This window comes from Martes martes (genome assembly GCF_963455335.1).
Source record: "Martes martes genome assembly, chromosome: X".
NCBI classification, from domain to species: Eukaryota; Metazoa; Chordata; class Mammalia; order Carnivora; family Mustelidae; genus Martes; species Martes martes.
In genome coordinates this window covers 43,020,359-43,091,544 of record NC_137897.1, presented here as the reverse complement: position 1 = coordinate 43,091,544, position 71,186 = coordinate 43,020,359, and the positions used below count along the sequence as shown (strand labels likewise).

General features: G+C 47.5%; 1 protein-coding gene across 6 annotated transcripts; it reads left to right on the top strand.

The window, feature by feature from the left end:
* Positions 1-12,982: 12,982 nt before the first annotated feature.
* FAM156A (family with sequence similarity 156 member A) lies at positions 12,983-67,914 on the top strand. 6 transcript variants are annotated; one of them, XM_080795925.1, is made up of 4 exons: positions 19,948-20,037; positions 21,197-21,371; positions 65,062-65,109; positions 66,544-67,914. In XM_080795925.1, the coding sequence occupies exon 4, from the start codon at positions 66,586-66,588 to the stop codon at positions 67,225-67,227; it is 642 nt and encodes a 213-aa protein (XP_080652051.1). In that variant the 5' UTR covers positions 19,948-20,037; positions 21,197-21,371; positions 65,062-65,109; positions 66,544-66,585; the 3' UTR covers positions 67,228-67,914. The 6 variants fall into 6 exon arrangements, 4 of the variants coding, with proteins under 4 accessions (XP_080652050.1, XP_080652051.1, XP_080652048.1 ...); XR_013966331.1 differs by lacking the exons at positions 19,948-20,037; positions 65,062-65,109; positions 66,544-67,914 and adding exons at positions 59,780-59,884; positions 60,336-60,467 and having other exon boundaries at positions 21,236-21,371; XM_080795924.1 differs by lacking the exons at positions 19,948-20,037; positions 21,197-21,371; positions 65,062-65,109 and adding an exon at positions 12,983-13,122 and having other exon boundaries at positions 66,544-67,908.
* The last annotated feature ends 3,272 nt before the right edge of the window (positions 67,915-71,186 follow it).

Here is a 71,186-nt window from a genome sequence, read left to right as displayed (position 1 = left end):
TTAAAGATTTTATTTATTTATTTGAGAGAAAGAGATATCACAGGTAGGCAGAGGGGCAGGCAGAGAGAAAGATGGGGAAGCAGGTTCCCCGCTATGCAGAGAGCCTGATGCGGGGCTCGATCCCAGAACCCTGAGACCATGACCCGAGCTGAAGGCAGAGGCTTAACCCACTGAGCCACCCAGGTGCCGCCAATTAAATTCCATTGTGCTGAGAGAAAATACTTTGTATGATTTCAATCTTTTAAGTTTATGAAGATTTGTTTTATGGTCCACAATATGGTTGTATTAGATTCCTAAGGCTTCCCTAATAAATTACCACAAACCTAATAGCTTAAAACAATAGAAATTTATTCTCTCACATTTGGAGGGCAGAAATCAAGGTATAGGCAGGGTTGTTTCCTTGTAGAGACTCTGAGGAATAATCTATTCCATGCCTCTCTTCATTGGTTTCTGGTGGCTGCCAGCAATCCTTGGCATTCCTTGGCTTATAGATCCATTACTCCAATCTCTGCCTCTGTCTTCACATTGCCTTCCCCTCCTTGTCTCAAATCTCTCTCCACCTAACTTTTATAAGAACACCTGTCATTGGAGTTAGGGCCCACCCTAACTGCCCTGGCTAGAGACTCTAGACAGTTTAGCTTGTTGCTCTCATAGAACTACCAGCCTTCTCTTAATTGCTTACCAGCAGGATCGCCATTGTTTTTGAGAGAATACTTAAGTTTGAACTTCTGCAAATTCTGTTTCAATTAAAATCAGTTCCTTTGAGGACAACATGGAGTTCTCCCTTATGAACTGCCTCTCTCCTTGGGCAAAATCTCCGATCCACTGCTCCAGGCACTGTGTGAGGGTGGTAGCTTCTGCCTTTCCCAACTGAAACGTCTTCTCATGAGTGAGCTGGGGCAAAGCCTACAGAGACTCTAGTATTTTTGGCTTGTTGTGCCTGGGGCAAGGTTTCCACCCTATGAGTGGGGGCTGGATAGAGGAAGGGAACACCAGACCCTTTAGACACTTTCACTAGGAATTTGGCCTCTGCAATGGAGTGGGAGTGAATGAGAAATGCTGGTATCCTGCCCCCTCTAGTGATACTGTGTCCCTTGATTGGGAGCTGAATGGAGAGGGAGCTCCATTTTTGTGGCCACATCCTCCCAAAGTGGACCTTCCATCTAGCTGAGTTGAGGGGTGGAGGATGGAATGGGTCATGGCTCAAGTGCCACAGACTATCATTGTAAGATTTAATAGCTTTTCTTGAATAAATGTTTCCTTATTTGTTGTATTCCCTTAGGACAATTTCTGGACACTTTAAATGTTTTGACTAATAAATGTTTTATTAGTCCACAGAACTCCTTGCATTGCCATTCTGGAAGTGCAATCCTTTGAATGGCCTGTCCTTTCACTTTTAACCTATTTGTACCTTTACATTCAAATTGGGTTTCTTTCAAGCAGTATATAATTGAGTCCTGCTTTTATTTAACCCCATAATCATTGTCTTTTAATGGAGTCATTTAGATCCTTTATATTTAATATGATTATTCGTCTGGGTTTACATAGTGCATATTATTATTTGGTTACTATTTGTCCAGTCTGTTCTTCATTCCCAGTATTCCCTTGTTATGCTTTGTTTTAGACACAGTAGTTTTTTTTTTATTCCATTTTATCTCCTTTGTTAATTTCTTGGCTTATTTGCCATACTTTTATTTTGGTAGTCAATTCAGGGTTTATAGTATATATCTACAATTTACCACAATGTATTCAAGTAATATTATACCACTTTGAATAGAGTATAGGAATTTTACAACAGTATAATCCTGTTTTATTTCTTCCAGCCTTTTTTTTTTGCATTTGTTGGCATATATTTTGGTTTTATTTATGTTATAACCCCCAATATAATATTATTTTTGCCATAAATTGTCCCTTTTTAAAGTTATTTTTAAAATTTAAAAAATAGGTGGTTTATATTTATACACATATTTCATTTCTGATGCTATTTCTGAAGGACTTTTAAAACCCTTTTTTTTCCCAGAGAGAGAGGGTGAGTGGGGAGGAGGGCAGAGGGAGAGGGAGAGAGATAATCTTAAGCAGACCCTATGCCTGGTATAGAGCCTGATGTGGGGTTTGATCTCACAACCCTGAGATCATGACCTGAACCAAAATCAAGAGTCGAATGTTTAACTATCTAAGCCATCCAGGTGCCCCTAAAATCTTTTTTTGTAATCCTGCATATTTGCTGATGAATTCTTTGAGGATTTGTATCTCTAAAAAAGGGCATTATTTCGTCTTCATTATTGAAACTCATTTTGTCTGTTTTCAATTTTAGTTTGACAATTCTTTTCTTTCACTACATTAATGATGTTGCTCCACTTTTTTCTGGTTCCCATTGTTTCTGAAGAGAAATGTGCTGTTATATTTTATCTTTGTTCCATGAGTCTCATTTTCCCCCTCTGTCATCTTTTAAGATTTTCTCTTTTTTACAGCTTTTAAACATTTTGATTATAATGTAACTCAATGTAGTTTTCTTTATGTTTCTTGTGCTTGGGATTCATTGAGCATCTTGGGTGTGGGTTTATGGTTTGCATTAAATTTGGAAATTTTTCAGCCATTACTTCTAAAAGTATTTTTTCTGTCCACTTCCCTTTGGCAGCTACAATAATATGTATATTAAGCAACTAGAAGTTGTTCTACAGCTCATTATTGCTCCATTCATTTTTAACAAAGCTTCATAGGAAGTTTTTTTTTATCTCATTATGTCTTCAAGTTCACCAATTTTTTCTTCTGAAACGTCTAATCAGAAATGTCTAGTCTGTTAATCTCATACAATGTAGTTTTCACCTCAGTCCATGTATTTTTTATTTCTAGCAGTTCAATGGGAGTCTCTTAAAAAAATAACTTTAGGGGATGCCTGGGTGGCTCAGTGGGTTAAGGCCTCTGCCTTCGGCTCAGATCATGATCCCAGGGTCCTGGAATCGAGCCCTGCATTGGGCTCTCTGCTCCGCGGGGAGCCTGCTTCCTCCTCTCTGCCTGCCTCTCTGCCTACTTGTGATCTCTCTCTCTCTGTCAAATAAATAAATAAAGTCTTGTAAAAAAAATAACTTTAGGAGCACCTGGGTGGTCTTCAGTTCAGGTCATGATCCCAAGGTCCTGGGACTGAGTCCTGCGTCCGGCTTCCTGCTTCTCCCTCTCCTCCCCACTCCCGCTCTCTCTTGCTCTCTCTCTCAAATACAGTCTTAAAAAATAACTTTATGTCTCCTATTAACATGCTCACTCTTTCCTCTATTTTTTTCAACATACAAAATACATTTGTAATAGCTGATTTAATGTCCACATCTGTTCACTGTATCACCTGTGTTATTTCTGGATGTGTTTCTTTTTTTTTTTTTTTCAGATTTTATTTATGTACTTGACAGAGATCACAAGTAGGCAGAGAGGCAGGCAGAGAGAGAGAGGGAAGCAGGCTCCCCGCCGAGCAGAGAGCCTGATGTGGGGCTCGATCCCAGGATCTTGGGATCACGACCTGAGCCGAAGGCAGAGGCTTTAACCCACTGAGCCACCCAGGCGCGCCTCTGGATGTGTTTCTATTGATTGACTTTTTTATACTCATTGTTGGTCGCATTTTCTGCTTCTGCGCATGACTAATATTTTTTTAAGATTTATTTATTTATTTTAAAGAGGGGGAGGGACAGAGGGAGAATCTCAAGCAGACACCTTGCTGAGCATGGAGCCTGACGTGGGGCTCGTCATGAGATCATAACTTGAGTAGAAATCAAGAGTTGAATATTTAAGTGACTGAGTCACTCAGGCACCCCTGCCTAATAGTTTTTTATTAGATGCCAGACATTGTGAATTTTACCTGTTGGGTTCTGGTTTTTATAATAGTAATAATTCCTTTAAGCAATTTTGAGCTATGTGCTGGGATGCAGTTAAGTTACTTGGAAACAATTTTATCCTTTTGAGGCTTGCTTTCTAGCATTGTTAGATATAACCAGAACAGTCTATAGTCCAGGGTAAAATTTCTTGATGACTGAGGTAATTAGCTGAGAGATCTACCCAGTACCCTGCATATTTTGAGGTTTTCTCACCTCTGGTAGGTGAGAAGATGAATGAATTCCATCCCTCTGTGAACTCTGGAGTTGTCCCACCCATTCTTTTTTGGTGGTACTTCTCCCTGACTTGGGTAATTTCTTCACACAGGTGCACCGATCAGAATTCAGCTGGAGACTCCAGGGGAACCCTATGCAGATCTCCAGAGCACGTGTGCTCTCTCTCTTTGCATTTCTCTGCCCTTTAAGCAGCTCTTTTCTCTGGTCTTCTACTCTAGGACTTTATTTTTATTTTAAAGATTTTTATTTATTTGACACACAGAGAGAGATCACAAGCAGGCAGAGAGGCAAGCAGAAAGAGGGGGAAGCAGGCTCCCTGCTGAGCAGAGAGCCTGATGGGAGGCTCCATCTCAGGACCCTGAAAACATGACCTGAGTGAAGGCAGAGGCTTAACCCACTGAGCCACCCAGGTGCCCCTACTCTAGGACTTTTGTTTGTCTTGGCCTCCCTGAAATTTCAACTGTTTCCTCAACTCTTGGAGACCACGGACGTCTGGGTTTCCTCTCCCTGTGCTGATGCCTGAAAACCTTCTCCGGGCAGTAAGATGTGGGAAATTATACTACTTACCTCATTTCTCCCTTTCTCTCAGGTATCAGGGTCCTAAACTGCCTGTTGTACCATCTCTAGGAACCATCTCTTCCAATTTTTTAATTATTTAAAGTGGGAAGGATAAAACCAGACCTGTTTCTCCATCATGGCCAGATCCAAATCCCAAGTCAGTCTTGACTTAATCCTCAGATGCTGTGTTAAGATGGTCAGCTATCTTTCTCATATGACACATGCATGTTCTGTGATGGAGAAGTTCAAGGAAACTCCCGAACTTTTGTCAGTATAAGGGCATAACAGTTGTTGCTATCCTAACAATGACCACTATTTATGATAATGAGGATGTCATAAAATTGTGTGTAACGAATATGAATGTGGGCATCATTAAAGAGCATCTGCTATTACTAAGGGCAGAAGGGAATACAGTTTTAGGTCAGTAAACCTAGTGTCATAAAGTGCAGTGTGTGAATCCAGGCTTTGCTGTGGACTAGCAGGGGGACCCTGGTCAACGTGTCTAATGCCTTGGTACATCAATCTCCTCATCCACTGGTCTATTAACAGAATCAGGGGTGAATGTGGCTGTTGCACCCACTCAGAGGGGAGAGTGCCAGGAAGTAGATTGTGAAGGTTCTTCTGGGTCCAGGAGCAGAGGGTCTCTAGAACATGGGACATCAGCGTGTCCCACCCAGCATAAGAGGGAGTGGTGGGTGTTCCTTGGATCAGCCTTGGACATGATCCTGCAAGTGGCTAAGAGGCCCCTGGAAAACAAGACCCACAGGATGAATTCTCCAGCCCATGGGACATGTACAGGGAGGAGTGATGGACTGAGACTGAGAGTACTCTGCTTTTCTAGTTTTTCCACTTCAGGTTATGGGGACCATATTTATTTCAGGGTCTTTGCTCGGCTTTGGCTACCTCTATGATGTCAACAGCTACTGCTGTCACTGACACTGCTGTGGGAAGAGGCACAGCCAGGGGTTACAGGCAGGAGCTCTGGGGTCAGACATTTCTGGGAGTGAGTGTTGACATCTCCTCTCCTGCCTCTGGTAAGTTTGAGTAAGATAGTTGGCTAATACATAGTACATCAATTACTCATCTGTAAAACGGTGATTAATAACAATAATCACCTCCCAAGGATGTTACGACTATTACCAGAGTTAACTGATGGTCAAAATAGGGCATCTCTGGAAACAGTAATAATGACAAAAACAATAATAATAATACTGGCTAGTGTTTTCCTCGTATTTATTCTGTGTCAGGTCCTGTGAAAACCCTTGCTGGGATGATCTCATTTGCTTTTCACTATAACCTGTGAGGATTGACACTGTTTCACGGTGAAGACTAAGGCGCAGAGAGAGTGAGGGCAGATCTCCAGTCACATAGCTGATATGAAGGGAACACGCTGAGATCGGCACTCAGGAAAACACCAGAAAGCAAGTTCCAGACCACTGCCAGGGATAGGGGTATGGCATGGAGTGGTCCATTCCAGAAAGGGCTCTGCTGGGGCTGAAAACTCAGAGAAGGAATCAGAGCGGGCTATGTGTGGAGTGATTACTGGGAAAATACACCAAGAGGATGAAGGGGTCAGAAGGCAAATGATGATGCCCTCCAGATAGTGGGAATCAGAGTACTGATCCAGGACCAAAGAACAGAGGAGAAAAAGACCCAGAGTGTATTCATTCACACATTTATCATTTCAACAGCATTTCCTTACTTCTTGCTGTGTTCTGAAAGGGATACAGAAGGGTTTCAGAAAGATCTGTCTTGGAAGAGAGCTCTTAGACCCATTCTCACTCCCAGACACATTGTTCTATATGACATATCCAGAGCTAGACTGATCCACAATTTTTTGTCAATTTAATTTGTTTCTATAATTTACAACAACAGGAAATGACAAGAACCCCGACTTCCAGCTTCACTGGGAAAATCACAGCCCCTGGCCATGCAGGGATCTCATTTCTGCACAAGGATAGTAGGCGGTAGCTGCACTGTGGATGTATCCTCAGATGGGGGCGCTACCCATCCCAGAAGCTGATTGGCAGGGAACATAAAACCTACCCAAAGGCTGCGTTTCCACACCTTCAGAGGAGCTGGGTTCTCTTATGCACATTAACTGCCTGGCCCTGGGGCATATAAGTTTGAGAACCTTATTCCTGGACACCCTCCAGATACCCTCACAAACAAATGCTCTGTGGAACAGGTATTGTTTTCATCACATAACTTTGCATTATAAAGTTACTCAAAGAATATATGAATGTGGGTCAAATGTGAAAGATTCCATTAGTACATCAGTGCCTTCCTGGTCCTACTCCTGGAGTTAGTTCTGGGTCTTTCTTTCAAATACATTTCTCTGTACATTTGAACCACACGCATGCGCGCACGCGCACACACACACACACACACACACACATCCAGGTCCCACTATGAGCATCTCCCATTTGTTCTCTGCTCCACCCACTGTTGGCATATCCTGAAAATATCCCTTTAATCTGTATAGACAAGTTTCCTCATTCGGTTCCATAGTCAGTGGGCCCTCCATGGTAAAAGTGAACCCCTCATCTTTTAGTTACTATCCAATGATCACTACTAATGGACATTTAGAGGTTGTTCCTGATTGAAATCTACTACCCTCCTATACACACAGCTCTGTTCATGTGGGTGTTGATCATACATTCTTTTAAGGGGGATTACTGGGTCAAAGATCAGTCATTCAGTGAGCATCCAGTCAGCGCCCACTATGTGCTGGGCACTACAGAGACTAAGGATATTGAACAAAAAAAGTCCTCATCCTCAGGAGCCTAGACTTGCAACGTTTTTTTTTTTCAGGTTGGTAGATGAGGCCACAATGCTGTTCATCACTGGTCCGGGGTGGGGGAAATCATATTCACTTGCACCATCGCATCATTCATGGGGCAGGAGCACTGATGCAGGGTACGAGTCACTTACAAATTTAACCTCATCAAGATCTTCAGGGTCTAGGGATAAGACTCGTCATCTGGGTGTGTTATGGGGTGAAGAGGGAGAGAAACAGGAAAGGACTGGTCCACTACTGATGAGGTGGAAGGAGATGGGAATCAGGCTTCACTCAGTTGTGTGAGAGGGAAGCTCAGCCTGGTTAGAAATGAAAATTCCTGGACCCCACCCCTGACATACTGAATCAGAAATTCTGGGGGTAGGGCCCAGCAGTCATGTTTGAACAAGACCAACATGTGCTCTTAAAGTTTCGCCTTAGCATTAGAACCACCAGAATGATCCACAGGACTTAAGTGAGAAACAGCTCCTTTGAGGTCTCGCCTCCTGGTGGTATACCGCAGATGAGGTGTGAGGATGAAACTGTCCCCTGTGAGACTCAACACTGTAGATCCAGGGACGGACCACAACCACTGCAAATACTGTGTATGGCGGGGCCATAAAGTCCATCCCACCCGATGGTGATCAGTCCCAGCCTCTGACAGAAGTGACGATGATGCTGTCTTGCACCCCAGACGCCAAGCCCAGCACAGGGCATACACCAATTCTAGGATATCCCCACGGGGCCACTCCAGTCCCACTTTGGCCACGCCACCTCTTACACATTTGAATGACACCGGAGGCGGCCAAGGGGAAGGTGACGGGTGGTGGGATGAGGCAGGCAGGAATCCAGGGTGGCTCTGGGTGGTCCACCAGAAGACCGCCAGCTCTGGCTCTTGCAGGGCAGAGGGAAGGAGCCCCAAGCCAGGTGCCTGCGCTCACGTGGTCAGGTGTTGTGGTCCATGGGTGGGCATTCGAAGTGCAGCTCTGAAGGACCCATCTAAGCCCAACTCCGGGAGTGGTCCTCTGTCCAGTCAATAGGGCTGAAGACACTTGCCCATCAGGGCAGGGTTAAGTGAGATCACTCCAGGAGTCAGATAGCACCCTGTGCACCTGGCGCTGAGTGTAGGTGATCACTGATCTGGTTTGCAGTGTCCTAAGAACTTCCTAGCTCCCAGCTCACTTAATCCTCACTAGGCCCCCTTACAAGAAAACCCAGTCACCGATGAGGCCACTCGGGCCCAGACAAAGCAGGTAATAGACTTGGGTTGTCCGGCTGCCCTGGGGCACGGCTGGCCAGAGGCTAAAAAGCGCATAAGGACAGCCACAGGAACACTAATGTGGTCATGAGGCCCCAGTCCCTCCCAGGGACCCTTCTCTGGGCTCACTGCCCCAGCCCTGCACAGTGTCATCCTGCCTCCTGATGGGACACTCACTGCAGCTCCTCCTCTCAGAAAACCTTCCCTTTACCCTCAGCCCTGGGGAATTCATTGCCCAGGACTCCCAGTCTAGGGCTGGAAATTCACCTGAATCCTGGAGAATTTCAGTTCCTCCCGAACAGGGACATTATGACAGAGCCCTGCGTGACAAAGAAAAGAGCTCTGTCCTGGACAATGCTGTGCACTTGCAGGGAGCAGGAAAGGTCCTCAGTGGGTGCTCTGAGGCAGAGCTGGGGTGCTGGTTGACAGGATGAAAATGGCAGACGTGGGGTGTACCTGAGGCCCCGTGACTAGGGCTCGGGAATGGAGTTAAAGAGGCTCCCAGGGTGGAAGGGGATGCCTGGTAGCTGGCGAGGGGGAAAGACAGCTGTCTGCAGAGAGAAGGGGTGTAGCAGCTGCCACCAGAAGAGGAGGTTTGGGGAAAGGAAAGGACTGTTCAGAGGGATTTAAGGGGAGAGGGCAGAGGCAGTGAGAAGGAAAGGCCTCTCCACTCTCCACGATACAGTATCCTACAGTGGCTGCTGAGAGATGGCAGAGATGACAGGATCCATGGGTCTCCTTTTGCACCCAGGACTCACCCTAACACCCCGAGGGGCAGGACGCAGAAGTCACTGTGACCAGAGGTGACCAGAGTGGGTCAGATCACGGTCATCGCCCGGATCCAGACCTGAGGGGTCACTCTCAGAACCTCTCAGTCCCAGAGAACCCCCCAGCCCTGGGGTGAACCCGACTTCCGGGTGACACCGTGGTGACTGCAGACAGCGAGCACGGCAAGACACCAGGCCTGTCCCCCACAGGGTGGACGGAACAGAGAGTCACTGTCACTGCCCATACAGCAGCCCTGAGCTGCAGATTTGCGGCTCTGTGTCACCGGGTGCAGCCTGTAGGCTCTGGGAGTGGGTGCGGGAGGCCTCTGAGCAGAAGGGCAGCTGTTCCTAGGACTAGGAAACCTCTCAGCGAGTTGGCACTATGTTGTCAGGTGTGACAAGCTTCAAGCTGTTTTTTGGTTGGTGTCTAGGATGAGAGATCTCCGAACGATTTGTGAGTCTCTATCCCAGGGTACGAGGTCTCCTAACTATTTGGGGTGGGGAAAGGGGTGGTCTTTATCCAGAGAGTTGGGTCTCTGAGCTGTTCATGTATCTGCATCTGAGAATGTGGCTGAGAAGAAGGCAGGATGGACCTCAGTCACACAGGGCTTAGGGCTAGACCTGGGACTTCGCATTTGCTGTGTTGTCCCCCATGCCTGGCCTGCTACCACAGGGATGAAAGCGTCGGCTCCCCATCCTCAGGGAGGGCCTTTCCTCAGTCACATGCAGCTCCTCGGAACCCATGGTAACAATACAGATAAGACGCATATCAGCTAACATTATCCCCGTCCCTGCCAGGGGCCAACCCCTGTCACAAACCGATGTACACGTACCAACTCAGTTAATTTGCCCAACACCTAAGGAGAAGGTCATCTTTTGCACATGAGGGGGCTGAAGACGAGGGAGGAAGGGCAATCTCAGCTCCTGAGGAGGGAGAAACTGGAGGTGACTTAAGCTCTTTGAAGGAGGCAGGCACAGCTCTGCACAGCAACGCCTGGTAGGGGGTGACCAGGAAGGGGGAAGGGCGAGGGTTGCCCAAGGCCACAAGGACCACGTAACCGACTCACTTTCAGGATGTCTGTCTCTCCCTCTCTCACGCACACACCCTGTTCCCCGGCTCAGTGCTTCATGTATGAAATGTGGAGGTGGGGGTGGAAGGTACAGAGGTGAGGGAAGTACCTCGGTGCATCACGTTGCACAAAGCCTCAAGCAAACCTAGAGATTCCTGCCTTCACTTCCCTCCTTGCAGCATTTTTGGGCACTGAGATCAGCAGGAGGGTCATCAAGGGCATGAGGGAGTATGAGGAACCATGCGTACAGCATAAGCCTCCCCGTAACTGAAGTGTGTCCTTGTCCTGAGGAGCAGAGCGTCCCAATGTGGGTCAAGGCAGTGTGACTGAGGCCCAGATCACAGACAGCTGAATTATTACATCAGGGGCATCTTTTGCTCTGGAGAGACAGGCACATCCTCCAGTAGCAGAGCTGGGGGCCCCTAGGTGGGTACTAATTCAGTGGGGAGAGTGTGGGGCCAGAGTCTCTGTCCTGGTCTCTCTAATGCTCTTCTTTCTCTGGCTTCTCTGTGCCTATAACTTTGTCTCTGTTGCCCACCCACCTGTGTGGGATCTCAGTCATGCCAGAGGCCCTTCTGTGGCCTCTCCTGAGGCTATCATCTTTTCACATGGCTGTTCATGGGGAACCGTGGGCGGGGGGGGGGGGGGGGCGTTGCTCATGAGTCTATGGAACTGTCCAAGGAACGCATGTTCAGCTGCAGGGAGGGTAGAGAGAAGGTTCTCCTTTGGGGCAAGCAAGGAGCTGTTTCCCATGAACTGGGTGCCCTGGGCTTCTGGCCTCTGAAGGAACCCTAGGGGCTTTTCTACTACAAACAAAACACAACAACAACAACAAACCCAACCCAAACCAACCAACAAAAAACCCCCGAAACCAAACCTCCAGGGCTCACAGAGTAAATCAAAGTCCTCACCTTGGCCCCTCCGATCTCATCTCCTACCTCTCTCCCTCAGCCAAACTGAGGCAGCCACAGACCTCACAGTGCCTCATACACCCTGGGCCAATTTCCACTCCTGCCCTTTTCCACTGGCTCCTACCTCTGTCTGGGATACTTTTCGTGCAGATATTCGTCTCCTTTAGGGGTCTGCTCAAGGATCACATGCTTTGAAAGAATTTCTTTGACGTGTTTCTAGAAATTCACCCCTGTTTCATTTTGCTGATTTAATTTTCATCGCAATTGCCAAAACCTGACAACTTCCTAACATTTTTGTGCTGTATGATCCCAGTAGGATGTAAGCTCCATGAAAGCAAGGTTTTCTTTTTTTTTTTTTTTTCTATATCTGTACAATTGAATTCCTAACATCCATTATATGGCGGGAAGGAATGAATGAATGAGAGAATGAATAAATAAATGCACGGCGGGCGACGAGACCCAAAGCCACACAGGGTAAAGGATTCTCCTAGGGAACATGTTCAGGGGTGACAGGATGGTGACGGAGTCCGCGGTCTTTATCTCACTTTCTCGGTGTCCTGGGGCTCCTGGGAGATGGCTCCTTCCCTAACAAAATCAAAGATCCTGCTTTCTCTCTGATCTATTCCTGATAGTCAACCACAGAGGCCTGCCCCACACCAGGCCTCTAACACCCCCACTAGGCCCATTCTGCATTGCCCAGGGAGACACAAGCCAGCGTAACGCCCAGCACATTAAAAACGCTTGTAGCGCTCCCTGGTACAATGGTGGCCTCTGGGGGGACGTAAACTTCAGCTTATCAAGACTCTTCCCCGAGTCCAAGACTGCAGTGAGCTGTGGGGTTTGCATCCTGGCTTTTGCCCTCCCTCCCTTTGGGGCCAGCCTGGAAGAGCCCATGGGCCTCCGCATCGACCAGCCATTCCAGGTTCGCACCACTAAGGGGCGCTCCAGGTGGACCAGGAAGACTCTCCGGACGTACCTCCCAGGGGCACAGAGGTAGACTTCTGAGCAGGAAGGTACCACTAGAGACGCGGGGTCCGATTTTGCACTAACCCACTGTGTAGGAGACTACACCGAAGGTCTGCATCAGCCACGGCCCCCAGCGGAGGCCCTAATACGCCTCCGAGCCCTTCCCCACCCGCTCCACTCCATTCTCCCGGCGCATTTGAGCCAGAGTGGACAGCCGGTCTGAGCCGGCAGCCTTCATTTCACTTCGCCGTCTCTACATGGTCACGTCCAGCTGCGCAACAACAGGGCGAGAGATTGGCTCTCCATTGTAGGGGGCGGGGACAGCGATTTTCTAGGTGGTGATTGGTTCCGGAGAGTTAATCAGCGTAAACCCTTCCGGGGCGCACAGTGCCTCCGGATGAACCCCTAATCCCCGCCTCTGTCTTCGAGTACCCAGTTCCCATTGGTCATCGGGCTGGGACAGGCAGTACGACGGCTGAGCTGGAGCACAGGGGGAGGGGTGTGTGTGGTGTTTGGGTGTGCGTGCGTGCATGCGTGCGAGCGTGCGCGTGCGCGTGCCTTTCGGCGTGTAGAATTTTTCTCCGAGTTGAACTCTTTCGGGGACCGGCTGCTGCGAGGGAATGAAGATGCTGCCTTACTTGGTGGCGAAGTTCGGCGAAACAGCTGCCTGGTAGCCAGTGTCTGGCGCTGGACGCGTGCGGTGACTGTACCGTCTTCACGTGAGCTCTTTCAGTCTTGTTCAGACCTAACTGGTCACAAGCCTAATCGGGCCCGTCTGTCACGGCGCCTCAGTCGTACAGATGCAGTCAATTAATGGTCAGGGCGAGGTCTGTGCGCTTGGTTGGCGTCCCTACCTAGGAAGTGAAGTGTGTCAGGCAGTTTGGGGATGTGCATCGCTCTAGGTAGGTCAGTACAGATGCAGTTTGGGTACATTTGATCTTTCTGAGCCTTTTGGATATCGGAGTGGATTGTGTACGTCATGGGATAAAGTGTCGTAGGCTGTGTGTGCCTGTATGGGGGGAGAGGTGCGCTTTCTGAGCGCTTTGTACATTGGTGTCCTTCGGTTTCAGGTCTCTAGGTTGGCATCTGCACCCTAGGGTGTGAGGTCTCTAAGCTGTTTGTGATTCTGGGTTTTAAGTTGTGATGTCAGTAAGCCACCTGGGGTGGGGGGGGGCACTGTCTTAAGGATCTGAGCTGTTTGGGAGTCTGTGTCCAAGGTGTAAGTTCTCTGATTTGTCTGGGGGCTTTATCAGAAGGTTCTGTGATGTTTCCGAGTTATTTGAACTTCTGTCTTTCTCTTTTTGTGGAGGTCTTTGCATTAGCCTGGGAGGTGTCTGCATGGTTTGGGAGTCTCTCTACGATGTGACCTATCTGAGCAGATTTAATTTGTGTCCTAGAGTGGAGATGTTGGCCTGTTGAGGTGTGGGAGTTGTCTCAGTGTGTGTGATCTCTGTTGTTTTGGGGAGTCTGTGACTCCAGTTGTGAGCTCTTTGTGCAGAGATTTTTCGAATGCTTTTTAGGTTGTGTTCAGTGATCTGTTTTTGTTGTTTCTATCTGAGCTGTTCGGGGGTCTGTGTCTTAGAAGTGAAATCTTTTACCTTTGTAGTTTTGAGGTCTCTGTCCAGGAACCCAGGGTCTTGGAACCTGGCAGATGTGATTCCAAAGTCCAGAGCCCCAAGTCCTGTTTGTGTCGTTGGGCAAGTCACCTGTCTCCTGAAGCCTAAAAATGGACCGCAGTCAAAAAGAAGTGGGGCCAGTGCCTGCCCTGGAGGGTACCTGTGCAACTTAGAAGTGTAGATGTCCTGACTCCCAGCCATCCTTCCCCAAGAATTTTCTGATCACCTGCTGTGAGCCTGAGTACTTTTCTAGGAGTACATAGAATACAGGACAAAACTGACCAAGTGCCGCATTTCATGGTTAGCCAGTAAATATATATTGACTATCAGAGGGTGGCAAGTGCTACAGAGAAAGATAAGGCCAGCTAGAGGAAAGAGTTTGTGGGGAGCATGTTGTTATTTATTCAGGGTGATGAGGGAAGGACTCCCTCACACCGTAATGACTGAGCAGAGGACTGAGGAAATGAATGTGCAGGCCATGGAACCACCTGCCTTGTTAGAACATCACAGGAAGAAGGTACAGCAGGTGCAATAGTGCTGAGGGGACATCCACTGGGTGTGTTCCTGGATATCAAGGATTCCTGTGATGCTGCTCAAAGTCTTCATCACGGGGTTTGACACACACAGCTCATCGAAAGGTGTCTGGTGGTGTTGTCTCTGTTTCTCCCACAACCTGTGAGAGAGAGGAGGTCTTCATCCCCATTTCACAGACAAAGGACGCAAGGCTCCAAGAAGTACACAGAATCTGTTCTCCTGCTTACACCTGAAGTTGCTAAAAGAGGGGGAAACCTTGTGCTCAGTCACGAGAGACAGAGGGCTTGAGTGTCGGAGCTGCAGGGTGGACGCCATTCCCACTGGATGTCAGCCAGCCAGCTCATAGAAATGATCATACGGGAATCATGACCCTCATTACCTTTCTACACTTGATGGAGGACAGGACTGAGGAAGCACAGGGTTAGAGAAGAGGGGCAGAAAGAGAAAGGTGGAGAGCAGTGAGGAAGAAAAGAAGCAAAAAGCACTGGCTTCGTGATACTGCCCAGATTTGGCCCAATTCACCTAAATTAACTGATTGTATTGAGATGTATTCACCTCTTCCCCTCCCCTTTCTTTTCCTTCTCTTCTCTTCTCTTCTGTACCTGAGCAGTTCATCCCTAAAGCCATTTGCGGCTACAGAGCATGGCAAGTGTATGTGTGTAGGGGCATCCGACGCTTGAGGAGTCAGAGCCCAGGCACAGGGAGAAGGGCATCCATACATAGGAGCAGGCTGTATGGGGGACAGAGCCCACGGTGGTGAGGACGATGTCCCTGGGAGTTGGATGGGGAGAAGGCTTACTGGCTCAAGGATTCCAACTGGAGTGGTGTACGGTGGTCAAGGTCGGGGAGTGGTTCAGCAGAGCATGTGAGGGGGGACCTCTGTTGTGCAGGTGGTATGGCTTACATCCAGTGGGATTCGTCAGCTCGGTAAGTGAGGAAGGATATTGGGAGACATGACTCTCACTGAAGAAAACAATTTCTGAGGTGTTACATTGGGATTGGAGTTCTTAAGCATGTGAACTCGTGCTTTTCAGTATGTACGTGTGCGTATACGCATAGATTGATAGATACAGGTGTGTGATTGGTAGATACGCGTGTGTGTTGGGATGGCAGAGGGAAAGGAGAAATGAGCCTGGCTCAACTTGTGGTACCAGTGATAAGGGCCAGGTCAAGGAAGGATTGGCTGATGTCAGAAGGACACAGAAAATCTCTTGAAGGGGCTCCCACTGGAACATATTGGGGATAATTTTGTTTTTTCAGCTTTATCGAGGTACTGTTGATATATAACATAAGTAAACTGAAGGTATACAAGGTGATGATGTGATACATGTTTAAGCTCTAAAATATTTACTATGTAAAGTTAGTTAACACTCTTGTTCTTTCACGTAATGACCGTTTTTGTGTGGTGGTAACATGTAAGATCTAGTCTCTTAACTTGCCATATCTAATACAGTATTGTGAATGATGGTCACCATGCTATCTATGTTACATTAGATCCCCGTAACTTATTCATCTTATGGCTGGAATTTGGTACCCAGAACCGCCGTTTCCCCCCAACCTCTGGCGCACACCATTCTCATCTCTATTTGTATGGGTTTGCTTTTGAAATGTCCACGTATGTGAGAACATACAGTGTTTGTCTTTCTCTGTCTGACTTACCTCAGTATAAAGTCTTCAGGGTCCATCCGTGTCGTTGCAAAAGGCAGGATTTTCTTCTTTTGTATATCCAAATAATATTCTGTCGTGTATCTATAGCACATTTTCAGGATCCATGGATCCCTCCGTGGACACAGATGTTGTTTCCATATCTTGGCTGTTGCTGCATAGAAAATCATAAAATTGGTATTACTCCTCCAGTTTTCTTTTTCTTCTTCAAAATTATTTGACTGTTCTAGCTCCTTTGCCTTTCCACCTAAACTGCATAATCAGTGTATATTTCCTAAAAGTCCTGCTGGGAGTTTTGGTTGGAATTGTATTTAAATGAGGGATCCCAGGGCATCTGGGTGGCTCAGCGGGTTAAGCCTCTGCCTTCAACTCAGGTCATGGTCTCAGGGTTCTGGGATGGAGCCCTACATCAGGCTCTCCGCTCGGCAGGGAGCCTGCTTCCCCCTCCCTCTCTGCCTGCCTCTCTGCCTACTTGTGATCTCTCTCTCTCTGTGTCAAATAAATAAATAAATAATCTTTAAAAAAATAATAAATGAGGGATCCCCTTGGGACCTATTGACATCTAAATTATACTGACTTTATCAGCCCCTGAACACAGTATCTGTCTCCATTTATTCAGGTCTTCCTATACTTCTTTCCTCAGCTTTTTGTGGTTTAGGGCACACGGATCCTGTGTACGTTTCGCCAGGTTTGAGGAGGGAAGCTATCGTAAATGGTATGTGCGAGTGATGTCTGCTTTTTGTTTTGTTAGGTAGTTGTTCGTTGCTAGCATGTAGAAATTTGCTTGACTTTTTGTGTTGAGCTTGTATGCTGCAGCAACGTTGACTGCACTTATTAGTTCTAGGAGGTTGTTGTTTTATTTCATGGGATTATCTATGTACATAATCATGTCATCTGTGAATTGAAATAGTTTTATTTCCTCCTTCCTGATCTTTCTTTTTTCTTTCCTTTGTGGAATGGCTAGGACTTCCAGCAAATATTGAGTCACAGAGGGGAGGGTGGATATCCTAGCCTCATTCCTGGTCTTTGGGAGAAAGTATGTAGATTTTCTCCATTAAGTAGAATGGACCGTGTAGGTATTTTTCTAAGATACTTTATATCCAGGTTAAGAAAACTCACTTCTGTTCCTGGTTTGCTGAATGTTTTTATCATGAATGGCTGTTGAGTTTTGTCAAATGCTTTCTCTGAATGAATTGGTAGGATCGTGTGGTTCTTTTTCTTTTTCTTTTTTTTTTTTTTGATACACTAATATAATTTATTATTTGACTTTTTAGAAGATTTATTTACTTACTTATAGAGAGCGAGAGTGAGAGGGAGTGGGGGGAGGAGCAGAGGGATAGGGACAAGCAGACTCCCCGCTGAGCATAGAGCCAAGGCAAGGCTCCATCCATCTCAGTACCCTGAGATCCTGACCTGAGCCAAAACCAGGAGTTAAAGCTAAAGCCTTGGGACGCTTAACCAACTGAACCACCCAGGAGCCCCTATTCATTGAGTTTTTGAATACTGCACTGCCTTTGCATTTCCAGGATAAACCCAACTGGATCATGTTGTGTTATTGTTTTTGTATATTACTGAGTATGTTTTGCTAGTACTGGCTTTGTCTGATTTTGGCTTCGGGGTAATGCTGATCTGATGAAATGATTCAAGAAATGTTCCCTCTCCTCTATTTCCTTGAAGGGGTTGTATAGAATTACTGTTATTTCTTCTTAAATGTGTGGTGGGATTTTCCAGAGAAACCGGCAGGGGCCTGGAGATTTCTTTCCTGAAAGTTTTTAAAAGATAAAAATTTTAAATTTATGATTGTTTTTCAGATTATCTGGGTGGGTTGGGATTTTGTTGTTGTTGTTGTTGGTTGGTTGGTTGGTTTGCTTGTTTTTGGTTGAGTTTTAATAGTTTGTGCCTTTCAGGCAATTGTTTGTTTGATCTAAGTTACCAGATGTAGGTGCACAGAGTTATTTCTTAGAATCCTTTCAATTTCTGTGGAGTCTGTAACCTATTTCTTTCCTCATGGTCTTAAGTTGTATCTTTCCTTATCTTTCTTTCTGCCTCAGTGTGGATAGAAACTTCGGAATTTTATTGACCTTTTCAAAGAACCAGCTTTTGGTTTCATCCACTGTTCTTTTCCTGATATCTGCTGTAATGTCTCTTTCCCTTATTTACTTGCTTTGAGTTTATTTTTACTTTCTTTCTCTAGTTCTTAAGGGGGAAGCTTTCATCATTGATTTGGATCCTTGATTCTTTCTAATACAAACATTTGATGCTGTACATTTACTGCTAAGCGCTGGGGTAGCTGCATCCTGCAGATTTGGATATGTTGTATCTTCATTTCCATTCAGTTCATCTAATGAAGGGTTAGTATCCAGAATGTTTCCTAATTTCCCTTGAGACTTGCCCTTTGGACCATGGATTATTTCGAAGCATATGGTGTAATTTCCTTGTATTGGGAGATTTTCCTCTTCACTTTTTCTGACGTATTGGAAGTTTTTCTCTTCTGCTCAGACCACAGTCTCTGTATAATTTCAACTGTTTTATAATTTGTAATATTTCTTTTATGACCCAGGATGCAGAGTACCTTGGTGAAACTCCCTCTGCCCTTGAAAAAAAATGTGCATTCTGCCGCTGCTATGGGAAGGGTTCCGTCCTTGTCACTTACATCCAGGTAGTTCACAGTGTTGTTCGGTTCATCTACATAGTGCTGATTTTCTTCTGTTCCTTCTGATACTACTGAGTGAGCGTTGAACTCTACAGCTATCATTTGTAGATATGTTCATTTATCCTCCCGTTCTGTCTGACCTGGTTATGTATCTTGAAGCTTTGCTGTTGGGTGTTGTGCAGAGAAGAGTTAACAGAGCAGGCCTGAGCCCACTGTCCTTGCAGAGATCAGCATGTTGGCCCTTACCTTGCATCTGGGAACTTGAATGTCGGAAGGCTTCCCACCATTCCCTACCCAAGCAGGATGCTTTACTGTTCCTAAACTGTCCAAGCAATATGTTTCATGCTGAACACCTGCTTTCCCTCTGGAAATCTGAAATCTTGGTACGTGCTACGCGGAGAGTACTTGCGTGACCAGCCCCCAAAACAAACCTCCCGACACGGTGTTAGTCATGCACGAGCTTCCCTGTAGACAACATTTCGTGTGCGACGTCATGATTTGTTGCTGGAGGCACAAACAGCATGACTCTACTGGGAAAGGACTCTTGGAAGCTTGCACTGGTTTCCTCCAGATGTTACTTGGGTACTTTTGCTTTGTATCCTTCTGCTGTAATAAATCTTAGCCCTGAGGATGAATGACTGTGTGTGCTGAGTCCTTTGGGCCCTCCTGGGGATTCCCCCAAAGGAAGGCTGGTCTTGGGACATCGGGAACAGCGGTGGTAGCCGTGGGACTCACTAGCGAGAAGACCCTGACTCAACTAAAATATGGTGAAAGACTTCCTTGAGTAAGGGTAGGGTGATGTGGTAGAGATGATGAACCTTTTGTGCCCCGGTGACTGTGGATGTACCCATGGTCCGGAACCGCGGCTGAACTCCTGTAGCCACCTTGTGACTTAGCGCTTTATTTTCTCAGGGCCAGGGGAAAGGATAGAAACCTTCGCAAAGGTGAGCTTTGGGTCAGCCAGAAATGTTGCAGGTTTAACTTGCTCTCTCCTCCCAAGTGGGAGGAAACTAATTAGTTCCCTGAGCCAGAAAAAGCTTTCCATAAACTAGAGGCAGAGACGCGGGAAGGCACTCCAGCCTTTTCTTCACCTTGCTTCCTGCTGCTGTGGCTGCCTCTCCCAGCGTTCCAACCAGAAAGGCCCCTGGCCCCTGTGTGGTCACCCGGTAAGTGTCGGTTTACTGCTAGCCCTTTGCATAAGCTTTCAGTGAGAGGGGAAAAGGGAGGATTTCAAAATGGCTTCGATCATTGTAGCGTCTGGATGTACTGAGAAAATTGATTCAAGATGTGAGGCGGGGCCGCTATTCAGTGCAGCTGCGCCCAGCAAGGGAACGACCTAGTGTAGCCTGGTGGCTGTGTGAATGAGAGAGACAAAAGGGACAGGAGGTGATGTAAACCCATTCTGAAAATGTTGAAAATTCAGGATCTCATCCTGACGGTTCCTAGTGATCACAAGTCTTTGTGGTTACGCAATAGGTTTTTCTATGAAAATGCTTTTGTCCCTTTTGAGAGCAGCCCCTCCGTACAAAGGGTTTGGAGGAGAGTAGGGGATACGTAAAGAAACGTAAAGGTTCGATTTCAGAATCGTACACTGATTTGCAGCAGTGGAGAAAACCCAAACCTAGCACCTGGGGAGAGGCAGAGGGAGGAAGCAAAGACATTAATGACCTCTGTTTGCCCAAACTGTTCCTGGAAACCTTTTTAAAGAAATACTCGCGGTGGGGCACCTGGGTGGCTCAGTGGGTTAAAGCCTCTGCCTTTCCCTCAGGGCATGATCCCAGGGGCCTGGGATCAAGCCCCGCATGGGGCTGTCTGCTCAGCAGGGATCCTGCTTCCCCCTCTCTCTCTCCCTGCCTCTCTGCCTACTGATCTCTGTCTGTCAAATAAATAAATTCTTTAAAAAAAAAAAAAAAGAGGACAGAAAGAAAATACTCGCGGTGCCATCTTTCCAAGTGGCTGTGAGCACTTTGATGCAAACTGGCTGCTGATCCCCCCACATCCCCCCACCACACCTGCCAGAGCTCTGAGTGTGGGACAGCAGGCATTCCCCCAAGCTCTCAGGCTTTGCACGCACAGCACTTCCCCGTGACCTCCTCCCTCGGAAAGAGGGTGAACTGGTGTTGTGGACAGACCGTACTTTTGGAACCGACTGCCCCCAGGCAGCCCTCTGAAACCAAGGGCTCAGATGAATATAGCAAGTGGACGGGGAGCCTTGGAGGGGAAGGTCCCATGGTGGGAGGCCACGTCGAGGCCCCGGTGAGCTGCATCGCCTGATTCGTGTGTGTCTAGCTCTGGGCTCCCTAACAGTTGTAAACTCTGTTTCAGGAGTGTCCCGTGTGCCCTCTGCGACTACACATCCTGTGTGTGCTCTCTGACTAGCCTGACACTGCCTCAGCCTGGAAGACTTTCGGGTCAGCTTCTGCTTCCCGACCAGAGTGTGCTGTGCCCGAATTTGTGCCTCAGGCCGGCTAAGAACCAGGTTCATACAGACACTTTGGCAGTAAGTTATCTCTTTTTCTATGTTAGACTTTTATGGTTGGTGAGAATTGTTTTAACCGGTCAAATCGGGGACCCCCGAGGGATGTAATGGAGGTGAGTACTGCAGGCTCCTGTGACCCTGCTGCAGGGGTCTTAAGACGGAGACCTGTGGCACTTGCATCCCACCCTCCACAGCCTGACGTGCTTCGGTCTGGACATGGTTCTGTCACGGGTTCGTCATCATGACGCGGGGTCCAGCCATTCCCAGTCCCTCAGTTCCACAAGTGTGGACTGGCCTTCTGCCGAGCGTCAGGTCCTCTGGCCCGAGGGCACCAAGATGAGCCGGGTGTTGTTTCCGGCCTTCCGAGAAGGAGGTAAGACTCTGGTGAGGGAGACAGACATGGAAACAAAGTGGCAGCGGTTGAGCTGGTTTTGTTCAGCCACTCCTGGCAGATCACAGGATGAGCATCTCCCACTGAATTCTTCCCGTCCTTTCCCAGCATATCCTGCAGAAGGTCCATCTGGTCCGTACACTTGGGTTCCCCTCGTCCTGTTTCCTCCATGTCCCGCTGCAGCTATCGAGTGATACTGGCATGTGGTCGCAGACTCCAAGCCAAGAAGGGAATGGCTTTCGCTGATGTGTTTTCCAAAACGGTCAAGGGTTATTGGTACCTTTCCAGGTAAAACCTCGTGCCAGTTTCCCTCAGTTTATGGGGAAGTTACATTTATGGAAAATCCAGTGTATTGAAGTCTCTGCAAAAAAGATTTGCATCCCTGCAACTTTGCCTTCCTGAATGCCAGTACCACCCTTTCATCATTTGAGCAATCAAAATTGCCCTTTGAACTTTTCAAAATGTGCCAGTATTTTGGTTTAAATACTAAGTATGATGTGGTTTTCAACCACAAGAAAACGGTCTTATGCAGGTACCCCCATCCCACCCAAAGCCTGGTATTCACAGACGAAGGATAGGAAGGTTGTGGTCCTTGTCTGCATTTGGTCAGAGGAAATAGCGTGGCAGCGTGGAGTAGGGCACAGTACCTTGCAGGAAGGATTCTGGGCACCTTCCTCTTCTGTGTGCTTCCTGTGATGAGAAAACGTTTCAGGGACAGCAGGGGTGTGAGGTAAAGCTTTGTTTCAGAGGTCACCACCGCCATGGGATGTCAGTGCCCAGGATGGTTTTGTGGTAGTCATGGCCCTTAGCTCTGGACCTGGGGTTCTCCTCATTGATGAGAAGCCTTTCCAGGTGCGGACAGCAGGGTGAGGGGCTGGGCTAGGGCTTGAAAACTACTGTCCTGTTTGGGACAGCAGATGAGATCACAGACGGACCGCTGCAAGGAGAGGAGGGAGACGATCTTCTAAGGTCAGGGGCAGGTTTCTGGCAGGTGAAGGGAAGACATTGGCCCCAAGTTCTGGTTGCTCCAGGCTGACGTGGAATGGAGTGTGGGTGCAAGAATGAACCGAAGGCTGAGAGGAGGTGGGGATAATCGCATAACCTCACATCCTGTGGATTACGGGGTCCCTGAGAAAAGCCCGTGCTGTCCTAGGAGCTAAATGTCATCTCCTGTCACCACTGCCACCCACTGGCCTCGAAGAGAATGGTTTTGAGATAGACAGAACCCTTCAGGGAGAAAGGCAGTGGGGTCGTGGTGTCTTCTCAGAAAATCCACTGCCCTACCCCTGTTTTGACTCTCACGCCGTGTTCTGTATGTCCTGTCGTCTTGCCTGCTTTCAGGCTGGTCTTCTCATGTGTGTATCTGTCCAGAAAGTCAGTACGCTGGAGACAGGCCTGCTCCCAAAGGGGCTTAATTCAGTTCTTGAGTGTTTCCTAGGCAGAGTTTAAAAAAATCACAGATTCTAGGGCACCGTTGTGGCCACACTAAGTGAGATTCACTGGGTGTGGATCACAGCATGTGCATTTTTTTAAGAGTTCCTGGGTTCTGACTCATGTGGACAGCTTGTCCGGGAACTGCTGGAGCAGGGGAATGGTGCTATTTTTCTTGGCCGCCAGGCTTCTCTCTCCTTTGTGAGGGTGCAGAAGTGACACTGGTTTTTGGTGCCTTCTCTGGTGCACAGACCCAACACCGTCAGCTAGGAGACTGGCATGCTGTCTGTTGTTCTAAGGAGGCTCTGAGAGTACTGTTTCCAGAAAGTCTCCAGAATCCAGTCCAGTCGAGCTTCCGTCTGCGTGATTGCTGTTGCACTCACATTTCTGTTTACTGTGTGCTTCCGTGCTCTGCAACCGGTTAGTGGTCTGTGTTAGCCGTTATTCTGCATACTTTGCACTGGCCACTGGAGCTTACCACTGACTGAACAAATACACAGCAGGGTGAGTTTTCCACAGCGCCTTCAGACCTGTGCCTGCAGCCCTCACAGCTGGGCGACACTGAGCAAGCTGCTTAACATCTGGGAGCCTCGTTTCATGTAGCAACATGGAAATGCTAGTTAATGCTAAGCGGAGCTGCTTCTTGGGGCAGTTTAGAGCACTGACTGTGTTAAGACAAGGAAAGTTGTCAGGACAGTGCCTGGCATGTGGAGAGCTGTCAGTGAGTTCTCGCTGCTGTTCCTGTTGTCGTTCTCACATTTCCCTGAAGCGTGTTCTAGACACATGGCGTCAAGACTACCTCTGACTCACCGGAGGGACTTGGCACTCTCGCGTCAGCTCCTCAGGGACTCCGGAGTCAAGTCGGGGCTGGGGGGTGGGTGCCCAGGGGAGGGCGTGTTTTTCCTTACCATAGCGAGTGTTCGGCCAACCTTATAGGTTATTATGAAGCCTGAATGGAAACTTCTCTAGGAAGGTAGAACAAATGACCTGTTCATACGTCTTACACGATGGTTGGAAAAGTAAGTGGTCACTGGATAAGGACAGAACACAAGTCTGTGAATTTGCATAATCATGTCAAAGAGCGAAATTTCAAGGCCAGAGACCCTCATCATGTGTCTTCTTTTCTTGCTGTTAGTTCTGTTGAACCCACTTCTCCTGCATCACATGGTCACAAGTGAACCTGGGAAAGATAGGAAACTGTTACTAGTCAAATTGTCATCGGCATGACTTTATTTCTCATGGAGTTTTCACTGGTCCAGTTTTATTGTATGGATTTTTCTCTTCCACTAATATTCATTATTGATTTAACAAAGGCTGATGTATTAATATTTTCTGAGCTCCGTCACGAGGAGACGGTAAACAGTGTTTTTGGAGAGTCTGAGGAAAGGGGCAGTGGGGAGGGAAAGGCGGAGGGTGAGGTGTAGGTGTACGGTGGGCGGGGGCAGGAGGAGAGACGTCACGGCAAACAGGAGGGGAAGGATGAGGGGCACAAGCAGAAAGCAGAAGTAAAGAGACATAGGAGTAGAAGCTCACACGTCAGGAGGCTTACTATAGGCTTGGCATTGTTTTTAGCTCTTTCTCTACAGATAGAATTTTAAAAGTCATTTAAAAGTCTCTTCAACACTGGGAGGTAAATATTTTTAATGTTAACATCCCTTTTTTTACAAACCAGAAAACTGAGACACGTAGAGGTTAAAAGGGGAAATAACTTCCCTGAAGCCACCTAGCCAGCAAGGGCAGAGTCGAGGTTGTAGCCAGGTCAGAGAGAAACATAAAGAGACTTGGGATTTGCCCCTAAACTGCAGTGCACCTCAGTGTCCAGTGTCCTCTGGCTCAAAAGGCAGGTGAACGTGTGCAGCAGCTTAATCTGATTACACTGCATCTGGGTATGGATTGATCTTGATGTCTCTTCAGTGCGTGAAACACTGTGGGGTGGCAAGTCACTCTAGGCACATCAGTAAGTGGGCACCTGGTTCATATCAAGACCTGTACATGTGGACGTCGCCATCATTAGCATGATGGACAGTGGTTTATGGTATAATGTTGGGAAGTAAAACAACAGAGAAAAGAGTGTAGATGACCTCCCCGCTCCAATCTCATAATTTTAAAAAATGCATAGAATGAAGCCTGGACGACAGTACACCACATTAAGTCATTTTCCCTAAGTGTGAAACTCTTAGATAATTGGCAGATAAGGTTTTGTTCGCTGTTCGATGTGCTGTATCTTCTCTATTATTGCACAGCCAGTGTTTCTGTTACACGTTTTGAGTCATTTTGATGAAGACTCCAGCTTTGATATCCTTGCCAGGAGAAACACCAGTCAGGGCATTTAATGGAGAGAGGAGATCTATGGTTCAGTAGAGAGGAGCAGTGGGGGAAGCAGAGAGCTTTGGGCGGAAGGTTAGCTAAATCTGCAGGTGCTGTGAAATCACCCCAGAGGATGCAGGCCAAAACCACATCAAACCAGATAGCAGCTTGCATATCCCGAGGAGGGGACAGTTGCGCCATTGAGATGAGTATCTGCACTAAGATTCCTTAGCCTTTTTTTTTTTTTGTAAAGATTTTATTCATTTATTTGACACAGAGAGAGAGATCACAAGTAGGCAGAGAGGCAGGCAGAGAGAGAGGAAGAAGCAGGCTCCCCGCTGAGCAGAGAGCCCGATGCGGGGCTCGATCCCAGGACCCTGAGATCATGACCGGAGCCGGAGGCAGAGGCTTAACCCACTGAGCCACCCAGGCGCCCCTCCTTAGCCTTTTGTTCTCCGTTGGCCCCTGTGGTGCAGCAGGGCAACGTGTGGTTCTTAGGAGGCAGCACTGCTCTGCCCTGCGCTGTGGGTGAGAGCAGCAGCCCCACCTGAAGCATTCTCCTTTTGTGGGTCAGTTGGAGTACTTTCCTTGATGTCTGGAAGCTGACGGATTCAGAAGAGAAAACAGAAAATACCCAGCACGGCAGTTAGATCCAGCTCTCCTCCAACAGAGCCCTACGTCGCAAGTGAGCCGCAGGCACAGGTGTTGTAGTCGTTGGTTGGGAATTAGCAGGTTGGGTCGGGAGACTTGAAGAAGAAACATGGAAGTGAATAAAAGGTGAGAGAACACCTCAAGAGGGGACAAACCGCAACCATCCTATTTTCTGGCCTTGCTTTTCTGCTAAGAAAATCGTGTGCTCCATTACTGTGGGGAGAGGGGGCACCCTGGCCCGAGGTCTGGGAAGGAATCACTGCAAGTGGTGATGAGCGTTCTGAGGACCCACCATCAGCGGTAACAAGGGGACACTGAGTGTGTGAAGGTGCAGAGGCCTCTGCCTTTACCATAGACTCAAAGCTTTTTAGCCCTGCTGAGAGTCATGCTGCTTCACCTTACAGAAGCTCAGAGCCACCATCTAGCAAAACTGCTGGTGCTTCTCCACGTCCTCATCCAGCTCGGGGTGTCTGCCCAGGCACAGCTCACTGATCTGCAGGAGCGTAACGGTGACCGTGTGTGTTTGTGCGCAAGTGCGTAACAGGCATAGGGAGAAAGACTATTCATTTAACTGTGATTCACCGAGTTCCCAGCCACTATCTGGACACTGTGTTGGGTGCCTGGGAGATGTAGTTAATAAAGACACTTCCCTGTATTTGTGCAGTTTATGCCAAATCATCAGAAAGTAGTTAATCTAACCATCATACAGAGAAACATAAAAATTACACCCGTGATTAGTGGTACAAAGAGGTGCACTTTATGGAGGTATGACTGATAGGTAGAGCTGTATGTATTTCATGTGTACAACTTATATGCCATCTCTGCCATCTAGGACATAGATGGAACCATCACCTTCCAGGGTTTCCTCCCGCCCCCTTTGTCTTGTGGGTGTGGTGATTATATTCTTACCATTAGTGGTAAGAACACTTAACATAAGATCATCTCTTAGTATTTTACGTATACAACACGGTTATCATCAGTGAAAGGCATGGTGTGTGCAGTAGAACTCCAGAACGTATTTATCTTGCATAATTATAAGTTTGGACCTTTGACCATCACCTCACGGTTCACCCCTGCCCCAATCCCTGGCAACCATTGTTCTGTGCTCTGCTTCTAAGAGTCTGTTTCAGATTGCGTGTACGAGTGAGACAGTGCAGTGTTTGTCTTTCTGTGTCTGCTTTGTTGTACTTAGCCATCATGCACCCCAGGTTTGCACGACATGCTCTTATCCATAGAAAACCCTGAAGAATGTGGAGAAAGGGGAACCCTCTTCCACTGTTGGTGGGAATGCAAGTTGGTGCAGCCACTTTGGAGAACAGTGTGGAGATTCCTTAAGAAATTAAAAATAGAGCTACCCTATGACCCTGCAATTGCACTACTGGGTATTTACCCCAAAGATACAGATGTAGTGAAAAGAAGGGCCATCTGTACCCCAGTGTTCATAGCAGCAATGGCCACGGTCGCCAAACTATGGAAAGAACCAAGATGCCCTTCAACGGACGAATGGATAAGGAAGATGTGGTCCATATACACTATGGAGTATTATGCCTCCATCAGAAAGGACGAATACTCAACTTTTGTATCAACATGGACGGGACTGAAGAGATTATGCTGAGTGAAATAAGTCAAGCAGAGAGAGTCAATTATCATATGGTTTCACTTACTTGTGGAGCATAAGGAATAATACAGAGGACATGGGGAGATGGAGAGGAGAAGGGAGTTGGAGGAAATTGGAGGGGGAGACGAACCATAAGAGACTATGGACTCTGAGAAACAATCTGAGGGTTTGGGAAGTGGGTATTATGGAGGGCACATATTGCATGGAGCACTGGGTGTGGTGCATAAATAGTGAATTCTGTTACGCTGAAAAGAAATTAAAAAAAAAAAAAAAGAAAACCCTGAAGACTCTGACAAAGACCACACCAGACCAAAACAACGGTTAGAACTGAGGAGCAGATTCGGTAATGTTGCTTTCATTTTTAAAAAGAGTTTACTGGGGGCGCCTGGGTGGCTCAGTAGGTTAAGCCTCTGCCTTCGGCTCAGGTCATGATCTCAGGGTCCTGGGATCGAGCCCCGCATCGGGCTCTCTGCTCAGCGGGGAGCCTGCTTCCTCCTCTCTCTCTCTCTGCCTGCCTCTCTGCCTACTTGTGATCTCGCTCTGTCAAATAAATAAATAAAATCTTTAAAAAAAAATAAAAAAGAGTTTACTGGCTGTGAGATTGTTGGTTGCTGAGCATTTTGAATGATTATCCCCCTCCTTCTGTCCTCCGTTTTTTTCTGCTGAGAAATCTGCTGTTTATCTGATTGGCTTTCCCCCGTAAGTGAGGGGTCCTTTTCTCTTGTTTTCAAGAGTTTCTCTTTGCCTTTGGCTTTGAGCATTTTTTACTGTGATGTGTCTGAATCGCTTCTCGTTTATCCTGCCTGGGGTTCCTTTAGCTTCTTTCAGGCAGTATCCTTTTGAATGTTTTTTCTGCCCCTTTCTGCCTGTGTTCTGGCACTCTCCTGCATCTCTGTGGGTGTTCTTAAGAGTGCCCCATACTTCTCTGCAGCTCCGTTTATTTTCCGCACTTGTTTTCCTCTCTTTCTTCAGATTCTGCAGCCTCTATCTTTCTTCAAGACGGCTAAATCTTTGGCAGTTCAACTACCGTCGATCTCGTTGAGTGAGTTTTTTTACTTCAGTTATTGCGCTTGTCAACTCCAGAACTTCGATTCGGTTCTTTTTGGTAATTGTTCTCTCTTTATTGTTATTCTCTGTTTGATGTGACATTTTCATCATACCTTCCACTACTTTGATTGTGGTCTCCTTTTGTTCTTTGGACCTATGTATAACAGCAACTTTGAACTCCTTGTCAAATCTGTCATCTGGTCGCAACCACAGGCAGTTTCTGTGGCTCACTTCTTCATACTTTCCTGTTTCTTTGCATGTATCCCAGGTTTGTTTTCTTGTCTGGAAACCTGACAATCTAAACTAGTCGGGTTGCGACACTGTCTAAAATACTGTTGCAGTTCTGGGTACTGGACCATCCCACCCCTTCCCGGGTTTGTTACTGCTCTTTGCTGGTTTAGCTGTTTCGTGTCTGGCTGGTTCATTTAGAGTCTGTTTTCACTCCTTACTCTCCCGCTAGCCTCGCCCCCATCCTAGCTGTGGTATGCTTCAGGTTTTACTCCTCAGGGAGAGACGACTCGGGGATGCCCACTGTCACCCTGGGGTGACTGGTTTGGGCAGGGCTCTCTTGGATTGTCTCTTTCTCTGACCAAACCCAGCCGTTCAGGTCTACTAACTGGGGGCCGCTTCTGCTGTTTTCAGCAGTACCCTGGCTATGTTGCTTCATAATAGAAACCTGTGAAACCCCTGCTCCTTTGAAGGGCTAGCTGTCCACGTTAGTGTTAGAGATTTTTTTTTCTGACCCCAGGCAGGCTCCTTGCAGCTGTCTCTTCTCCCTGATTGTCTCGGGTAATCCAGCCAGCCTACAGTTGATCCTCTACGTTCCAGAATTCCACCAATATGCTGTGGGTTGCCTTTTCCACGGGCTCCACTGTTTTGAAAGTGCCCCTGGGCCTAACCTTCAAAACACTGATTTGAAAATGAAAAATTCATTCCTCCGGGAGGAGCTGTCTGCTTCCAAACCTCTGAGCCACAACTCTGTAGTTGGGAAGTGGGGATGATGGTGGCACGGTGGCCTGTTCTCCTTCCTGTTTTTTAGTGTGGTACTTTGTAGTGTTGCTTTTTACAATGCCTGTTTTTGGTTGTTTATGGCTGGTATATAGAAACAATTGACTCTCTTGTACTGATACTGTACTGATGTTGTATTTTGTTACGTTGCTAAACTGGCCTCTTATTTCAAGTAACTTTTCTGTGGATTCTTCTTAGGGATTCAGGTTTGCCTGTGAGTAATGACTGTTACATCTTTCTTTCCTCCGGACTTTTTTTATCGGCTAGAACGGGCAGTAAACTATTGACTAGAAGTGGCAAAAGTACACACACTTGCCGTGTTCCCTGTCTTAGAAGGGAAGCATTCACACCTTCATGATTCATGATTATATTCGCTTTAGCTCTTTCTGTAGCTGCCAATTACCCGTTTAAGGATGTTGCCATAGACTGACTGAATATTGCCATCTCCCCAACATTCATGGTGAAGCCTTTCTCCAGTATGATGGTAATTGGAGGTGGGGCCTTTGGGAGGTGATCGGGTCATGAGTGTGGAGCCCACATGTGTGGTATTTGCACCCTTATAAAAGGGACCCCTGAGCGCTCCCTCAGCCCTCCTGCCATGTGAGGACAAGAAGTCAACAGTGTGTGTGGCAGGAAGCAGGGCCTCACCTGATCCTGAATCTGCTGGCACCGTGATCTTGGGCTTCCCGGCATCCGTAAGTCTAAGAAATAATTTCTCTTGCTTTTGTAAGTCATCCAGTCTGTGGTAGTTTTGTTACGTCCGCCCTAAGAGACTATGGTAGAAATCCCTCTCTGTAGCTGATTTGCTAGGCGTTTTTATCAAGTACATATTATCAAGTGCTTTTTATGCATCTGTTGAGATGCTCGTGTATTTTTAGTCTGTTTTTATGGTCAGTTAGAGGGATTGATTATCAAGCACTCAACCCATCTTGAGGCCGTAGAGCAAATGCCATTTCACCATGGTATTTTATCTTTCGTATGGATTGCTGGTTTCAAACAGCTAATATTTTATTTTGGATTACTGCATCTGTGTTCATGAGTTAGATTGCTCTTGTTAGCCTGAAAAGTAAAACAGCCAGTTATGTTACCAGCAAAAATGGGTTTATTCAGGAATAGCAGAGAATTAGAAAATTGGAGCAAGCAACCTAAGGCAAAATCCTAGGCAAGTCCAACAAACAAAGGAGAGGAACGTTATTTCGTGGAGAAGGAGGAAGTCGGGAGGGGTTGTTTGGAACAAAAGTCCATTGGAGAAACAGCCAAGAGTTCAGAGTGATGACTGTTGCTGGTTGGCTGAGTTGCAGGAGTAGTCCATATCTTGTAGGTGGTGCCATGTACATCTTTTCCTGTTGGGGCCTATAATTGAAGTTCTTTCATATTGATTATTCTTCTGTTGGCTCTATAATGGACAGCCCTTCCTGTAATTGATGTTGAGCAGTATGGCTCTCCCTTCTAGGCTCTGGACTCTACTTTATACTGATATTTCCCTTTATTTTTTTTTCACGCTCTGACATTTGTATTCTTAAGAGATTGTGTCTTGCTTTGATGTCAGGATGTGGCTGGCTCTGTAACATGCTTTAGGAAGTTTAACCTCTTCTTCAGTTACCTGGAAGGTAAAATGTAAACAATGACGCCACTTAACCCTTAATTTTTTTGTGAGGGAACGGTTTTTATTTTGTGTTTGATTTATTGAATTCATTCTCTTTGACAGATGTAGGGCCATTTGGGTTAACGACTTTTTTTCTTTTTAAGATTTTATTCCTTTGAGAGAGAGTGTGAGCCACAAGCAGGGGGGGAGGGAGAAGCAGACACCCCGCTGAGCTGGGAGCCCGACCCAGGGCTCCATCCAGACCCTGGGATCATGACCTGAGCCGAAGGAAGACACTTAACCTGCTGAGCCACCCATTCATTTTTACCAGTCTGGCTAAACCTATTAGATTTACTGATCTTGTCAAAGAACCAATTCTTAGTTTCATTGATTCCTTTGTAGCGATTCTGTGGTTTCTACTAAGTTGATTTCTTTTCAGACCTCTGTTCATTCTTTTTCTCCTTGCCTTAGGTTTAAATTGATTTTGCTTTTGTAATTTCTTAAGGTGACAGCTTAGATCATTGACTGGAGACGATTCTGCTTTTCTAATATAAGTATTTAATGATAGAAATTTCCCTCAGTACATTGTTTTAGATTCACCTCACAAATTTTTTTTTTATTTTAATAAACATATAATGTATTTTTATCCCCAGGGGTACAGGTCTGTGAATCGCCAGGTTTACACATTTCACAGCACTCATCATAGCACATACCCTCCCCAATGTCCATTTCCCCACCACCCTCTCCCGTCCCTCCTCCCCCCAGCAACCCTCAGTCTGTTTTTTGAGATTGAGTCTTTTATGGTTTGTCACCCTCCCAATCCCATCTTTTCATTTTTTCTTTTCCTTCCTCCCCCCAACCCGCCCCCACATTGCATCTCCACTTCCTCATATCAAAGAGATCATATGACAGTTGTCTTTCTCCGATTGACTTATTTCGCTAAGCATGATACCCTCTAGTTCCATCCACGTCGTCGCAAATGGCAAGATTTCATTTCTTTTGATGGCTGCATAGTATTCCATTGTATAAATATACCACATTTTCTTTATCCATTCATCTGTTGATGGACATCTAGGCTCTTTCCACAGTTTGGCTATTGTGGACATTGCTGCTATAAACATTCGGGTGCACGTGCCCCTTCGGAGCACCACGTTTGTATCTTTAGGATATATACCCAGTAGTGCAATTGCTGGGTCGTAGGGTAGCTCTGTTTTCAGTTTTTTGAGGAAACTCCACACCGTTTTCCAGGGTGGTTGCACCAGCTTGCATCCCCACCAGCAGTGTAGGAGGGTTCCCCTCCCTCCGCATCCTCGCCAGCATCTGTCATTTCTTGACTTGTTAATTTTAGCCATTCTGACTGGTGTGAGGTGGTATCTCATTGTGGTTTTGATTTGTATTTCCCTGATGCCGAGCGATGTGGAGCATTTTTTCATGTGTCTGTTGGCCATCTGGATGTCTTCTTTGCAGAAATGTCTGTTCATGTCCTCTGCCCATTTCTTGATTGGATTATTTGTTCTTTGGGTGTTGAGTTTGCTAAGCTCTTTATAGATTTTGGACACTAGCCCTTTATCTGAGATGTCGTTTGCAAATATCTTCTGCCATTCTGTCAGTTGTCTTTTGGTTTTGTTAACTGTTTCCTTGGCTGTGCAAAAGCTTTTGATCTTGATGAAATCCCAATAGTTCATGTTTGCCCTTGCTTCTGTTGCCTTTGGCGATGTTCCTAGGAAGAAGTTGCTGCGGTTGAGGTCAAAGAGGTTGCTGCCTGCGTTCTCCTCAAGGATTTTGATGGATTCCTTTCTCACATTGAGTTCCTTCACCTCACAAATTTTGATACAGCGTGTTTTCCTTTTCAACTTCTTGCAGTTTCTTCCTTGATCCCCACGTGATTTAGAAATGTCACTTAATTTCAAAACATTTTGTGGTTTTCTGGATAGCTTGCTGCAACCCATTTCTATTTTAATTCTTTGTGGTCAGAGAACCTAGTGTGTGTTTCAGTCCTTTAGACGCCGAGATTTACTTTATGGCACAGCGTATGGCCTGTCTTGGTGAGCACTGCCTGTGACTTCAGAAGAATGTCTATTCCACTGTCTTTCTGTAAGTATCAGTTAGGTCATGTCTGTGGGGAGCCATGCTCAGGTGTTCCATAGAGTGTCTGATTGTATTGTCCACTTGTACTTTCAGATGTGGGCAGGAGAATGCTGAAGGCTCTCATTATAACCATTTTGTCTTTGTTCTTGGTTTTATCAGTTTTTACCTCTTGTGCTTTAAAAATGCATGCACGTTCATGATTTTTTCATCTTCTCGATGACGAGACCTCCATTTTGTTACGTCACTCTGTCTTTTCCCTTGTGATGATCCTCATTCTGAAGTTTACTTGGTGTAACAGTAATTTAGCCCCTCTAGCTACTCATTTGATTCACGTTTGCTGGGTATATGTGTCTCTGTGTGTTCGGGGTGCAGGCGCAAAATACCACGGACTGGGTGTCTTATACACAAACTTATTTCTCACAGTTACGGAGGTTGGACATCCGGGATCAGGGGCCCACCTGGTTGGGTTCTAGTGAAGGCCCTCTTCCAGGTCACAGATTTGTGGTTGTGCCCTCACACAGTGGAAAGATAATGTGAGTGGATCTCTCCGGAGCTTCTTTTATAAGGGCCCTGGTCCCCTTCATGTGGGCTCTGTCCTAGGACCTACCCCTCCGAAAGGCCAGCGTCCTCACACCATCATCTTTGGGGGCCAGGATTTAACATAAGAATTTTGGAGGAGACACCTTCAGACCATAGCAGTAACATTTTCCATTCACTTACTTTTAACTTATGTACGTATTTATGCTTAAGTGTGATTCTTTTGACAGTATATAGTTGGGTCTTGCTATTTTTTTCTAAGATTTTATTTCTTTATTTGATAGACAGAGATGACAAGTAGGCAGAGAGGCAGGCAGAGAGAGAGGAGGAAGCAGGCTCCCTGCTGAGCAGAGAGCCCGATGCGGGGCTCGATCCCAGGACCCTGGGATCACGACCTGAGCTGATGGCAGAGGCTTTAACCCCCTGAGCCACCCAGGCGCCCAAGTCTTGCTATTTTTATCTGAAGTGACAAATTAGGTCTTTTAATTTACGTGCAGGCAGTGTACATTGAGTGTGTTAACAGTTTACGTGTACATCTGCCATCTGGCTGGCTGTATATTTCTATCATATGTATTTTTTATTTAGATTTTCCTATCCCCGCCGTAATTTTGGATCAGTTGAGCATTTGCTGTTATTCCACTTTATCTCCACTGTTGGTTTACTGGTTGAACACCTTTAAACAGTCTTTTCAGATGGTTGCTCTAGGGTTTACAGTGTATATTGGTGCTTCTCGCACCATGCCTTCAAATGATACTCTGCCACTTCGTGTACACTGTAAGAATCATACGACTGTATACCTCTCCTCCTTTCTCCCATCCTTGGTGCTGTGGTTGCCTTCAGTGTCTTAAACCCCGCAATACATTGTTCCTATTGTTACTTTCGATAGTTCTCTTCTAAAGAGATGAATTACTAGAAAAAAAATTCGTATTCACCCACAACTTTACCATGCCCAGCACTGTTCAGTTGTCTGTATAGATCCTGATTTTCTTTGGTTATCATTTACCTTCTTCCTGAAGAACTTCCTTTCACATGTTTTATGGGGCAGATCTGCTGGCTGTGCATCTCCTCAGCTTTTTTGTTTGTTTTGAAATTTTTGTTTCACCTTCATTTCTCAAAAGCATTTGCAGGAATCTGAAAATTCTGGGTCACAGCGATTCTGATGAGTAAGTAGCCGCCATCCTGTTTGTTCCCGTGTATGTACTGTGTCTCTCTTCTTTGCTTTTCCCATCAGAGGGCGTCGGTGTTGGTGTCTGAGTCAGTCTTTCCGCTAGTCAAGTTGGGCTTCGGTTCTGTTGTTGCTATAGTTGGTTTAACCCTCCCATATACTAGATTGATACACAAAAATCAATTCTATTTCTATACATTAGCAGTGAATAATCCAAATAAGTAAGAAAACAATTTCACTTACAATCGAGTCAAAAGAATGACATATTTAGGAGCTGACTTAACCAAACAGGTGTGAGAGGTACACACTGAAAATCACAAAACACAGTTGAAAGAGAGGAAAGACCTCCTGTGTTCATGGATTGGGCACTTGATGTTGTTAAGTTCGCGACATTCCCCAAATTGATCCAGGAAGCATTCAGTGTAATCCCTATTGATAGTCTAACTGCGGTGTTTTAGAAATTGAGAGGCTGATCCTGAAATTCATGTGGAAGTTGCAGGGACCCAGAATAGCTTAAACCATCTCACAAGAGACAACCAAAGGTGGAGGACTCACACATTCCGATTTCAAACGTTATTTCAAAGCTCCAGTAATCAACATGATGCCGTACTAATGTAAGGATGGACATAGAGATCAACGGAAGAGAATTGAGAGTCCGGAAATAACCCATACAACTATGGTGAGTTACTTGTTGGCAGCAGTGCCAAGACAGTTACATGGGAAAAGAACAGCCTTGTTAGCAAATGGTGCTGGGACAACTAGGTGCTCACGTTCAAAGAAATGAATCTGAATCCAAACGTCATACCATAGGCAAAAATTAAGTCAAAAGGGACCAAAAAATGTAAGAGCTAAAACTATCAGGCTTCCGTAAGAGAGCATAGGAGTATATCTTTGTGACGTTGGGTTGGGTGACGGATTCTTAGCTATGACGACAAAGCACAGATAATAAATGCGAAATGGATAAAAATGAACTTCATCAAAATTAGGAAAAAATTTTTGCTTTGAAGGACACCACAAGAATGTGGAAAAACAAATACAAAGAATGGGAGGAAATATTTGTGTGTCGACAAGGGTCCAGTGTTCCGAATGTAGAAAGAATTCTTACAAATTAACAGTAAAAGGACAACCCAATTAAAAATGGGCTAAGCATTTGAATACACATTTCTGTAAAAAAGATATACAAATACCCAAGAAGGACATGAAAAGATGTTCAAAAATATTAGTCGTTAGGGAAACAAAACCTGAAAGCACAATGAGTTACAACTTACCACCCACTAGTATGGATAGAATTTCAAAAACGAAAATAAGTGTTGGGGAGGATGTGCGGAAACTGAAATCCTCGTACGTTGCTGGTGGGAATGCAGAACGGAACATCTGCTGTGGAAAACAGTTTGGCAGCTCCTCAAAAAGTTAAACAGAATTGCTGTCTGACCCAGTTATCCCACTCCTGGGTATATATTGAAGACAAGTGAGGACATAAGCTCTCACAAAAACTTGTGTACGAATGTTCCTGGCAACCTTAATCACAACAGTCGAAGAGTGCAAACAACCCAAATGCCAGCCATGTCATGAATCTATCACGTGTGGTGATACCATATCGTAGAATAACATTCAGGCAAAAAAGAATGGAGCCGTGATACTTGCCACAACGTGGATGAATCCTGAGCACGTGAAGCTAAGCGAAAGAAGCCATGCTCAAAGGCTGTGTAATGTGTGATCCTATTTAGTCGAAATACCCAGAATAGACAAATCTGTGGAGACCTGAAGCCGAGTAGTGAATATCCAGAGTTGCTGGGAGAGGGGATTGGGGAGGGACTGCTAATGGTAGAGGGTTGGTTCTGGAATTAGATATCGGTGACAGTTTGCACAGCCTTGTGCCAAAGGGTGAATTTGACCGTACACGACTTGCAGCTCAATAAAATGAAAAAAAATTAAATGAAAGCAGGTACGTACCTTTGAATAGGTTTTTGGCCATTTTTATTTTTTTTTATTTTTTTTTAAATAAACATATAATGTATTTTTATCCCCAGGGGTACAGGTCTGTGAATCGCCAGGTTTACACATTTCACAGCACTCATCATAGCACATACCCTCCCCAATGTCCATTTCCCCACCACCCTCTCCCGTCCCCCCTCCCCCCAGCAACCCTCAGTCTGTTTTTTGAGATTGAGTCTTTTATGGTTTGTCTCCCTCCCAATCCCATCTTTTCATTTTTTCTTTTCCTTCCTCCGCCCCAACCCCCCTGCATTGCATCTCCACTTCCTCATATCAAAGAGATCATATGATAGTTGTCTTTCTCCGATTGACTTATTTCGCTAAGCATGATACCCTCTAGTTCCATCCACGTCGTCGCAAATGGCAAGATTTCATGTCTTTTGATGGCTCCATAGTATTCCATTGTGTATATATACCACATCTTCTTTACCCATTCATCTGTTGATGGACATCTAGGCACTTTCCACAGTTTGGCTATTGTGGACATTGCTGCTATAAACATTCGGGTGCACGTGCCCCTTCGGAGCACCACGTTTGTATCTTTAGGATATATACCCAGTAGTGCAATTGCTGGGTCGTAGGGTAGCTCTGTTTTCAGTTTTTTGAGGAAACTCCACACCGTTTTCCAGGGTGGTTGCACCAGCTTGCATCCCCACCAGCAGTGTAGGAGGGTTCCCCTCCCTCCGCATCCTCGCCAGCATCTGTCATTTCTTGACTTGTTAATTTTAGCCATTCTGACTGGTGTGAGGTGGTATCTCATTGTGGTTTTGATTTGTATTTCCCTGATGCCGAGCGATGTGGAGCATTTTTTCATGTGTCTGTTGGCCATCTGGATGTCTTCTTTGCAGAAATGTCTGTTCATGTCCTCTGCCCATTTCTTGATTGGATTATTTGTTCTTTGGGTGTTGAGTTTGCTAAGCTCTTTATAGATTTTGGACACTAGCCCTTTATCTGAGATGTCGTTTGCAAATATCTTCTGCCATTCTGTCAGTTGTCTTTTGGTTTTGTTAACTGTTTCCTTGGCTGTGCAAAAGCTTTTGATCTTGATGAAATCCCAATAGTTCATGTTTGCCCTTGCTTCTGTTGCCTTTGGCGATGTTCCTAGGAAGAAGTTGCTGCGGTTGAGGTCAAAGAGGTTGCTGCCTGCGTTCTCCTCAAGGATTTTGATGGATTCCTTTCTCACATTGAGTTCCTTCACCTCACAAATTTTGATACAGCGTGTTTTCCTTTTCAACTTCTTGCAGTTTCTTCCTTGATCCCCACGTGATTTAGAAATGTCACTTAATTTCAAAACATTTTGTGGTTTTCTGGATAGCTTGCTGCAACCCATTTCTATTTTAATTCTTTGTGGTCAGAGAACCTAGTGTGTGTTTCAGTCCTTTAGACGCCGAGATTTACTTTATGGCACAGCGTATGGCCTGTCTTGGTGAGCACTGCCTGTGACTTCAGAAGAATGTCTATTCCACTGTCTTTCTGTAAGTATCAGTTAGGTCATGTCTGTGGGGAGCCATGCTCAGGTGTTCCATAGAGTGTCTGATTGTATTGTCCACTTGTACTTTCAGATGTGGGCAGGAGAATGCTGAAGGCTCTCATTATAACCATTTTGTCTTTGTTCTTGGTTTTATCAGTTTTTACCTCTTGTGCTTTAAAAATGCATGCACGTTCATGATTTTTTCATCTTCTCGATGACGAGACCTCCATTTTGTTACGTCACTCTGTCTTTTCCCTTGTGATGATCCTCATTCTGAAGTTTACTTGGTGTAACAGTAATTTAGCCCCTCTAGCTACTCATTTGATTCACGTTTGCTGGGTATATGTGTCTCTGTGTGTTCGGGGTGCAGGCGCAAAATACCACGGACTGGGTGTCTTATACACAAACTTATTTCTCACAGTTACGGAGGTTGGACATCCGGGATCAGGGGCCCACCTGGTTGGGTTCTAGTGAAGGCCCTCTTCCAGGTCACAGATTTGTGGTTGTGCCCTCACACAGTGGAAAGATAATGTGAGTGGATCTCTCCGGAGCTTCTTTTATAAGGGCCCTGGTCCCCTTCATGTGGGCTCTGTCCTAGGACCTACCCCTCCGAAAGGCCAGCGTCCTCACACCATCATCTTTGGGGGCCAGGATTTAACATAAGAATTTTGGAGGAGACACCTTCAGACCATAGCAGTAACATTTTCCATTCACTTACTTTTAACTTATGTACGTATTTATGCTTAAGTGTGATTCTTTTGACAGTATATAGTTGGGTCTTGCTATTTTTTTCTAAGATTTTATTTCTTTATTTGATAGACAGAGATGACAAGTAGGCAGAGAGGCAGGCAGAGAGAGAGGAGGAAGCAGGCTCCCTGCTGAGCAGAGAGCCCGATGCGGGGCTCGATCCCAGGACCCTGGGATCACGACCTGAGCTGATGGCAGAGGCTTTAACCCCCTGAGCCACCCAGGCGCCCAAGTCTTGCTATTTTTATCTGAAGTGACAAATTAGGTCTTTTAATTTACGTGCAGGCAGTGTACATTGAGTGTGTTAACAGTTTACGTGTACATCTGCCATCTGGCTGGCTGTATATTTCTATCATATGTATTTTTTATTTAGATTTTCCTATCCCCGCCGTAATTTTGGATCAGTTGAGCATTTGCTGTTATTCCACTTTATCTCCACTGTTGGTTTACTGGTTGAACACCTTTAAACAGTCTTTTCAGATGGTTGCTCTAGGGTTTACAGTGTATATTGGTGCTTCTCGCACCATGCCTTCAAATGATACTCTGCCACTTCGTGTACACTGTAAGAATCATACGACTGTATACCTCTCCTCCTTTCTCCCATCCTTGGTGCTGTGGTTGCCTTCAGTGTCTTAAACCCCGCAATACATTGTTCCTATTGTTACTTTCGATAGTTCTCTTCTAAAGAGATGAATTACTAGAAAAAAAATTCGTATTCACCCACAACTTTACCATGCCCAGCACTGTTCAGTTGTCTGTATAGATCCTGATTTTCTTTGGTTATCATTTACCTTCTTCCTGAAGAACTTCCTTTCACATGTTTTATGGGGCAGATCTGCTGGCTGTGCATCTCCTCAGCTTTTTTGTTTGTTTTGAAATTTTTGTTTCACCTTCATTTCTCAAAAGCATTTGCAGGAATCTGAAAATTCTGGGTCACAGCGATTCTGATGAGTAAGTAGCCGCCATCCTGTTTGTTCCCGTGTATGTACTGTGTCTCTCTTCTTTGCTTTTCCCATCAGAGGGCGTCGGTGTTGGTGTCTGAGTCAGTCTTTCCGCTAGTCAAGTTGGGCTTCGGTTCTGTTGTTGCTATAGTTGGTTTAACCCTCCCATATACTAGATTGATACACAAAAATCAATTCTATTTCTATACATTAGCAGTGAATAATCCAAATAAGTAAGAAAACAATTTCACTTACAATCGAGTCAAAAGAATGACATATTTAGGAGCTGACTTAACCAAACAGGTGTGAGAGGTACACACTGAAAATCACAAAACACAGTTGAAAGAGAGGAAAGACCTCCTGTGTTCATGGATTGGGCACTTGATGTTGTTAAGTTCGCGACATTCCCCAAATTGATCCAGGAAGCATTCAGTGTAATCCCTATTGATAGTCTAACTGCGGTGTTTTAGAAATTGAGAGGCTGATCCTGAAATTCATGTGGAAGTTGCAGGGACCCAGAATAGCTTAAACCATCTCACAAGAGACAACCAAAGGTGGAGGACTCACACATTCCGATTTCAAACGTTATTTCAAAGCTCCAGTAATCAACATGATGCCGTACTAATGTAAGGATGGACATAGAGATCAACGGAAGAGAATTGAGAGTCCGGAAATAACCCATACAACTATGGTGAGTTACTTGTTGGCAGCAGTGCCAAGACAGTTACATGGGAAAAGAACAGCCTTGTTAGCAAATGGTGCTGGGACAACTAGGTGCTCACGTTCAAAGAAATGAATCTGAATCCAAACGTCATACCATAGGCAAAAATTAAGTCAAAAGGGACCAAAAAATGTAAGAGCTAAAACTATCAGGCTTCCGTAAGAGAGCATAGGAGTATATCTTTGTGACGTTGGGTTGGGTGACGGATTCTTAGCTATGACGACAAAGCACAGATAATAAATGCGAAATGGATAAAAATGAACTTCATCAAAATTAGGAAAAAATTTTTGCTTTGAAGGACACCACAAGAATGTGGAAAAACAAATACAAAGAATGGGAGGAAATATTTGTGTGTCGACAAGGGTCCAGTGTTCCGAATGTAGAAAGAATTCTTACAAATTAACAGTAAAAGGACAACCCAATTAAAAATGGGCTAAGCATTTGAATACACATTTCTGTAAAAAAGATATACAAATACCCAAGAAGGACATGAAAAGATGTTCAAAAATATTAGTCGTTAGGGAAACAAAACCTGAAAGCACAATGAGTTACAACTTACCACCCACTAGTATGGATAGAATTTCAAAAACGAAAATAAGTGTTGGGGAGGATGTGCGGAAACTGAAATCCTCGTACGTTGCTGGTGGGAATGCAGAACGGAACATCTGCTGTGGAAAACAGTTTGGCAGCTCCTCAAAAAGTTAAACAGAATTGCTGTCTGACCCAGTTATCCCACTCCTGGGTATATATTGAAGACAAGTGAGGACATAAGCTCTCACAAAAACTTGTGTACGAATGTTCCTGGCAACCTTAATCACAACAGTCGAAGAGTGCAAACAACCCAAATGCCAGCCATGTCATGAATCTATCACGTGTGGTGATACCATATCGTAGAATAACATTCAGGCAAAAAAGAATGGAGCCGTGATACTTGCCACAACGTGGATGAATCCTGAGCACGTGAAGCTAAGCGAAAGAAGCCATGCTCAAAGGCTGTGTAATGTGTGATCCTATTTAGTCGAAATACCCAGAATAGACAAATCTGTGGAGACCTGAAGCCGAGTAGTGAATATCCAGAGTTGCTGGGAGAGGGGATTGGGGAGGGACTGCTAATGGTAGAGGGTTGGTTCTGGAATTAGATATCGGTGACAGTTTGCACAGCCTTGTGCCAAAGGGTGAATTTGACCGTACACGACTTGCAGCTCAATAAAATGAAAAAAAATTAAATGAAAGCAGGTACGTACCTTTGAATAGGTTTTTGGCCATTTTTATTTTTTTTTATTTTTTTTTAAATAAACATATAATGTATTTTTATCCCCAGGGGTACAGGTCTGTGAATCGCCAGGTTTACACATTTCACAGCACTCATCATAGCACATACCCTCCCCAATGTCCATTTCCCCACCACCCTCTCCCGTCCCCCCTCCCCCCAGCAACCCTCAGTCTGTTTTTTGAGATTGAGTCTTTTATGGTTTGTCTCCCTCCCAATCCCATCTTTTCATTTTTTCTTTTCCTTCCTCCGCCCCAACCCCCCTGCATTGCATCTCCACTTCCTCATATCAAAGAGATCATATGATAGTTGTCTTTCTCCGATTGACTTATTTCGCTAAGCATGATACCCTCTAGTTCCATCCACGTCGTCGCAAATGGCAAGATTTCATGTCTTTTGATGGCTCCATAGTATTCCATTGTGTATATATACCACATCTTCTTTACCCATTCATCTGTTGATGGACATCTAGGCACTTTCCACAGTTTGGCTATTGTGGACATTGCTGCTATAAACATTCGGGTGCACGTGCCCCTTCGGAGCACCACGTTTGTATCTTTAGGATATATACCCAGTAGTGCAATTGCTGGGTCGTAGGGTAGCTCTGTTTTCAGTTTTTTGAGGAAACTCCACACCGTTTTCCAGGGTGGTTGCACCAGCTTGCATCCCCACCAGCAGTGTAGGAGGGTTCCCCTCCCTCCGCATCCTCGCCAGCATCTGTCATTTCTTGACTTGTTAATTTTAGCCATTCTGACTGGTGTGAGGTGGTATCTCATTGTGGTTTTGATTTGTATTTCCCTGATGCCGAGCGATGTGGAGCATTTTTTCATGTGTCTGTTGGCCATCTGGATGTCTTCTTTGCAGAAATGTCTGTTCATGTCCTCTGCCCATTTCTTGATTGGATTATTTGTTCTTTGGGTGTTGAGTTTGCTAAGCTCTTTATAGATTTTGGACACTAGCCCTTTATCTGAGATGTCGTTTGCAAATATCTTCTGCCATTCTGTCAGTTGTCTTTTGGTTTTGTTAACTGTTTCCTTGGCTGTGCAAAAGCTTTTGATCTTGATGAAATCCCAATAGTTCATGTTTGCCCTTGCTTCTGTTGCCTTTGGCGATGTTCCTAGGAAGAAGTTGCTGCGGTTGAGGTCAAAGAGGTTGCTGCCTGCGTTCTCCTCAAGGATTTTGATGGATTCCTTTCTCACATTGAGGTCCTTCATCCATTTTGAGTCTATTTTCGTGTGTGGTGTAAGGAAATAGTCCAATTTCATTTTTCTGCATGTGGCTGTCCAATTTTCCCAGCACCATTTGTTGAAGAGGCTGTCTTTTTTCCATTGGATATTCTTTCCTGCTTTGTCGAAGATTAGTTGACCATAGAGTTGAGGGTCTATTTCTGGGCTCTCTGTTCTGTTCCATTGATCTGTATGTCTGTTTTTGTGCCAGTACCATACTGTCTTGATGATGACAGCTTTGTAATAGAGCTTGAAGTCTGGAATTGTGATGCCACCGACTTTGGCTTTCTTTTTCAATATTCCTTTGGCTATTCGAGGTCTTTTCTGGTTCCATATGAATTTTAGGATTATTTGTTCTATTTCTTTAAAGAAAAATGGATGGGATTTTGATAGGGATTGCATTAAATGTGTAGATTGATTTAGGTAGAATAGACATTTTCACAATATTTGTTCTTCCGATCCATGAGCGTGGAATATTTTTCCATTTCTTTGTGTCTTCCTCAGTTTCTTTCATGAGTACTTTATAGTTTTCTGAGTACAGATTCTTTGCCTCTTTGGTTAGATTTATTCCTAGGTATCTTATGGTTTTGGGTGCGATTGTAAATGGGACTGACTCCTCAATTTCTCTTTCTTCTGTCTTGTTGTTAGTGTAAAGAAATACGACTGATTTCTGTGCATTGACTTTATATCCTGACACTTTACTGAATTCCTGTATAAGTTCTAGCAGTTTGGGAGTGGAGCCTTTTGGGTTTTCCACAAATAGTATCATATCATCTGCAAAGAGTGATAGTTTGACTTCTTCTTTGCCAGTTTGGATGCCTTTAATTTCTTTTTGTTGTCTGATTGCTGAGGCTAGGACTTCTAGTACTATGTTGAACAGCAGTGGTGATAACGGACATCCCTGCCGTGTTCCTGACCTTAGTGGAAAAGCTTTCAGTTTTTCTCCATTGAGAATGATATTTGCGGTGGGTTTTTCATAGATGGCTTTGATAATATTGAGGTATGTGCCCTCTATCCCTACACTTTGAAGAGTTTTAATCAGGAAGGGATGCTGCACTTTGTCAAATGCTTTTTCAGCGTCTGTTGAGAGTATCATATGGTTCTTAGTCTTTCTTTTATTAATGTATTGTATCACACTGATGGATTTGCGGATGTTGAACCAACCTTGCAGCCCTGGAATAAATCCCACTTGGTCGTGGTGAATAATCCTTTTAATGTACTGTTGGATCCTATTGGCCAGTATTTTGGTGAGAATTTTCGCATCTGTGTTCATCAAGGATATTGGTCTGTAATTCTCTTTTTTGGTGGGATCCTTGTCTGGTTTTGGGATCAAGGTGACGCTGGCCTCATAGAATGAGTTTGGAAGTTTTCCTTCCATTTCTATTTTTTGGAACAGTTTCAGGAGAATAGGAATTAATTCTTCTTTAAATGTTTGGTAGAATTCCCCTGGGAAGCCATCTGGTCCTGGACTTTTGTTTGTTTGGAGATTTTTGATGACTGTTTCAATCTCCTTACTGGTTATGGGTCTGTTCAGGTTATCTATTTCTTCCTGGTTCAGTTGTGGTAGTTTATATGTCTCTAGAAATGTATCCATTTCTTCCAGATTGTCAAATTTGTTGGCGTAGAGTTGCTCGTAGTATGTTCTTATAATTGTTTGTATTTCTTTGGTGTTGGTTGTGATCTCTCCTCTTTCATTCATGATTTTATTTATTTGCGTCCTTTCTCTTTTCTTTTTGATAAGTCTGGCCAGGGGTTTGTCAATCTTATTAATTCTTTCAAAGAACCAGCTCCTAGTTTTGTTGATTTGTTCTGTTGTTTTTTTAGTTTCTATTTCATTGATTTCTGCTCTGATCTTTATTATTTCTCTTCTCCTGCTGGGTTTAGGCTTTCTTTGTTGTTCTCTCTCCAGCTCCTTTAGGTGTAGGGTTAGGTTGTGTATTTGAGACCTTTCTTGTTTCTTGAGAAAGGCTTGCATTGCTATCTATTTTCCTCTCAGGACTGCCTTTGTTGTGTCCCACAGATTTTGAACCGTTGTGTTTTCATTATCATTTGTTTCCATGATTTTTTTCAATTCTTCTTTAATTTCCTGGTTGGCCCATTCATTTTTTAGAAGGATGCTGTTTAGTCTCCATGTATTTGCGTTCTTTCCAAATTTCCTCTTGTGATTGAGTTCTGGCTTCAGAGCATTGTGGTCTGAAAATATGCAGGGAATGATTTCAATCTTTTGGTACCGATTGAGACCTGCTTTATGACCCAGGATGTGGTCTATTCTGGAGAATGTTCCATGTGCACTAGAGAAGAATGTATATTCTGTTGCTTTGGGGTGGAATGTTCTGAATATATCTGTGATGTCCATCTGGTCCAGTGTGTCATTTAAGGCCTTTATTTCCTTGTTGATCTTTTGCTTAGATGATCTGTCCATTTCAGTGAGGGGAGTGTTAAAGTCCCCTGCTATTATTGTATTACTGTCGATGTATTTCTTTGATTTTGTTATTAATTGGTTTATATAGTTGGCTGCTCCCATGTTAGGGGCATAGATATTTAAGATTGTTAGGTCTTCTTGTTGGACAGACCCTTTGAGTATGATATAGTGTCCTTCCTCATCTCTTATTATAGTCTTTGGCTTAAAATCGAATTGATCTGATATAAGGATTGCCACCCCAGCTTTCTTCTGATGTCCATTAGCATGGTACATTGTTTCCCCCCCCCCCCCACTTTAAATCTGGAGGTGTCTTCGGGTCTAAAATGAGTTTCTTGTAGGCAGCATATTGATGGGTTTTGTTTTTTTAATCCATTCTGATACCCTGTGTCTTTTAAACTTTTTTTTTTAAAGATTTTATTTATTTATTGGACAGAGAGAGATCACAAGTAGGCAGAGAGACAGGCAGAGAGAGAGAGAGGGGAGGAACAGGCTCCCTGCTGAGCAGAGAGCCTGATGCGGGACTCGATCCCAGGACCCTGAGATCATGACCTGAGCCGAAGGCAGAGGTTTAACCCACTGAGCCACCCAGGCGCCCCCCCTGTGTCTTTTGATGGGGGCATTTAGCCCATTAACATTCAGGGTAACTATCGAGAGATATGAATTTATTGCCATTGTATTGCCTGTAAGGGGACTGTTACTGTATATTGTCTCTGTTTCCTTCTGATCTACTACTTTTAGGGTCTCTCTTTGCTTAGAGGACCCCTTTCAATATTTCCTGTGGAGCTGGTTTGGTGTTTGCAAATTCTTTCAGCTTTTGTTTGTCCTGGAAGCTCTTTCTCTCTCCTTCTATTTTCAGTGATAGCCTAGCCGGATATAGTATTCTTGGCTGCATGTTTTTCTCGTTTAGTGCCCTGAATATATCATGCCAGTTCTTTCTGGCCTGCCAGGTCTCTGTGGATAGGTCCGCTGCCAATCTAATGTTTTTACCCTTGTATGTTCCAGACTTCTTTTCCCGGGCTGCTTTCAGGATTTTCTCTTTGTCGCTAAGACTTGTAAATTTTACTATCAGGTGACGAGGTGTGGACCTATTTTTATTGATTTTGAGGGGCGTTCTTAGCATCTCCTGGATTTTCATGTTTGTTCCCTTTGCCCTATTAGGGAAATTCTCTCCAATAATTGACTCCAATATACCTTCTGCTCCCCTCTCTCTTTCTTCTTCTTCTGGAATCCCAATTATTCTAATGTTGTGTCGTCTTATGGTGTCGCTTCTCTCTCGAATTCTCTCCTCATGGTCCAGTATTTGTTTGTCTCTCTTTTGCCCAGCTTCTTTACTCTCTGTCATTTGGTCTTCTGTGTCACTAATTCTTTCTTCTGCCTCATTTATCCTAGCAGTGAGAGCTTCCATTTTTGATTGCACCTCATTAATAGCTTTTTTGATTTCAACTTGGTTAGATTTTAGTTCTTTTATTTCTCCAGAAAGGGCTTTTATCTCTCCAGAGAGGGTTTCTCTAATATCTTCTATGCCTTTTTCGAGCCCGGCTAGAACCTTGAGAATTGTCATTCTGAACTCTAGATCTGTCATGTTACCAATGTCCGTATTGATTAGGTCTCCAGCCTTCGGTACGGCCTCTTGTTCTTTTTTTTTGAGGTGAGTTTTTCCGCCTTGTCATTTTGTCCAGATAAGATTTGCTTTCTCCTGCTGTGGAATTCCGCTGTTCTTGGTGAGTGAAGTTGGTTTTGGATGGGTTTCTTGTTGATCTTCTGGGGGAGGGGCCTGTTGTAGTGATTCTCAAGTGTCTTTGCCGCAGGCGGAATTGCACCGCCCTTGCCAGGGGCCGGGCTAAGTAACCCGCTTGGGTTTGCTTTCGGGAGCTTTTGTTCCCTGAGCGCTTTCCGTAGAGTTCTGGAGGACGGGAATGAAGATGGCGGCCTCCCAATCTCTCGGCCCGGAGGAGCCGAGAGCTTGGGGTTCCGCTCCTCAGTGCGCCCTCAGAGAAGAGCGCCCAACCACCCCGCCTCCCTGGCCTGCGGTCGCGCCTTGAGGAAAGCAGTCAATTGCTGGAACCTGGAGAAGAGCGCCCGGTCGCTTCCGTCTCCGTGGCCTCCGGCCGCGCTCCGAGCCCACCCAGCCTGCGACCGGCACAAGGTAACCCCGGGCTGAGAGCTCACTCCTCGGCTTTGTCGCTGTAGCCGGCTTCCCCGCTCTAATACCTGTGAGCTCTGCGGCACTCAGACACCCCCGGTCCTTCTGTGACCCCGCGGGACCTGGGGTTATGCTGACCCCGCCTGGGTTCCCCCTCCCCCCCCCCCCCCCGTTTAGCCTCTGGAGCGATGTCTCCCAGTGGAGCAGACTTTTAAAAGTCCCGATTTTGTGCTCCGTTGCTCCGCCGGTTGCCGGGAGCCGGCCCCTCCCCCCGGGGTCTATCTTCCCGTCACTTTGGATTCACTTCTCTGCAGGTCCTACCTTTCAGAAAGTGATCGATTTTCTGTTTCTAGAATTGTTGCTCTTCTTCTCTTCGATTTCCCGTTGGATTTGTAGGTGTTCACAATGGTTAGATAAGCTATCTAGCTGATCTCCTGCTACCCGATGTCGTCTCAGCCTGCTACTTCTCCGCCATCTTGACTCCTCCCCCCGGTTTTTGGCCATTTTTAGAAATGCGGTTGGCTACACCCAAAAGACATAGTAAGCTGTTCAAATCTTGCCTTCATCAGTTCGGTCATCAGAGGTGACCACTGTAGCCGGATGAGGTGTTTCCTTCTCGTCCCTGTCATCCGTATTTACAGACTGCATGTGCACACACATACACACGTACAGACCCTGGGTGACGTGGGAGTACTTCTTACATGCTACTCCCCATTTAAAAAAATATATAAAAGTAAAATAAAAGCAAAATAAAGCTCTCTGGCCAGTACAGATTTACTCCTCTCATTCCGTTTCAAGGCCAATGGGTGCTCCACGGTATGATATGAACGCTTCATCTCTCATTTCCCCTTCCGAAGGATGTTGACTACTAAGGGCCATTTAGAGTTTCTTTCCCCCAGAAATTTCTTCTTGTCATTATACACATAGCTCTGTGCCTGTGTGAGTATTTAAGACCAGTTGGTAGCAGTGGAGATTGCTGGATCAGGGGTTCCTTCAGTACGGAAACGTCTCTGAAGTACTTACTTGTGGACCTGATACTGTTCTAAGTGCTAGGGAGACATCCCAGAAGACGCACACGAGCGCCTCGTTTCATGAACTGAATTGTACTGAGGGTGGGGACAGGGTGGAATCGGATTGTGATAGATGCTGCCACAGAGCCCTGCGAAGTTCTTTTACCAGGGGTGGCTGGGGTAACAAATGCCCCTTTGCTGGCATCCTCAGCACCCCATTCGTGAAGCAGGGGCTGTTGACAGGAGGCTGAGTGCTTTCTCCCAGGCTGTCTACAAGATCGTGGAGTCTGCAGCTCGAATGATCCCTGTGTGGGGATTTTTTTTTTTAAGATTATTTATTTATTTATTTGACAGACTGAGATCACAAGTAGGCAGAGAGGCAGGCAGGGGGGCGGGGGAAGCAGGCTCCCTGCGGAGCAGAGAGCCCGATGTGGGGCTCGATCCCGGGACCCTGAGATCATGACCTGAGCCGAAGGCAGAGGCTTTAACCCACTGAGCTACCCAGCCGCCCCCCCCACCCCGCGCCCCGTGGAGATTTTAAGAGTAGTGAGACCGATAAGGCCACGTGGATGGCTCAGTCGGTTAAGCGTCTGCTTCGCCTCAGGTCATGATCCCAGGGTCCCGGAATCAAGCCCTTCATCGGGCTCCCTGCTCGGCAGAGAGCCTGCTTCTCCCTCTCCTTCTGCCTGCCACTCTGCCTACTTGTGCTCTCTCTCTGTCGGTCAAATTTATAAAAAATGAATAAATAGCGAGACCGAGATGGAACAATCCACTACCACGTCACTACCATGCAAGGACCTGTGCCTCCCCCAAGGTTGCCATCATCCTCCCTCTGACCCCAACCTGTCAGCTCTACAGATTCTAATCGAGTGGGGACCAGAGAAGGTGACAGTGGGGCACGTGAATGCTTCCCTGATGGGTGAGCAGGGCAGAGATGAAGGACACCAGTGGATCTGATCGGTCTAGATGGGACTGCCTACCAGGATCTTCCAGGGGAGAGAACTCCCGATGGCTGTGGGTCGGGGTGTCCTAGAGAGGTTAACGATGCATAGGTGGGGCTTTGAAGAGTGGACGTGGAAGTGGAGCGTTTGGAAACCTGCTGTGGAACCTCAGGCTGCTCATTCACAAAAAAAGGCTGAACATACTGGCCAGGTCGGTGGGATCACTGGCTTTTATTCTGTCCTCTAGTCTGTCTTCCAGTTAGGTTTTCAAACAGTGGATACTGGATCCCACAATGTGGATATCAGCACCCAATGAGCAGTCACAAAATCTTTCTCCAGTGTCCCGTTATGTGCCCAGCAGACTACACGTGGGTCCTGGATGGGCAGAGATCTTTCCGAGACATACTCATGACATTGTCCAGACCAGGTTTCTCCAGGGAATCCGACAGTGACCCACTCAGCCCAAAGAAGTGAACACTTAAATGATGGGATTTTAAGCATTAGACAGGAGATGTTTGGGTGAGAGTAGGTAAGTAAGACATAGGCGGGTTCTCAAGTCAGTGACCTTCTCGCCAGTCCTGACTGTATTCACACCTGAGTCTGAAAGGCTGCAGATGCAAGACGGGGTTCCTGTGTTCCCCGGTTCCCGGGGGAGTGGCCTCAGAGCTGGGCCAGTGTGTGTGTCCCCTGAGGAGGACAGGGTGCACCAGTTGGGCCCACATTAGCCTCTGTCCCCAAAGTCCACAGCCTCACAGTAGATACCTGCCCGTGAGCAAATAGCCCTGCTCTGGTGTTGGCCTCGTGGGGCGAGAAGAGGGGGGAAATGCATGCGCCTCACAGTTTGCACAAAGCCTGGCAGGAACTGGAGACCCTCATGCCACCTTTCCCTTTAAAGCAGAATTAGGGATTGAGAGGAGGGGACGGGTTTCCTCTTTGGGGAGATGATAAGGTGGAGGGGTGGGTGGAGCAGGGGCACCCCCCAGTGGTCAGGTACGTGGTCTGTGGCATGTGTACCTGGCAGGGCAACGTGAACCCCTTCACCATCTCCTTCCCCCACTCGTGTTCACTGGCTTGCAAAGGATCTGCTGGCTGAAGGTGTCTCTTCTGTTCGGGGCTCTGGTGGACACTGGGAAAACCAGGTGGCTGCAATGCCTGCAAAGTTTAGGAGCTGAGAAGGCTGAAGGGAGCACTGTGTTCAGGGTGAATGAGCTGCCAGCCAGACCTTCCTGAAGGCAGGGTGGCGGGGACCGGACCTACCCTGAGCAGCATGGGACTGTCCTGCTCCACCTTCCACAGCTTTCGCTCCTCAGCAGGTGGGCTCTGGGACCTTAAGGACAGTGTGAGTCTCCTGAGGATGGTATGAACACTGCCAACCTAGACGATATCCCTATTTTGATGGGCGGAGGGCTCCACTGTGTGTCAAGCCTGGGTGGGGGGGGGCGGGGGCTGCCCTCCTGGGCATGGCCTGGGCCTAGTGCAGCCTTGTCTTTGTCCAGAAACAGCCAACAATGGCAAAACCTGTGAGTCACCCATCCTCTGGAAAAGGAGGTTCCTCGGGTGCCTGGACGGGCCCACGAGGATAGGGGCTAATACCCTGGAGACAGCTGTGTTCCTGAAAGGCTCTCTGTAATTCTGCCTTTCGGTCTCCGTGTCTCACTCGTGGGGCTGGGTGAGACCTCATTGTGGCTCTCGTTGACATCTGTCTTGTATGGGGTGACTTTTTATATTGAGAAGCAGGATGTCATTTCTCTGAGCTGGTTTGGGATCTGTCCAGGACTTGAGATGTCTGAGCTGTGTGAGGGTGTGCCGGCGTGTGAGATCACTGAGCTGTGGAGTGCTGTGTGTCCCCAGTGAGAGTTCTCTGGGCTATTTAGGGCTTCCTCCCAGCGTGTGAGGTATTTGACCTGTTTTGGGTGCAGGGTGCAGCATGGAAGGTGTCTGGGGCTGTTGCCAGGAAGTACTTTAGGAATTAGGGTTTGAGCTCTCCTGACAGTGTGTGTTGAGGTTGGCATATTTGAGCGCCTGGGGGTCCATACTCTAGGTTGTGAGATCACGAAGGTTATTTGTCACAGGACAGGGGGTGTCCGAGTAAGCTCTGTGTTCACAGTACAGGTGCTCTGTGCTGTTTGTGTGTCTGCATGCAGGGTTGTGAGCGCTGTGGTTGTGTGACATGCAGGGTGTGTGGTGTGTGAGCTGTTAACTTTCTATGTCACAGGTTGTTAGGTTCCTAAAATGTATGTGGGTCTGTATTTTAGAATTGATTTGTCTTTGAGCTGCTGCTTGTCTCTCTCCTCATTTCTTGAGTTTCCAGGAGTTTGAGTTCTGTGCCTTGTTTAATCTCGTATGTCCAGTGCATTGCAGTCTCCTCGCTGCCCTTTCCTGGGTCTGGAGCTCATTCACTCCAGCTCTCAACAACCTGGCTTCCTTGTCTAGGCCAGTGAGTCTGTGTGGTTGGCTTCCCTCGGTGTGTTATTGGGATCGTTTGGGTTTTGCTAGCTGTAGTGTGAGGTCCACGAGGTATTTGCGAGTCTGTGTCCAGGTTGTGATGCTTCCCAGCTGGGGGGGATATCCCGGTCCCAGGGTGAGGTCTCCTATGTCTCTGGTGCTGTGTTGCAGGCATTGAAACTTCTGACCACGTGGCTGTTTATATCCTGACTGAGAGTTTGTCACATACCGAGTTCAGACATGAGGTGTTTGTGACCTCTGCCCAGCGTTTCAGTCTGACAGCTGTCCGGAAAGACGGAGCTCGATCTGAATGAACCGCCGGGACTCATCCATTCCAGCTCCCAGTAACCTGGCTTCTCGACCATTGACTGACTCCCTGTGGTGTGCTTCCCTCAGACCCTTCCCTAGGGTTGGGTTCTCCCAGTCCACAGCTGTAACTTACCTATTTCATGCAAATCTCAAGTACAGTTTGAAATGGTAGCCACTATCCAACTAAAAACACCAGAACCAGTGCTTCCCTAAAGATACTATTCACAAGACATTTTACTGAATCCCTAGAGGTTCCAGGTAAGAGACCCTGCCGCTCTTTTGATAGGGAGTTGTGGGAAATGTCCTTAAAATACGGGATCTTTTTTTTTTTTAATCCTTTCTCTTGCTGGTGCCTTGAGAGGCTCAGGCAAGAAAGGCATTCAATTTTACGTTTTTGACCAAACAAGCAAAACAACCCTAAAACACACACACACACACACACACACACACACACACCACCCAGTAGTAAATATAAGGAAATTGTATTGGAAATGTAAATGGAATCCTGTGATTAATTACAAAACTAAGTTTCTGATCACATTAGATGTCTGTCAGGATTGGCTGTATTCCAGCAGACTGGACAGCCAAAGATGCTTTCTTTCTCCAGATCTCATAGGCTGCAGCTTATAATCTGATTACTGTGGTCTAAGTAATTGTAACCAATGTAGGAATCACAGAGCCTATTAAAAGCATGTCTTTCCCTGTGTCACATCATGACACCTCTGCCTCTCTCTCTCTGTGTCTCCCCCCCACCCCCACGCCTCTCCTCCTAGACAGACTTTCTCAGGAAATACAGGAGGCACTGCCAAGGAAACAGACTCTTTCTGACCCCGTGGAACACTGACTGGAGCCCAGTGATGTCCCGGGCTCTAGCAGTGCCCATTAGAAGTCTCCGTCTCATCTCCGCTAAAAATGGCAACCTAATTGGAGGAAAGAGAAATACGCCATACGCAGGTTCTCAGATCGCAGTCCTGATACAGCTGATCTAGGGCTTGTGGGAAAAACAGCTATTCTTTCAGACAGCACCGGTCGCGCGTGGCTCAGGGAGAACTCTAGTCCTGAGACACTAATGTGCCCACGGCCTGTTGAGGGAGATTCTCCCTCTCTCGCTCTCAGGCCTTCGCTTTTGCTCGCTCTTTCCCGGGATCAGGTTCCCACTACCCCGCGGCCAGCGCACCCCCTCGGTTCCTCAGCCCAGGCTGTGAAGCGCGCCTCCCAAAATGGAAGGGTTAAGACTAAGACCACCGAGAGGAAAAGTCCTCCCGGCTTCCTGGACAGACCAGCCGCGTGCGCGTACACACTCCCCAGGAGAGGAGAGGAGAGGCTGCGTGATATCCGTCATCGGAATGGGCCCAGGGGCCCGAAGCCGGGTGCTTTTTATCCTTTCTCGGGCTGTCCGGGGCGGGGCGGGGAGGGAGCCGGGAGTGTCCGGGGGCACAGTGGGCGCATCTCCGTGGACCGCAGCTTGGGTGCAAGGAAACCCTGATGAGAGCGCCGGGGAGGTGGGAGGGTTGAGCCCGCCCCCATGGCGGCGCATCAGAGTGACTGCACGGGGGGAGTACTTCCTGAGGTCCCCGGGAGCGTCTCCGGGCGCTGCAGGTCACGTCGCAGACGACGCCGCACGTGGTTCTCAGCTGGGTGGGCTGACCAGGGAGGGGCTTCTCCATGACAGCCTGGTTAGGTCCCTTGCGGGGGCCACGCGTGAGATCTGTGTTACGAATTTTTGTTTTCTTACTAGGGGTTTTGCGTAGGCTGGACACGCACGCTGGCAAAGGCAGAAGCAAAACTAGGAGAGAGCTTGTCTGTTCAAGCTCTTGCAGTCTGGAGAGCACCCCATCTGAAGATCAGTGTGTGTCGGCGGGGTGGTTTTGTCTTTTCTTCGTAGGGATAAGTAGACACGTTACAGTGGGGAGATTTAAGGTAGGGGTGTTTCTGCTTTCAGGACTAGTCTCCGTCTGTGGACCAGGAAATGTTTTTCTCTCCGTGTCTAGCTGGTTTCAGGAGGATTGACCTTTTTTAAGTCTCAGTGGCTGTTCCTGAGACGGCAGGAAGCTGGGGGAGACTGTCTGGCCCTTCAGCCAGAAGAGGAAGGTCTGTGTTTGGCCTTCTCACATCTAAACCCCAGAGTCGCCCAAGAGACTGACGATGGGTATGACAAAGAGTGAACAGCAAGCCTTCTCAAAGATAGAAGGGGCAGGCGTGGTCCTTCCGGGGCAGCCATTTCTGCACGGGGAAAGCCTGTAGAGATTGCTTTCCTGTGGCTTTTGTCATGGCTCAGGTGAAGTTCAGCGTTGTCTGCGGGGTAAAAATGCACTTGCCCTCTTTTGTGCCTGTCCAAGCAGATCTCCAGATAAGCAGAGATTCTCTTTTTAATTCTGGAAGTAATCGATACCTGACGAGCACTTCATGGTTTTTGAAAAGGACAGTTGTCCTGATCTGAATGAAGGAAGCAAAATGAGTCATTATCCCAGAATAAGATCATTGTCCTCATCTTACAAGTGAGGAAACTGACCACAGAGAGGTTCAGTTACCTGCCCAAAGTCACACAGGGAGTAAGTGGTGGGGCCCTGATTTCAAATCTTGGTATGGATGGCTTCATCACCTGTCAGCCATGTGGGAACATAGTGTTGGTTTCCAGATCCACACATCTGGTTCTGTCCTCTCTGAAACTACACACCTCCTGAGACAAGTGACAGGCCCACAGACAGATTGCACTCAAAAAGTGCTAGCCAATCTCTGGGACACTGGAGATGATCTGACGGGGAAGAGAAGTGTTGGAGGAAGTAGGTCCCAAAGGCTCACCACCATCCCTGAGGGAGTGAGCCTACCAGAGGAAGACTGAAGGGCCTGAAAGGGGCCTGTGTTTCTGAGACGGGCTGATGCTAACCTATGGCTCATGTATTCAGGACATTGCTTTGAATTATTTTTTTTTTCTTTTAGCACTGACGGTCCATGTTGCGTGTTGAAAATACACAAGGCATTTAAGTAAAACCAACCAATATATGGATAGGTAGAGAGAATCCTGTTTGACCCAAGGAGTACCTGACTTGTCAAACAGCTCTGTGCTGTGCAAAGGAAGAACATTTTCCTAGACTAAATGAAACAAATTAGCTCTTTTTCCTAATTTTTAGTATCCTTCCCTTCCAGATGAAACATCTCAGGCACAGAGAAGCTGGGTCAGCTCCCCCAAGTATTTGAGGTACTAAGTGGTTGAGTGCAGAGGCAGAGAATACACAACGTGCCCAGAACTGACTGCGTCCACCCCCACTCCCCATACATCTGCATCTCCTCCGGTGCTGCCAAACTCAGTGAAAAGCAACCTTCTACCCAGCTGCTTGGGCCGGCGATCCTTAAAACCCATCCTTTCTTGGGCAGCTGGGTGGCTCAGTCAGTTAAGCACTGCCTTTGGCTCGGGTCGTGATCTCCGGGTCCTGGGAGTCCCGCATCGGGCTCCTTGCTCAGCGGGGTGTCTGCTTCTCCCTCTACCCTTCCCCCCCTGCTCACGTTCTCTCACGCTCTTTCAAATAAAATCTTTTTTTTTTTTCTTTTTTAAAAAGCCCTCCTTCCTTGCTGCCTCTCTCACCACCCCTCAGTTACTAAGGCCTGTCAATCCAACTTCTTCCATCCTTCTAAATGAGATCCTGACACTTCTTCCATTGTTACGGTTCGATCCCTAGTCCAGATGACCCTCCTCTGTGCTTGATAATCACCACCAATCCTGACCCTTGGCCACAAGTGTTTTCATCCCACTGCCTGAGGGACCTTTCTTAAATCCTAATCTGGTCTTGTCTACCCCGCTCAAAACTCTGCAGGGGCATCCTGCTGTTTTTAAGATCACATCTGCCTCTTGGACTCGACACAGCAGGCCTTGCCTATCCTCAAATGCCTCGTCTTCAGCACACCGCCTCCTACTCCACCCCACGCCACGTTTCCAGCCCCCTTCCGCCTCTTTCTGTTTAGCGGTGGCCAGTGAACCCAGACGCTCTCTCTTCTCTCTCTCTCTCATTTCCCCAGCGCCACGCACGCCATCCCCTGTGGATCGAGGATTCACTTCACTTGCCTGATTCCTACCTATGTTCAGCTGGCAGGTTCAGTAGAGGGCAGTTTCCACGTAACGCGAGGAGTACCTGGATGAAAAGGCACTGTTCACAGAACTTTGTACTGAAAAGAAGTGATGGAGATTCCGTTATAAATTCCCCCAAATGGACAGAGGTTTTACTCTGGACCGCAGTGAGCTAATTGGAAATGCAATCTGACGGCAATTTGGCCTTTCTGGAAAAGGCTTCCTTGCTTAGAATAGGATTACACTCGGCAAAGATCTCACCTCATTTTACATGGAGCCTTGGATCCACGTGACTCGGAGTTTGGAATGTGGCCCACGTTTTCCAGTGTGAAGGGGTCCTTCCTTCCGGTGAGGAGGGATAAGCAGAAACAGGGAAAGAATATGTCATTAGGGCACCTGTGACCCAGGACATTAAGCAGGCCTGCAGCCACCTCCCGTGGACTTTGTTTTGATGCGCTAGTTTTTCAGTGGAAGTTGCAGTCTGAGTTTTCTGTTGGGACAAGAGAAAGTATACGAACTGGTCTTTCCTTTACAAGGGGTTTGATTAATTTGTCCCTGTGGCCGTGGAGGAAGCCAGGATTAGCTGCCTGCTCCTATGGGAACTCTCCAAGGGAGTCTGACAGTGCCTTTGTACGAGTCCCTAGGGCCCCCACCAGGTGCCCGCAAGCCCTAGAGGAAACTATGTCGGTCCCTCGAGCATCCAGTGGGAGAGTATGAACCCACCACTGGTTTCTCCCTGCCATAGACTCAACTCAGCTACGAGGATTACCCGCATTCACTACAACCCCTGTAAGCACAGCACACCTCAGCATGAAAAGAAGTGTGTGCCTTGGACAAGACAAAAGGTGGAACCACCAGTCCAACCACTACCGCCCCAACTCGCAGCCCCGGCCAGAGGGTGGGACTAGACTCCCGGGGGCCTGGCCTGCTTTCCTCCGTTGCTGACGTGTCTCTAACACGGGGCACGGTGTGATTGTCTCTTCCCGCAGCCTAGGTCTTGAGGAGCTAAGGTGTGCGTGGTAGATACAGTGTGATTACCCAGGGACTCGGGTAAGTCTGAAAGCCCAACGTCCTTAGACGGGGAAGCAGGCTGAAAGGGGTCAGTGGCTGATGCAGGAGAGGGTGGATCTGGAAGTCCCACCTCCGTCTTGCCTGACTCGAAAGCCAGTCTTGGCGCTCACGACGACACACCTGGATTGTGTTTCAGTTGCTGAAATGCAGATACTGTTCCACGATTGCATAGTCATCGTGGTCCCAGCACCGTGTGCACCTTGAAACGCAGGTCCCCGGCAGGGTAAAGCAACCCCGAAGGGTTCTAAGACTCTGTGTCTGCCCTCTGAGGAGCGGCCCCGAAGCAACAGCCCTGGAGTCCCTTGGCGTGGGAGGCTTGCCTCAGAGCCCACAGCCGAGCAGGGCTTCAGCTTCCAGCATTCCCCTGTGGAGAAGCCCTTTGCCACGTTAGAGAGGGACTTCTGCGATCCACTCCACTCCCCAAACTCGGTCTCCACCAGTCCCACTCTGTTCCCCAGAGACTATGAATGGAGAGGCAAGCGGAGCCAGAGGAACTGGTTTTGGCGGCTGTGTCACCGCCGCGGAGCTGGCCAAAGGGCAGTGGTGGTTGGGGCTCGGTAGACCGAGGTTGGAAATCTGGCTCTGCCTGTGGGGATCTCTGGGTTTTTCAGCTGGCAGGTCTGGAAAATGTGGGTGATCCGAGTGCCTGCCTCATCAGCCTCCCCCCCCCACCCACCCAGAAGTGGGTCCTGACCAAACACACACGTACACTTAGAGAGGGGGAGGACACCCTCCTCTGTGTCCCTAAGGTACTGCGACTTCAGTTCCACCATCAGTGTTCTCACAGGACAGGTGGTGGTCATCTGCTGGCAGATTCAGCCTACCTCGTCCCTGCATCCCCGAACCGTGTCCAGGAAGCTGACGCATGGTATTCAGGTGGTGCTTAGAGCACGTCTTGTCAGCGAGTGAGGGACCCTGACCCAAGGTGACCTTATGACTTGGCCATAAAGGGTAGCTCTCATACCAGCTGTTTCTGGATTACAAATGGAGGAAACAGGACATCTCTGTACTCAGATTCTCCTTGGGAGGAGGAGAAAGGTTGCATCTCTTGTACCACCTCTAATTGCAGATGCTTAAAAAAAACTGCGAGGCTATAGAGACCTTGTAATTGTGTGGGACACTCTGTTGCCCCATCAGCCACAGTTCTGATCTCACAGTGTAACTTGGATCATGATCCTCGGAGCACCAGCGAGCTCAGAGAGTGTCTTCCGAGGGACCGGTGCACACAGCAGGTGCCCGCAGTGATGTGTCCAACCGGTGGACTGTTGAGTGAATTCAGGCTGCTAATTAAGGGTGTGATGCTATGGCTAGAGCACAAACGCCCTTCGGGACAGGGACACGGGCTCCCAGGTGAAGGGTGTGTCGGTCCGGGGGGTGCTGTCAGCCTCTCAGGGAGGTGCTCTTCCTCACTGTCCTTCCAGCTCTTCGCCAACGTGCCTGCTCTCTGAACGGTCTTCTCCATGTCCCTCCTCTGCCTACCTTCCAGCCTGATACAGGCAGTCACTCAGCATCTGTGATCTTTCGGTGTCCTTTGTGGTCCAGCCGACTGAGTTGAAGCTTCCTCACCCAGCAGGATCTGGGGCCTGTCACCCTCTGCTGTCCCCTCTTTCTGTGAGGCCCTCGTTCCCTGTCCAGCCCCCCGACGGTATCTGCGCTGTGGCCCGGCAGCCTCTGCTCCAGACGCTTCTTCCTCAGTGTTCCCTCTTGTCTGGAAAGTCCTGACCCAGATACCTGCCTCTCGGACTCCTCTCCCTGTTCACACTGTTGGTGGAAGGTCGCCACCTCGAGAAGCCTGACTGATCTCACTCCCCTGGGGTTACTTCTAGGTTAGGCTTTGGAGCTTAAGGATCACCCGGAGAGGCAGTGCCACCGGGGGTGCTTACATCTGGAGTCAGGATGCACCTGGGCTGCAGTTCCGTCTCTTGCTGCAGGTGAGCTCTTGAGATGTCACTTACCCTCCCCGCACGGGCCTTTTCTCCTTTGGGACCATCGGAGATACACGGATTCTGCGGGGTTGATACATCAAGTGAGATGTTCAGCAAGGGCCTCACATTCTCCTTTATTCCATTTGGTAGGTATTCGTGAATGCTCCCTGAGGTTGAGGTTCTGATGGGTGAACAAGACAAAGTCCCTGGACTCTGTCTGCCAGGGCCTGGGCTAGTGAGCGAGCCAAACAATCTGCCTCTGAGGGCTGGGTGGGGTTTGGGGCTGGGAAAGGGGAAACGCAGGGTGTTGTGGAAGTTCAGGGGAAGGTCTGCTGCCCGGGATGTAGGAAAGAGGGAGAAGAAGGCTTGCTGATAGAAACGCTGCCCGAATCCCCAGACGGGGGTAAGAGGCGAAGGGCTTCCTCACTGCCGTTACCTTCCCAAACGTTTCGTGCAGGACAGGTGTGGCATCACCCTCCAGTCCTCCTGGCTGAATGAGAGGGATGAGGGTGTGAGCCGGTGCTGGCCAGCGGGAAAGGAAGAGACTGTTTGCTGGGAAACTCCCTTGTTCATACAAAAGATACAGGACTGGAAAGTCTCTTTTCTGCACTGGACCTTGCTGTATCTGGATGTCGGTCTTGGAACATCTGTTCCAGAAACGGCCACATCAGAGCTGGAAAGAACCTACGTCCTTGATGGCATCGCTGGACCCCAGAGTGTGCCCACCCGCACCCACCCTTCCTTCTGATTTCCTTTGTGTGACTGTGACTTGCCTTCGTGCTCAGGCCTGTTTGCAGAGGGGTCTCCTCCTTACAGCACGAAGCTGACTTCCTGATACGGTGAGCATCATGGGGTCTGGTTCTCTGTCGTTTTGTGGAACCCACACCATATAATGGGTAAGGACACAAGCTCTGACCCTAGACACCCTTCCTTCCAACCCAGTTCTGCCACTTGCAGTCACATCCCCTGGAGAAATTTACTTGGCCCTCTGTGCCTTACTCTCCTCACCTGTGAAATGGGTTTGTTATTCTTTGTAATAGCAACACCAGACAGAGAAGGTTGCGTTTCTGAGTACCTAATGAGGTCATGCAGAGATGGTTCACAGAATTGGGCCTGGCACGTTCCCTGTCATTACGACCACTGAGGCTGCCACAGGGTAGGTTGCAGGTCACGCTTCGCACAGAATGAGCCACGGCCAGGAACATGGAGATGGCATCAGACGTGTCTCTTCAGCCCCAGAGACTCTCTTTCCGTGCCACTGTCTTCTCATCTTTGGCGTCACGCACGGATGACCCCTCACCAGAAGGCTGGCTCTCCCACTGTGGGTCTCCCATTTGGGGGAACACAAATATACATCATGTTCCATCGTGCGCATGAATTCAGGTCACTCCCGTCCTGTCCTCAGATAGCTAGGGGCTGCTTCTGGTGCCGTGGGGAGTGGGTAAGGGACAGAGGAGGTCAGGGACGCTCTGGGAGTGCCGCGTGGCATCGGCAGTGCTCTGTGTCCCGGTGCCTGCCTTGATCTCCAAACTCCCCTCCCTGCACCCCAGCATGCGGTTGACACTCTCACCCGATTCCAGGGCAGACCCTGCCACATCAGTCTCTCTCCTTCAGCCTCAAGTTGCTCCGGGTAGAAGGGCGTCACTCTGCCTCCCCGAGGTTTGTTGGGAGACCCGCAGGAGACCATAGATGGGAACCACATTACCTGGCACGTGGAAGGCACTGAGTAAGCGGCGGCATCACCTGTCCCGCTTCTGTAATCCCTAGCAGCTGGCCTGCAAATGGTCCGATCTCCTCCTCTCTCGGGCGGCTGCTCACGTCCCATCGTGTATGTGCGCCACCCCTCCTGTATCCGCTCCTCTGCTGACCGACAGTTGGGTGCTTTCCAGTCTCCTGGCTCCCGGGGAGAAAGCTGCAGTGCACAGGGGAGTGCGGACATCTCTTGGAGATGCCGATCTCCGTTCTTCTGGACATATACCCAGGGGTGCGATTGCTGCATCACATGGTAGGTTTTTGGGGTTTGTAGTTCTTGGTGCTTTGGAGGGGGGCACCCTGCTGTGAACAAGAACCTGTGACAGTTTCACTTTTAACTTTCTGAGGAACCTCCATACCACTTTCTGTCATGGCTGTGCCAGTTTGCATCCCACCGACGGGGCACAAGGGTCCCCGTGTTCTTGCTTGCCCAGTGACACTTGTGATCTGCTGTGTTTGGTAGTTGGTTTGACGAGACCCGTCCTCACGTGTGCAGCCTGACATCTCACTGTGGTGTTCACATGCCTTTCGCTGATGATTGGGGATGTGGAGCCACGTTCCACATGCCTTTTGGCCACATGTGTGTCGTCTTTGGGGAAATGTCTATTCGGATATTTCGCCCGTTTTTACATTGGTTTGCTTGTTTTCTTGCTGTTGAGTTAGAAAAGTTCGTTATACGTGGGGAAAATCAGCTCCTTGTCAGATAACGCGGTTTGCAAATGTTGTGCCCATTTTGCAGATTGCCTTTCAGCCTTGTTGGTGGTTTCCTTTGCTGTGCTGAAGCTTTGAAGTTGCATGTAGTCCCACTTGTCTGTTTCTGCTTTTCTTGCCTGTGCCGTGGGTGTTGATTCCACGAGATCATCACCAAGACCCATGTTCTGCAGCTTTTTCCTCTGTGTTTTCTTTCAGGAGTTTACAGTGTGGGGTCTTATATTTAATTTTCAGTTGGGTTGATTTGGGTTGATGTTCGTGTGTGGCGTAACAGAGGGTCCAGTGTCATCCTTTTGCACGTGGGCCTCCGGTTTTCCCAGCGCCATTTGACAGAGTGTCCTTTCCCCGTGGCGTGTTGCTGGCGTCCTCGTCAAGGTCCGTTGACTGTCTGTGCCTTGGGTTTATTTCTGGGTTCTATTCTGTTGCATTGGTCTGTGTCTGTGTTTCCGCCAGTACCGTACTGATTTATTTACTGTAGCCTGGGACTGTGTTTGGAAATGAAGAACTTTGGTACCTCCAGCTGTGTTCTTCCTCAAGGTGGCCTTGGCCGTCCTGGGTCTTATGTTGTTCCAGATGCAGTTTGGGATTGTTCTTCTATTACTGAGAAATGCCACTGGGGTTTTGATAGGCATAGCATGGAGTCTGTCATTTTTCTTTTTAATCTTTCATCTTAAACTGTAGATGACATTGATTAATCAGTTATATGCCAGATCTGAGGATTGCCTTAGTTGGTTTTCACTTACTGAACCACCCTTGCTCTCCCGAGCTAACCCACTTGATCATGGTGTATTTTCTCTAAACAGATTGCTGGATACCACTGCTGGCATTTCGTTGAGGAATTTTGTGCTTGTGCTCAGAAAGAATATTGGTTGGTAGTTTTTCTTTTCTTGGTATCAGTGAAATTGTGGCCACAGAAATCACTTGCAAGTGTTCCCTTTGCTTAGTTTTCTGGAGGAAATTGTGTAGAATTTCTGCGTGTGTCTGTTTTTCCTGTCGATACTTGGTATAGTTCACTGGCGATACCGTCTGGGATTGTCGTCAGAGGTTTTAAACAACCGATTCAATTACTGTGAACGATACGGAATCGTGCATGTTACTTTGCCTTAGGTAAGTTTTAATAGTTTATCGGTTTGCTAGTTGTCGCATTTATAGATGTAGCTTTGAATGTAATACTGCCTTCTTATTTCTTTCATGTTTGCTGGGTCTCTAGCGAAATGTCCTCTTTCATTCCTGCTATTGGTAACCTATTTCTTCTTTCCCTCTTTTCTCTCTTTTTCTCCAGTTTTCTTGAGATAGAATTGACACAGAGCAGCGCAGAAGGGATACAACATAATATTGTGACTTACACATACCATGAAAGGATTACCTCAGTAAGCCTCGTTGACATCCACCATCTCCTATAGATAGAAAAGGAAGAAAAAGAAAACAGTGTCTTCCTTGTGAAGAGAACTCTTGGGATTTACTGTCTAACAACTTTCATCTATACCACATGGTGGTGTTAACTAGAGTCGTCATGTTGTACACTGTGTCCCCAGTACTTATTTATCTTATATGTTCCTTTTGACCGCCATCCTCCAATTTTTCCTCCCTCCCCAGATCGCCACCTGTGATAACCACAAATCTGATACCTGTTCCTATACATGTGGGAGGGTTTTTCCAGTCCTCTGTATGAGTGAGGTCATACCGTATTTGTCTTTCTCTGACATACTCACTTAGCATAATGCCCTCAAGGTCCATCTCTGTTGTCACAAGTGACAGGATTTCCTCCTCTTTTATGGCTGAATTGTGTGTGTGTGTGTGTGTGTGTGTGTGTGTGTTTTCTTGATCCATTTACCCGTCAAGAACACCTAGATTGTGTCCCAAGTCTTGCTTATTGTAAATAATGCTGCTGTGAACATGGGATGCCGATATGTCTTTGACATAGTAGTTTCATTTCTTTCAGGTACATTCTCAGGAATGGAATGTCTGCATCATAGGGTAGTTCTGTTTTTAATTTTTAGAGGAATCTCCATACCGTTTTCCATACTGACTGCGCCAGTTTACAGTCCTGCCAGCAATGCAAAAGATTTCTTTTATTTTTAAGATTTATTTATTTGAGGAGAGTGCACTGGGGTGGGGGGACAGAGGGAGAGGGAGAGCCCGATACGGGGCTTGATTGCACGACCCCGAGATCGCAACCTGAGCCAAAACCAAGAGTCAGACGCGCAACCAGCTGCACCATCCCGGCGCCCCATGATTTCTTTATTCTCCACATCCGAGCCAGCATTTTTCCTCTCTTGTCTTTTTGATGCTAGCTATTCTAACAGGTGTGAGGTGATAGCTCATTGTGGTTTTGAATTGCATTTCCCTGACAATTAGTGGCTTGGAGCAGCTCTTCATGTCCCTGTTGGCCATCTGTACATCTGCTTTAGAAAAATGTGCGTTCACATCCTTTACGCATTTTTAAATCGGATTACTAGCCTTTTTGCCATGGAGTTGTATGCGTTCTTTGTATATTTCGCATCTGACCCCCTGGACAGGCACATGGTTTGCAGATACCTTTTCCCGTTCCATAAGTTGCCTTTTCACCTCGGTGGTGGTTTCTTTGGTGTGCAGCTTTTTAGTTACATGTAACCCCGCTGCTTTCTTTTTGATTTTATTTTCTGTGCTTTGGGGGTCAGAGCCAAGAATTCATGGCCAAGACCCGTGTCAAGGAGCCTTTTTGTTCTCTTTCCTCCTAGGAGTTTTATAGTTGCTGGTCTTCCGTTGACGTCTTTAATCTACTTCAGGTAAATTGTTGTGTGTCCAAGTCAGGAATCCCGCTTTCTTCTTTGACATGTGAATATTCCATTCTCGCAGCACCATTTATTGAAGAGACTGTCTTTTCTCCATTGAGTATTCTGGACTCCTGTGTCAAATATTGGTTGACCATATACGCCTGGGGTCATTTCTGGGCTCTCAGTTCTGTTCCGTTGGTCTGTGTGTCGCTTTTTATGCCAGGCCCACACTGTTCTGATTTCTCTGGCTTTGCCATATGGCTGGAAAGCAGGAAGTGGGATGTATCTTGCTTTGTTCTCCTCTCTGTTTCTCTTCTTTTCCTTCATCAGTCCTGTGAGAAGTGTATCAGTTTTATTGATTATTTCAAAGAGGCAACTTTTTTTTTAAAAGATTTATTTATTTATTTATTTGACAGACAGAGATCACAAGTAGGCAGAGGAGCAGGCAGAGAGAGAAGGGGGGAAGCATGCTCCCTGCCCAGCAGAGAGCCTGACATAGGGCTTGATCCCAGGACCCTGGGATCATGACCTGAGCCGAAAGCAGAGGCTTTAACCCGCTGAGCTACCCCGGCGCCCCAAAGAGGCAACTTTTTTTTTTTTTTTAAGATTTTATTTATTTATTTGACAGACAGATCACAAGTAGGCAGAGAGGCAGGCAGAGAGAGAAGGGAGGAAGCAGGCTCCCTGCTGAGCAGAGAGCCCCATGCGGGGCTCGATCCCAGGACGCTGGGATCATGACCCGAGCCGAAGGCAGCGGCTTTAACCCACTGAGCCACCCAGGCGCCCCACCAAAGAGGCAACTTTTGATGTGAGTCCCTCTAATGTGCCCTGTTAGAAAGTTCATTGATTTCTGTTCTTAGGCTTTGGTAAATTCTTACTTATTCTTACAGGGGATTTCGACATGGTTTCCACAGGCTTGAGTGTCCTTTTTAGGTAGATGAAAGCCAGTGAAAATGGAAAAGAATGTGTCCTTCCCTGTGGTGGAAATGCTTTGATTTTAGCAAAAGTCTGCTTTTCGAAGGTACACGAACACCTAGAAGGAGAGCACGTGCCAGTCACCCACGGATTGTTGTTAAAATGATGCTTGAGAACGGTCATAAAACGTCAGCAGGGGATTAGCGTGGTTGACTGCAGGACGTCATTTGCCCTGACAGGTCATGTGGACGCGATAGCGGATCTCACTTCTGAGACTCTGATTCTGTGCCGTCAGTATTCTGAGCTCTTGGAAGCGCATTATCTCACTGAAAGCGCAGAACAGTCCTAGCGACCAGGGCTCATTACTGTCCCCAGTTCACAGATAGGAGACAGAGGCACACAAAGGTTAAGTCAGGGGAATTATAACGGGTTTTCTCTGTTCTTTTATCACCATGTGCTGCAGTCTGGGTTCTTCTGGCCGTGCGCATCCCTCGCTACCTTCATCTTCTTCCTTCCTTCCTTCCTGTCTAGACCCAAGGACCAGGTGGCGCTGTGAGCACCGACTACACCTCCATGGATCCAGTCCAGAAATGTAACTCCACGTTGACTCCTGAATCTTCCCCAATGATCTCTGAAGAGACTTCCCGGGAAGTCACAGCAGCCTCCCTTCCTTCCTTCTCAGAACTGCTGATGGTGGGCCTCGGTGACCTCAAAACCAGTGCGGGCACAAAACACCCTGCCCCTCTGCCAGAGGGGCTGCTCCAGCAGCGGTACAGGGATGAGAAAACCCTCCAAGAGAGACGGTGGGAAAGGTCAGCGTCCCCTCAGAGGAAGAGAACCCTTCTGGGGCACATGAGACGGCGACACCTTGATCACGTGGCACCTTACCGGGTCGAGAGGAAGGCCAGGATCTCTTCCTTGGGGGACAGGGATCAGAACAGATTCAGATGTGAATGTCGATACTGCCAGAGCCACAGGCCCGGTGTCTCTGGGATGCCTGCAGAGAGGAAAGGGGCCCCGCATCCTTCCTCCTGGGACACACTGGTGCAGGGCCTCAGTGGCTTGACCCTCAGCCTGGGGACCAGCCGGCCCGGCCTTCTGCCCGATGGGGTGCTCCAACAGCAGGAGAGAGAGGAGAAACTCCAACGGGAGATGCAGCAGGAAAGCAAAAGAATGTTCCAGAGGCTCCTAAAGCAGTGGTTGAAAGAAAACTGAGGCTCTCGTCCTCGTGTGACAGAGATTGCAATGGATTCAGAGGTGGAGGCTGGCGTGGCCAGACCCTGAGCGTGGAATCCTTTTGGGGACCAAAGAGTAAGCACTCAGAGAAGTCAGAGAAGGAACAAGAGCAGCGTGAGGACTGGACACTCTGTCCGTGTGAGCATGGATCCAGTCCTGGGAAGGTCCTGCTCTTTCCTGCCTGGAATTTCTGGATCACCATGGGACTTTCTAGGGGATGCTGCGTACCAGGGGTCCTTAACTTCTGTATCACGGCTCCCATGATGCATGTTGTCCCTTTCCCACCCCGGATCTCTGTCTCTCCTCCCTGCCTCGTGGTCAGTAAGATGTAGGGTTTCTCTGTAGCATGAATGCCCTGGTGACAGCCATGTGCTTTTGTGCCGTGTCTCTGACTGCCTCCCAGAAGCAGCACTAGGTCTGCTGGGATGCCCGTGCGCGCAGCTGGGCTCCGCTTCCAAGAACCTGACGCTAAGCCAGGCGCGGAAAGGGACGTAGAACTGGAACGTGGTGGTTCACCATTGTGTTCTCTGTGTAAGCCATCGTGAATGTGCTGAGCTAACTGTAGGTCCACGTTTCCCTGCTTCGTGACATTGATAGTATTCCCCTGGGCGGAATTTCTGATGGGTTCCCTCATCACGCATACCAAATAAATGCACGTATGAAAGGAAAATAGCTCTGGAGTTCTGGTTTCTCGATCCCTGTTGCCTTCTGCTTTGTTAGATCTGAGATCACGACATTTAAATCCTAGAGCAGCAGATCACACTTTCTCAGGAGGAGAACTCTGAACCGTGCGGCTTCGCAGCAGGGGCTGGGGAGGGCACCCGGGGACAGCATCACGTCACCGTTTGCGGCCCTGCGGTGGGACCAGTCTTCACATCGTCCAGGAGCAAGGGGAAAGAGAGCCTTCCTGACCACAGAGAGCAGGAGGCAGCGTCCGCTGCCCACGGTAGGAGGTCCCGCGGGATGGTGCCGGTTCCCCTGGCCTTAGGATCTTCAGGTGCCACTCCTCCTCCGTTGCCTGGTGTCGCTGGGTTGGTGCGTGGGAATACCAGTTCCGGGCCTGCTGCGGGACAACCAGAGCATCGTTCAGTTACTGAAGAGTCATTTTGGGATTTAGACAAGTGTGCCTTTGCAGTTCAGGAGGCATGAAGGAATCCATCTACCTTCCTTCCCCAACACACACAACACACAACACACACACACACACACACACACACAGACACACACACACGCGATCCAGTGCTGTGTACCCAAGAAGTGCCCGTGCAGTTCCTCTGAATGGACGGTAAATTGCTTTCTTTCAGGCTCTGTGTTTAGGTAGTACCCAGAGCTGGGTTGCTGTGAGTCTCCTGCAGAGGGAAGTGACTTGAGCTCAGGTATGTTTCTTATGTTCTGAACTTGGGATCTTGTCCCAGAGCTTAGGAGCTCATCTGACCCCGCCAGGGTTGTCTCCCACTTGCAGGGAGAAGGTAAATAAAGCAAGACTTCTTTTGTTTTTCTTTTTTTTTTTTTAGATGATTATTGATTTACTTATTTGAGAGAGAAACAACATGAGTGGGGAAGGGGGTAGGGGCCGAGGAGAGAGAGAAGTCCACTCCCTGCTGAACAGGGAACCTACCACGGGGCTCAGTCCCAGGACCCTGAGATCGTGACCTGAGGCAAAGGCAGACGCTTAACCCACTGAGCCACCCAGGTGCCCTCAAGCAGGACTTTTCTTTCCTGAATCTCGGAGGCCTCAGTGCAGACCGGTCATTTGGGGTGTGGTGAGCAGGAGTAACATGGCATTTCCCTTTATTGATGGTGTCCTAGCTATCAGACAATATGCTACATATTTCCGTATCTCAGCTTATGTAATCCGCTGCCAAGGACCCCTCGTGGAGCAAGACCTCAATCTCGGCGGGTGGGCGGGGAAGCAGAGCACAGACAGTTGAGGTGACTCCCTCGGTGTCATGCAGGCACCGAAAGGGGGAGTGGCACACAAACCAAGGCGAATTGCATTCAGAGCGGGCACTCTCCGAAAGCCACTTGGGCCATTGCTTTGTGGCCATGGAGTTCAGGGTTTTGTGAAGGAAACCCCATCTTTCTAAAGCTCCTTCTCCGTGCTGGATGAGGGAGTGAGGGATAGCTCATGATCTGAGAGGAGGCCAGATGAGGAAGGGAGGCCCGGCAAAACCCGACTCTAAAGACACCAAACCCTTGCTCCTGATTGACCCCTTCCTTCCCCAGAGTGACGCGAGAGCACGGTGGCTTCTTCAGGACTAGACACTGGTTTCCATCTGAGAGACTCCAGGGCCTCCGGGCACCACTGTCTCATTAAGACTGGGGGGGGGGGTAGGGGCACCTGGTGGCTCAGTTGTTAGGCCTCTGCCTTTGGCGCAGGTCACGATCTCAGGGTCTGGGGTTGAGCCCTGCATCGGGCCCCCTGTTGGGAGGCCTGCTTCTCCCTCTCCTACTCCCCCTGCTTGTGTTCCCTCTCTTGCTGTCCGTCTCTCTCTGTGTCAAATAAATAAATAAAATCTAAAAAAAAAAAAAAAAGATGGAGGGGGCTCGAAAGCATGACCTTCGAGCTACAGGAACCACGGGGGGCAAAGTTCATAAGTTAGTCCCTTCTAAGTCCTCTAGCTTCCTATAAAGAAAGCCTGTCCAACACTACGGGACCAATGACAGCAGCTGAAGACCTGAAATGTGGCCTTGACTGGGAGCCTGATTGCTGGTCCCCGCAGACAAAAGCCCGCATCCCTGCTTGGGGCCATGCCCGGTTGAGGCGACCTGGGGTGGATCTCCCTCAAAGAATGGATATTCCGGGGACACTTGAGTGGCTCAGTTGGTTAAACAACTGCCTTCGGCTCAGGGCATGAGCCCAGGGTCCTGGGATCCAGCCCCACATCGGGCTTCCTGCTCAGCGGGGAACCTGCTTCTCCCTCTCCCTCTGCCATTCCCCGTCCTTGTGTTCTCTCTCTGACAAATAAATAAATCTTAAAAAAAAAAAAAAAAAAGGAATGGATATTCAGAGCACCCAGCAGAGGTGGCGGGGGGGTGGGGGAATCTTCGGGGTTAGTTCTGGCTCTGCCAGCCGACTACTGAGATCCTCACCTAGGCCTCTCAACTCTCTAGAGGACACTCACATGATTTACCTTCAAAAGAATTAAGAAGGGAAAACCTCTCCTTCTTCTAATGAAAACCACTGGCTTTAGGCACGCTCCTCCGGGCATCCTGCTCTGGCTCTGGACACAGTTTCTGAAGCTCAGCTCCAGAACTCAGGCCCCGAAGTGAGTGTCTGTGTCGTTCAAGGAGAAATGGCCTGTGGAGGCAGTGTGCCCACAAGGAGGCCCAGCTCACCTCTCTGACAACCCGTGTCAACTACTCCACTGTGTGTGTGTCTGCGTGGGCCTCCCTTCTCTCTGTCATCTGTTCTGGGGGTCTGTCTGTGGAGGGAAAAGCTTCCTGGGTTCAGGGAGAGGACGAGACAGGGACCCCCAATCTCCTTTAACATGACTGCTTGGACAGACTGTGGGCAGGACAAAAGCCGGTGGGGGTGGTGAGCTCAGATCCCAGACTCACTGGTGCTCCTCAGACCACCCGGTCGCTTTGGTTCCATTAGTCTCCTGACCTGACTGACTGACTGCCCCCCGCCCCCCCCCCCCGACTGGAAGGCAAGGGGGGAAAGGAAGCCATCCATTTACATCGGATATGGTAAGTAAGTGTGGTCCTATGCAGTCCCTGAGGGGCCACGTCTACAAATGCTCAGTCCCACGTTTCCACCTCCCCTGACCCCTCACTCCTCCCCAGTATGAGGAAGGGGTCTTTGTGGCTTACAGGTCTGTTTGATGATGTGGAAAGGGGGTCCTGTGACTCACCTGTGTGGCTCACAGTGCCTTCGGTGGTCTCTGAGGGAGGGATGACTCTTGTCCCCCAGGTCCAGCTGCCGATGCCGGTCA

Coding starts and splice junctions, on each gene's coding strand:
- FAM156A (XM_080795925.1), top strand. CDS start 66,586: ATGGATCCAGTCCAGAAATGTAACTCCACGTTGACTCCTGAATCTTCC.